This window comes from Anser brachyrhynchus (genome assembly GCF_964034855.1).
Source record: "Anser brachyrhynchus genome assembly, chromosome: 2".
Lineage (NCBI taxonomy): Eukaryota > Metazoa > Chordata > Aves > Anseriformes > Anatidae > Anser > Anser brachyrhynchus.
This window is the reverse complement of record NC_137695.1, coordinates 104,723,807-104,795,895: the sequence shown is the minus strand read 5'-3', so window position 1 is coordinate 104,795,895 and position 72,089 is coordinate 104,723,807. Positions and strand designations below refer to the sequence as shown.

The following is a 72,089-nucleotide window of genomic DNA, read 5'->3' as shown; positions in this document are numbered from 1 at the left end:
ATAGCTAGGAGAGGTAACAACTTTTTTTTTTTTTTAAACTTGTCCACAGGTGTAAACTTAGGCAGTACTGCACTGCCAAGGACATGTGGCAGTACTTGAAAATGTACACTCCTTGGAGACAGACATGGTGGACAATTCCTGTGTTGTGGAGAGAAAGAACCACACTTGAAAAGATCAAATCAGCAGTATGCTGGAGAACTGTTGAGATTAGGGTACTGAGGGAATCCTAGCACAGGACCTAGCAGCTTACTACCAATTTAGGCCACTAAGAAGATGGATACATCCTTGATATTAATTCTTTCTGTCTCTAGGGACAAAAGAACTGCATCAAAGCTGGTGATGGTTCCATCATCATTTTCAAGCTGATGGAAATAACTCATGGGGCTCTAAAATTAACTAAACGCTTCTGTAATTAAGGAGGCTATGCTTACTTTTTGGCCTTTGAGATACAGCGTTTCTGGGCCTGTAGACTCAGCTTCAGAGATAAATATTTCACAAGCTGATTGAACTTTGTTGTTTCATGGTTATGGATAATCCTTCAGACAAGACAGTTTTGAAAATGATGAAGTTCTGGATTTTTCCATCTTTTACAAGATTCTGTTGAATCAATATTTAAAAATATGACAGAATCGTCAATGTTGTGGACAATTCATAGGAAAGGAACATCCTGAAATCAAAAGGAAATAGTATGTGTATCCACGTCATGCATAAATAGTCATAGAAATAAACTCTGCTTATAACCTCTGATTATTGCATGTATGCCAAGACTTCTGGGAGGATGATGAATTGTGTAGGGTCCTTAAAATGTATACTGAATGACCTCATTGCTTACACTCAAAAAAAAAAAAAAGCTTACAAAAAAAGCACGGTGTAAATTCCATTTAAGCAAAGCTAACACTTTTCATTCTGTTTTAAAGCAATTTCTTAGCTGGCAGATGGGTAAGTTTGTCTTCACTTACATCTGTTGAGGTGCAAATTAATTTTCCCTACATACTGCAAGTTATCCCTTTTTGTAAGAGAAATTGTAACACTAAGATATGAATTCATTTCTGGGCTAGGACAATACATTTACTGAATGTAGAAATATGTTGGACTCCACAGATACAGAGTTGTTCTAAGTTTGTGCTATTCTAATACTAAATATACATGGAAGGAAAAAAATATATGGGTACAGGTGATTGAATGTTTAATGTTTTTGTGACTTTTCCTTAGAAATAAACTATACATTGTTATACTATTATGTTAATATCACTTAGTATAGTTACTATTAGGTATGAGTTAGCTACTTATAGAAGTAATCAAGCACTTGGTAGACAGTATGATATAGCTGGCTGAAACTTAGAATTCATTTAATAAGAGATGTTAACATTCGGTAATTTTCCCATGAAAGGAAACTTCTTTGAGATTGGTGTTCATTATGATTAATTGTATATTTTGATGTACATTCTGTCAAAAGGTATTATTATGAAAGTGTCATATGACATTAAAATACAAGTAGATTTTTTTTTTCATATTAGAAATATCTCCTAGTATGTAGAGATTCCAAATTATTTTCTTTTCTGCTTCAAAATGTGCCCTATCTTTTTCTCACTTAAACTCTTTTTGGGATTAAAAAATGAAATTTCAAAATTTAAACTTCCACTATTAAAACAAGATAAAATATTTCCAACAGAAATAATAATAAAAAAAACTATTTTCACAAGTAATTCATTTTTATTCAAACAGCTTTCTGATATCAGTTGTTTTCAATATAGCTTTTATTTATTGTCACATTTTTCACTGTGGTATTGTGCCAGAACAGTATTGCAGGGAATTTAAAAGAAGATCAAATGATATCAGAATGGAGTACAAAAACATGTACATTTTTGTCTCTTAATAATAACAACCACAAATTAAAAGTGCATGATCAGTTTTCTAAATTGGTATAAATTAGAAGCACAAAATTTGATAGATTCGAAAGACAACTCTATTTTTCCAGAAACTTACATAGATTTATAACTTTGTGCATACTGAAAATATTAAAACATATATTAAACTTTTAATTATTCTAGAATAACTAAAATTACATGTTTTTGCAGAGGAAAAATGCACTTTGTAGCCCTAACAGCATAGTTGGCACAGGCAAAAAATACATTCTTTTTATAAAGAGCAACAAGGTTTAGTAACATTGATGCCAATGGAAAGCAGTCACAATTTTACCTAAGCATACATTCTTCCTATCAGAATGAGTGGTAAGATGCAGGGCCTTATCTGTTAAAATTTCCTGCATGCAGACTACTAAATCATAGAATCATAGAATGATTTGGGATGAAAGGAACCGTCAAGACCATCTAGTTCCAACCTTCCTTCCATGGGCAGGGACACCTCCCACCAGACCAGGTTGCTCAAAGCCCCATCCAACCTGGCCTTGAACACTTCCAGGGTTAGGGCATCCACAGCTTCTCTGGGCAACCTGTTCCAGCACCTCACCATCCTGTAATTTAAATCTACCCTTTTTTAGTTTAAAACCACTACTCCTTGTCCTATCACTACACTCCCTGACAGAGTTCCTCCCCGGCTTTCCTGTAGGGACTTTCTGGTACATAAAGGGAGCCTATAAGGTCTCACTGGAGCCTTCTCTTCTCTAGGCTGAACAACCCCAGCTCCTTCAGCCTGTCTTCACAGGAGAGGTGCTCCTGCCCTCTGATCATCTTTGTGGCCCTCCTCTAGACCCACTCTAACAGGTCCATGTCTTTCGTATGCTGCAGGCCACAGACCTGGATGAGTAGGGTCCCACAAGAGAGGAGTACAGGGGGAGAAAATCTTTATATTTTTTACACATTCAGTGTGTAGAAATGTCTTAAAATTACAAATAATACTAAAAAAAAGTAATTTCTTAGTCTATAAGACACAAGTTGGATATAGCCAATATTTCTATATGTGTATGCTTATTAGCTATATATTGAGCATATAAGTAAATAGTCCACCAACCGTATTACAGATATATAAGATCTTCAAACAAAATGATGCCAGCTATAAAGAATTATGAAACGTTATGTCTGTCTTTGATTTATCGCTTTTTGCTGTTGGAATTTGTTTCAAACTGGATCAATCCTGTCAACAGTCTGTGCTTTATAGGCGCTGTAGATAATCAAATCTAAATACATTTGTAGCTACCCATCTTGTCATGTATAGCTAGTGAGCAATCTATTCCTTGTAAGCAATGAAGAAAGAGGATGTATTTTGAAGGACTTGTATTTGATCTGTATTTGTTGCTGCCTTTGGCTTCAGCACAGCAAAACATTTAAACACATTTCATTGCTTTCCTGAATTAAGGCTTCAGAAAATAATTTTCCACTTTTGAAGAAGTCTGAAGAGAGCAGCTTAGGAAGCTTTCTTTTTCCATTTTTTTATTTTATTTTTTTGTTCCCAAACCCACGTGCAAATAGCCTCTATTCATGTTATCCAATTCATGCAGTAAATATGCATGGAACGCATATATGAAGCTCTTAAATTTGGCCAAACCAGAAATGAATATCCAAACTGAAATTTACTTATTAAAAATTCCCTTGAAATTTCAGTCATCTCAATCATTTTTGTGCTGAGGTTTTAAAAAATGGGGCATAAGCATTTTTGTAAGAGGAAAATGAACTCTATTAACTTCTTCTTTGAGAAAAGTTTTGTTAACAACACTTCCATAATCATCATTTTTGGCTATGTTTTAGGCCTGAAAAAAGTGCAGGCTGATGAATGAATGCTTCAGAAAACACTGAATAACTGAAAATATCTTCAGTTTGCAATACAATTCTAAATGCAACCTTAATAACAGCTGTTGGTAGTGTTTCATCTATAAACTACACTATTTACACCCATTTCTGCTACTGTGTTCAGAACTATTATGACCACAGTACCCATTTTTCTCAGCAATCTACTTACTTCGTTATGTATTTGTTTCAGGACAAAGAACTTTGAACTCACTATTTTTTCACGTTGTCTTCAAAGAGTTAATGTAGCTGAAGAATACATATTTACTCTGGTTATTAAGAATTCATTTTTACTTTCAGGAAAAAAAGGTGATTATGGAAGTGAATTAGAGAGCTCCATCAACATGAAATCTGTTCTTTTCAGCCAGTGTCAATGAGTTGTGTAGTGGACAAATTTTTGTTATTTCTGTGCTAGCTATGGTCAGATGATAGAACATTTAGTAGATGTAATCTTCTTGGATTTCAGCTAAGCTTTCAATACAGTTTCTTACAGTATCCTGCTGAATGAAATGTCCAACGTGCAGCTAGACAACTATATAAAATGATGGGTAAACAATTGGTTGATGAGACAAGCTCAAAGGGTTATAGTAAATGGGGTTACATTGGGCTGATGGCCACTCACTAGTGGGGTCCTGCAGGTCTCCATTCGGGGACAGTTCTCTTCAATGTTTTTATAAATCATTGTAGTGCAGGAGTCAAATGCATGCTAAATAAGTTTGCAGAAGACACTAAATTAGGAGGAGCGGTTGATTCCCTTAAGAGTGAAGAGGCCTTGCAAAAAGATCTTGACAAATTATAGAGTTGGGCAATCATCAACAACACGAAATTTAACAAAAGCAAGTAGCGAAACCCTGAATATATGTACAGATGAGGGGACAAGGGGCTGGAGACCAGTCCTGCAGAAAGGGATCTGGGAGTTCATGTAGATGGCAAGTTGAACATGATTCAACAGCTTACTCTAGCAACTGAAAGGGCCAACCATATCCTGGGTGCATCAAGCATGGCACTGCTAGCTGCTCAAGGGAAGGGATTGTCCCACTCTGTACTACTGCAGCCTCATGTTGAGGACTGTGTGAAGTTTTGGGTGCTACAGTATAAGAAGGAAATTAAACTATTAGAGAAACTCCAAAGGAGGGCAAAGATGATGAAGAGTCCAGAGGACAAGATGTATGAGGAGTGGCTGAAGTAACTTGGTTTGTTCAGCCTAGAGAAGAGCAGGCTGAGGAGGGGCCTCACGGAGGCCTGCAGCTTCCTCATGAGGGGAGCGGAAGGGCAGGCGCTGAACTCTGCTCTCTGGGGACAGCAACAGGACCCGAGGGAATGGCATGGAGCTGTATCAGGGGAGGTTCAGGTTTGATATTAGGAAAAGGTTCTTCATGAAGAGGGTGATTGGGCACTGAAACAGGCTCCCCAGGGAAGTGGTGTCTTGTCCCAGTCGGTGGGTTGTGAGAGAGGTGAATCTTTATAATCCACTGCTGAAAGGGCTATCCCTGGTCTGCAGGGGCTGTGGAGGTGGCAGAATCACAGAGATGACTCAGAGGAACAATACAAACAATTTATTGGTTCTTTCTAACAACAATCAATAAAGGTGCAGAGAAAGGTGTTTGGCACAGGTGTTAAACTGTCATCAGTTGCTTTATGGGAAAAACTAGGTGGTGCCCAACAGCAAATGACAAACATTGCAAATAGTGGTGTTCAGCACAGGCATTAAACAGGGGAAAGTTAAAGGAAAAGAGAGAGAAGGAGAAACAGAAATAGAGGTAGGAGGGGTGTGTATGTGTCTTCACCATTAGATCCAGTGCTATCATCTCTAGTCAGGGTCTTGATCCTCAGGTAGAGGGTCAACACTGACAAACATGCATGCCCACCTCTATATAGTCTTTTTGGTCCAGGACCACCCTGGGGGCAGCAACTATCTTGTGCACACATGGTTTGTTGTTCTGGAAGCTTCGTGAGGGTTCTTGATGATTCCACATCTCCACCCCCAGCAAGTTGCCCAAATTGATGTTCCCCAACTGGAAAGGGGATGCAAAGAGAGGTGGTCTGGCATCCTGCCTCCTCAAGGCTCAGTCCATCAATCTTCTGCTCAAGTTGTTTAAAGCAAAAACAAACAAAAAAAACCCCATCAAGTTCCTGGCCAGTCTTAGACAAATGGTCACAGCACTGAGCCTGACAGAGTTCAAGTGTTTAGACAGTGATCTCAGACATATGATTCCATTTTTGGGTGGTCCTCTATGGAGCCAGGATTTGGACTTAATGATCCTTGGGGTCCTTTTCAACTTGGGATATTTTATGATTCTTAACCAACTGAAGAACCAAAATTTACAGTGCAGCGTATATCTTTCATACAGTTGCATCCTATATGCCCTGAATGTGAATGCATGTAATCACATGCTACAAAGATCAAACTTGAGAGACACTGCTGGGCTGCACTTCCTCAAATTGATTTTGCATTATGTTTGCTTTAGAAGATCAAGCTGATTCTTGAAAAACTGGTCACTAATACATCAGCATTTTATGCTGAAATACTCTGAGATAGGACTGCATAAGGGGTCACACAGTGTCATTCCTTTTTCTTGGGCTTTTTCTCGTATACTACAATTTTGTTAAGTAGACATGTAGCCTTACAGCACCTCTGTATATACTGTGAGGAAAAAAATGCAAAAAAGGAGTGCTGCTAGTGAAGCAACCAATCTTCTCTAGAAACCCTAAACATCCTCTGAACCTAAAATTAGTGGTAATGATAAAGTCAGTAATCAAGACATATAGTACATGATTTGCAGAATGATCATTGCATTAACCTGGATTGCTTATCACATCCTTTCAATATGGGATGAAATGACAAAATGAATACTTACATAATAAATTAGTTGCTTTTTTGGGGAGTTTATAAATTATGGGCAATCTGGTTCTTCCCAGAATAGATATAAGTTCTCAGCTCAGTATCATGGCAAGTAACTTATCCAAACTGATAGAAAATGGGGGGGGGGGGGGGGGGGGGATAAAAAAAAAAAATTTTTCTTTTCTGCAACATTTTAAACATTATGGGGAAAAAGCTTTTTCAAAGTACAGAAATCTGGAATGGAGGTTTATAGTGTATGTGACCATGTACTTTTAAAATAGAATAATTTATGGAACAAATCTCTAGAAAGTTCTCACAGACAACAGAAAAGAGCTGAAAATATAAGTAAAGGAACTTCTGTTCTAAGTATTGCTTTATTTTATGTATCCACCACAGTTTTCTTGAAGTTTTATTTGAGTGTCTAGAAGACACTTCTACTCAAATACTTTCAACAATTCCTCCTGTAATTATCTGTATCAAATTGTTCATTTCAAATTAAAGCAAACTGGCTGCAAAGGTTGGGCTCAGTACTGGGATATTCTGAATAGTATTGGGTCAGCTAAAGAGGAACTTCAGTTTAGTTGTCAACCACAGCTGTGGTTCAAAAAGTAACAGGATTAGGATGAGAGATAAGGGGCAGTTAAACCTTTACCATATTTAATGATTTCCCTTCATGAAGGAGGGCCTATACTATATTCTCTTTGGGCTTTTTAGCATGAGCACAAAGCAAAAAGAGATTTTACTCTTACTTTGGAAGATATTTTATATAATTGTGAAGTCTTCTTTCATCCCTCAGGAATGTACAAGTTATGCTAAAATTATTAGAATCCATTCCTTTTAGGATTGCAACACAGAAGTCTGGAAAAAAGAAAAAAAGAAAAAAAAAAACGGAAGGGATTAGTTCCTGCTCAGTTTCACAAACTGACACATCTCCTGTCATTTTTATGGTGTGAGAAATAAGTTAATCTGTGATTTTTTTTACTACTAATTGGACATTTAAATTAACAAATGGTAATTACTTCTCCCTGAGAAGACTTCCCTTGTCTGAGCTGCTGCCTGCTCTATCTTGTGCAATGAAGTAGCTGTCACTGGTTTGCCAAGATGTGGGTGTTCCTGCAGAGATGGAACGTCACCCTTTGTATTGGAAGGCAAGAGCAAAAGAGACTGTTGAAGGTTATGTATCACCAGATTTATTCTGATAGGCAACAGAATGTTTATAAAAAAAAAAAAAATCATTTAGCCATTTAAAATCTAAAAATCCCAATACTTAATAAAAGCAACAACAAGAATAAATCTTTGGAAACATGGGGATTTTTAGAGGACTTTCAAGTGTTACAGTTGTATAAAACTCCTTACACGCATTCATGCTAAAAGCAGCACGTTCATGCTAAGAACCAAGCACCAAGTTGAAGGTGTGTTCAGAAGACTATTACGAGGATCTTACAGCCTTCAAAAGTAACCCTCCAGAGGAAACCAAGGCCATTTCATATGTGCGTGTCACACCTCTCTTTGAACATTATCCATGCTATGTCATTTTTTTTGACTTTTCTTCTTTTCTTTTACCAGTTTCTTACGCAGCCTCCTGAAACAAGGTTAATAGGAATGGATTTTTTGATTGTAACTTGGTCCCTTTTTTTTTTTTTTCTGGGAGCAAAGCAAACCCAAACAAACAGCATTCACATAAGCCTTTTTATATGTGCAATCTGTTTGCATTGTGATTCAAGCAATATTGAAGTGTTAAGCCTCTTTCTGTTAAATCAGAGCTCTAAACACAAAATCTTAGGCTGCGGGGACATCAGATATTTTTCTGGCATACTACAGAGAGCTTTGTCTGCCAGTCAACTAATACATTTATTATTTATATACCAGCTATTTTTTAGTACTGTAAACCATAAAAAAATCAATAATATACATTAGACACTTTCTGCTGCTACCCCTTTCAAGGTGTAGATTTATCTGTTCTTCTCCATTCATTTAACTGAATCAGAAAAATAGAAGTTTCTGATATAAGAGGTGAGAAATACTTGTGAGTGGTTGGATGCATGTTCATTAGGCGAATTCTGTTGCTGAGCTATTGTAAATCTTGTTATAAACTTATAGAGGTAGAATAGGATCATATATGAAATCAGTTTTTCCATCATTTCTTCCTCAGAGACAGCCTTATTTGTGTCAGCTCTGGTCTCAGTTAAAGATATACTTGCTTAATATTTTTTTCCAGTTAGAATATTTATTATTTTTCGAATGCAATATTTACATTACAAATATCTTGATACAACAAAATTAGTGATATAGGCTTTTTTTCATACCCTACTTCAGCTAATTGTCTCAGACCTCTCTCAGGCCACAATTTAAAATCTTCCTTCTGAACACAAACTATTCTATGGTTAACAGTTTGTAGGCTAGTCAAAATTAAAGTCTGTTCTTCTAAAAAAATCCTAGCTTATGTCTGAATAAAGACTTTAAACACAGGTACAGACTGGAATGTCATTTAAGCTGCAAATTGCTTGGTTTATATTTTGCTTAGAGACTGAAGGGGAAAAATTTTTTTTAATCTCTGCCTTAATCATTGTTAAATCCCCCTAAGAGTCAGAGCTTTGCAGACAAACTCAGATGTAAAAGAAAGAAAATATTTAGAAACCTGCAGATCCTTACAGAGGATATAAGCAACCTAACCGTGGTGATGATTCAGCTTCTAGCGCTTGCCTCTGTCTACCAAATCACATTCTGTCACTCCATCTGAAACTGATGGTCCTGATACCCTTGCAAGAGTTGCAGCAACAACTTGCATTCCTGCTTCTTCCTTTCTGTGACGCTTGGTTGTCACAGCTCTCAGGAAAGCTTTTAAATAGAAAGTTAACAGGAGAGGCACTTTATTTATTTATTTTTTTCTCCAGAGTCAGTTCTTAGGGAAATATCTATTGGTGCAGTCTACTCTCATTACTTCCACTGGACATTTCTGCACAACTTCAAGAGAATGACTTATGTTAAGTTCCAGTTACACTTTGAGTGGACTGGGTGCAATGCTGGTTGTACGGTTTGATTTTTCTACATTCAAATCTGAGAAATGTATTTCATCTTCAAAGGGTATGTATAATGGATAAAAACAGACAGAATGCTGGTAAAAGGGAGTTCAATGGAATACTTCTGGGAATCAAAGACAGCCTGAACTCAGTGGGGTTTTATGTCTACTGGCTCTTGATGATACGTCACATAGTTTCTCAATAGGAATGGCATCTGCTGGCATCAGAAGGACATGCTCTCATTATAACGTATATGCATGGGTAGCTAAGATGTGGGAGCACAGAAAAAAGAGACAGTGCTATATATTGCTGGGAAATCTGGAATTGCTCCCAAAGAACCCATACCTGTATTACTAAAGTGGAAGGGAAAAAATACTGATAAAAGTCAAAACAAAGAAAAAAGGTCTGTAGTTCATTTTTGGGATGTAGGATGCATTTTTTTTTTCATTGTGCTATTCAGGTCTCACACTTTTCTTGCTCTTCTGTACTTTCACTCAAGACATACACATTGTATAAATAAGGATAAATGTCATAATCCAACACAGCTAACTTAAAAAAAAAAAAAAAAGTGAAAAAGACACTAACATTTTTCTGTAGCTTCACCACAGATATTAAGCATATTGTGTTAGCTGGCTTTAGAAAGGCAACTTATTGATGGGGAATAGATCTGTGGATGACTACTATTTATCTGTTTTTATGTAATGTGACCTGAATTGCTAGAATTACATGAACTCAATTATTCTAGGCCATAGTCTTCCTTAGTTTGCATGCTATCGTGAATGATACTTACCTCTTCAGGGATATTCATCTGGTTAATCTGGAGAAATTCTCATAAAATAAGAAAAATAAAGATAAATTGAATGGGTAAAAATACTAGCATACTGTACAGTACTACTTGGGTAGAATTACAAAGAGCAGAGGAAACTAAAAGTAAATTGTTCAATTCTGGGTCCTTCTGAAAAAATCTTAGATATGGTGGAGAGATGTGGTCTCTGAGAGGATACAGGGAGTCTCAATTTTTACTTGTCCCTCTTTTGCAGCACTTGTTGATGTTGTTCAGGCATAATATTCAAGTTCATATGTGAACTGAATGTTCTGATGTTCTAAAGAAATATGTAAACACTACATTTAGATCAAAGAAATGGAGATTTTGGGCGGATAATGACAATTCATAATTCCTTAGTTATCCTTCTTGTCTGGTGAAAATAGTGGCAGTTTATTTACTTATTTATTTTTGATAGTTTGTTTCCCAATAATTTTTTGAGCTTTCCCACAATGCATTTGGCATAAGGTAATTATCTCAATTCAAAGGACTTTTTATAGGTATTTCCATGAGAGAGAAATAACTCTTATTCATTGCCAGCTACCTCCTCTGTTGGACCTACAGAACTAGTTTCTGTTTATTACTTGCTCATTACTTACCTTGCCAGGCAAAACAAACAAGGGAGGGAGGAGACTGAAGAAGAAAAAAAAAAAAAAAAAAAAGAATAAAAGTTATAAAAAGGGAGGGCTCCCATCCCCTTTCTGGGAGCAGGAACTCACAGGAAAGATTCCCTGATACTCACCAAAAAAAAGCTACAAGGTCCTAAACACCCAGAAAAAAATCAAATCTGAAGGAAGTCTAAGGACAGGAAGTAAGTAAAGAAAAAACTTACTGGTAGGTTTCAATTGGTTTTCAGATATGGTTGCTTTCTAATGTAATTCATTACCAGACTTAGAGAGTAATATCATTCAACTACATTTTATCTTTGAGGTCCAATATTAATCTGATATCACAGAATCATATAATGGTTGAAAGGACATCTGGAGATCATCTGGTTCAACCCCCACCTATAGCAGGTTGCCCAGGACTGTTTGCTTTTAAGTATCTCCAAGGTGAGAGGCTCCATGTCTCTGGGTAACCTGTGTTCAGTCACCCTCACAGGGGGCATGTAGTTTCTGATGTTCAGACAGAACATCTTGTGTTTCAGTTTGTGCCCATTGCCTCTTGTCATGTCAGTGAGTACCACTGAAAAGAGCCCGACTCCATCTTCTTTGTATCCTCCCACCCCCGCTGCCTTCTCTCATCTGGGCTGAACAATGCCAGTTCTCTCAGCCTTTCCTCACAGGAGGGACACTTCAGTCCCTTCATCCTCTTCATGGCCCTGCTGTGACAAACTCTAATTAGTATATCCCTGTCTCAATTATACTGGAAAACCCAGAAAACCCAGAACTGGACACAGTACTCCAAGTGTGGCCTTGCCAGTGCTGAGTAGAGGGGAAGGATCGCAAACCTTAACATGCTGGGAACACTTCTCCTAATGTAGCCCAAGACACTGTTAACTGCTTTTTTTTTTTTTTTTTTTTTTTGCCACAAAGGCACATTCCTGTCTCATGTTCAACTTGGTGGCCAGCCTAGGTCCTTTTCTGCACAGCTGCTTTTCAGGCACTTGGCCCGCAGCATGTACTGGTTCTAACTCAGCTGTAGGACAGTGTTCAAAGGCTATTGAGAGTGGCCTCACAATTACAACAGCCAACTCCCTCACCACTTGCAGTTGCATCCCATCAGGGCCTGAGGACATAGATATGTCAAATTTGCTTAAATATTTTCTGATATGATCCTCTTCCATGAAGGGTACATCTTCCTTGCTCCATCCTTTCCCCCTTTATCTTTGGGGCCTGGGATTCCTGAAGGCTGGTCTTGCAAGTAAAACTGGAATGAAGAAGGCATTCAATACCTTAGCCTTGTCCTATGTCACCATATCCCTTTCCCCATTCAGCAGGGGGCTCTTGTGTTCCTTAATCTTCATTTTGCCACTTAAGTACTTAGAAAAGCGCTTCTTGTTACCTTTGATAACCCTCACAATATTAAATTCCTTTTACATCTACAAGAATGAAAATAGTTGAGGACTTCTAAGTGTGTTGAAAATATAATTTCAACAGTGCTTATTAGCCACATGGGTACCTCAAAAACTGCAATAATTATTTTGAAACAAAGTAACCAGATTCCCTTCTCCTGAATTGTTACAAGTATATTGGGGTACAATTTAGGCAAATTAGAACTTCTCAGTAGTAATTAATTTTGTTGTTTTGTAGTGAGTAAAATATTTGCCATATAAAGAAGTAGATTTAGTTTAATAATGGATAGCAATGACAAAAAATAGAGGACCTGAATTAAAAGAATGTATCTAGATAAGCTACTTTGTAACCTCTAAGGTTGTGAAGAAATGATGCTAGGACAAGAATAGTTCTAGGAGTACATCAGATCAAAAGAACTATCATAGAGTTAAATAACAGACTGTAAGATGTAAAGAAGAGTTGTATAAGGAAGCTGTCTTTTGAGGCTATTGAAATTATCAGGAAATGGCTATCATCCTGGGAAAATAAGAAACATTCCTGCAGAATTTATTTTTTCTTTTACTGTGCTCCTGTTGCATAGCTGATGTTACTTGTGTAACTATACACTAACTAACTGTAAAGCTTCTGCAGAAGAGAGAAGACAGGTTGTTAACAGACTTACTGAACAGGCATCATTGATGCAAAAAAAATACACAGTACAAGAATGGGAGAAACACATAATTCTGTCTTTGGAAAGGTAGATGATTGGAAAGCCACACAGAGGCATCACACAATGAACGAAGGTTCAGCTGTTTCTGAATGGGGTTGTTGTATATCTAAGAGCTTCTGTTATGTTCTCTTATAAATAAACTTTAAGAAGAAAAAAAAAGCACTACAGCACTGTGATGAATCAGACCTGAAAGAAGCCATCCTTTTTCTGTATCACAGAACTGATGCAACCTGCTGCAGGTTATCACTGGTAGGACTTAATAAAACACAAATAATCAGCATTTGGTTGTTTAGTCTTGAGAATCTTCTGTTCCCTTCTGCCTTTCATCCATGCAAACTGCTTTGCTGTTTCAATGACATATAAATGATTATGGTCCAAAAGCTAAATAAATTCTGATTGGGGAAATGCCTGTTCCCTTTCTTTCAGGATGTTACTTTCTGGCTATTGTGCTGAAGCACCTGAGCCATAAATAACATCCTTCTTATCAAAAAAAGGATACATGAGGCAGGGTTATTCTCATGGCATGCAGTTCAGTAAAAAAAAAAACTGGCTTAAGTAATATCCAGATTCTACTAGACAGACTGAAAACTTCAAGTCAGGGGGTCCGTCCTGACTTGGTGACTTCCCACCTGGACAACAATGTTCAATTTCATGCCTTTGCAAGGAAAAGCAACAGCAACAACAGAAACAACGACAAAAGATGTTTTAGAAAACTTCCATATCCTACTGTCCACTGATTTGGACTGAATTATTCTGGAAAGAAAAGTTAGAGGAAATGCTTAGGGATTCACCAGAGTGACTTTTTTATTCAGAAAATGATTATGCGAATTTTGGTCTTAAAGAAAGAACTCCTAATAAACACTCAGGTTGTAGAAAAATAGAAACTCAGTAGGGATTACATTCACATGCTGTACCGCATGATCCCTTCTACTCTCCTTTTGGGAATAAATAATTGGATGATTAAATTTGATCTTAAGTAATGACCTTCTGAATGGTTCTCAAAAACATGCAGGTGAGAGATTTAAGTGGTATACTAAGTACCTGTAAAAACAAGCAGAAAGTGGTAATTACATTGAAAGCTATTGTAATTGTTAGGGGATCAATTGTCAAACACTGGCAAACTTATGAAAAGTTAATGAAAGATCAGTACACAGACTCATGTGACTTCAGTGATTTGCAGATAATTAATTTGCAGGTTAGAAGGCAGTGTGAGCAAAATAAAAACTGTTTAGTTTACTATCTTTAAGTAACATTTGTGGAGATGCAGGATGTAAATATTTTCTTTAAAGAGCAGTCCAATTTTAAAAATTCCTTCTTTCTCCTCAGTTATAACATTTAGCTGTTAAGAAGTGATGCCTTTTAATTGAAGTAATGATGAACTGCTCCCCCCTTCACAGGAATAGGAAACCCATTAGAGTTGCTTTGCCACTGGAGAAATTGTATCATGAAGGTTAAGGGACAATCAGTCTCTGATTAGTTTTCTTCATTAGGTTTCCATTATACAACTTTTTTTTAGGTGGATGGAGGAGAGGATTTTTTTTCTCTTACAGAAGGGAGATCCCCATTGTGGACTTCAGTTACACTAGATGGCAGGATGCCAAAGATACCTGCAACAGGGAACGTTGGGAACGTTACGAATATTACATCTTCACAGTATGCTTAGTCTTTGCTATCTGTACTGGGTCTGGCTAATTCCTGTGAAGGAATTAATGTCCTTCATAGCAGCCTGTAAGGGGTTGTGCTTTGCATTTGGGTTTAAAACAGTTCTAATAACACAACATTGTTTTGACTGTTGCTGAGCAGTGCTTACACAGCATCAAGGCTTTATTTTTCCCCAACTGTGCCCCTCCAGTGAGTTGGCTGAAGTGCACTACAATTTGGGAACAGGCATAGCTGGAACAGGTTACCCCAAATGACCAAAGAGACATTCCATACCATACAGAATCACAGAATAATTTAGGTTGGAAAAGATCTCAAAGATCATCAAGTCAAACTGTTAACCTAGCACTGCTAAATCTACCAATATGCTGGACATCTGCTGGATGATGGGAAGTGGTGAATAAATTCCTCTTTTTGCTTTGCTTGCACACGCAGTTTTTGTTTCACCTATTTAGCCATTTTTATCTTGATCCACAAGCCTTCTCATCTTCCTTCTATTTTCTGTTTTTCCCACAGGAGAGGGGAGCAAATGAGCAGCTGTGTGTGCTCGGCTGATGGCCATTGTCAAACGGCTACACTCTCCCCTCTCTACTCTGCAGCAATACAACTCCCAGGAAAGGGTTTTGTGACTTGTATTTAATAGTAGGATTTGTACATTAGAAGGAGGAATGTTTCAATATGTTTCTTAGCTTGGAAATATACTGCCTTTTCTACCCATCTCTAGAAATGATGGTTAATTGTAGGGATATGCATCTTTTTAGTCCTTTCCACTACCCTCACAGCATAAGTGGGAATTTGCCTTAGATCCCAGTAAATTTCGTAGAAGGAGCATTGACTGTTTCCTGTTCCCTACAAAAAGCTTATTTTCTATAAAAAGGTAGTTTCCTATGAATGCAAACTTGGATGACAGTGTGGCTGTACAAGTGGAATATTCATACGGTTAACACTGGACTAGGAAATATGAATATGAAAGCTCTAAAGATAAAGGTAGTTTGGGAAATATATATTTGACAATAAAAGATTGATATAGTAAACACACTACATTATACGAATAAAAGGATTCTTTTTTTCCTTCCTTCACCTCATCTTACCAGTTTGTCTAATGGCCTCACCTTTCTTGTTCATAGACATCATAAAGGAGCAAACACATATGGCAGTTGCTTTTCTTAACAAGCAATATCATGTAAGTGTTTCTAGAGCAATCCGATGTCTGTATTGTTAAATGTTTTCTTTCAGTAGAAGAATGCATCTGTTGCCTGTTTAGAAGGCTGATTACTTTTGAAGAGCATTTGACACGTATTTGAAGTGCTATGTGAGAGATTGTCATTTGTATGCAATCAATGTATTTAGTCTCTTTTCTGTTCCCTTCTTCTCTCATCCACCAGCAGAATACCTTCACAACCATCCTGATTTCCATCTCATTCTCTTGCTCTGCAGTCTGTGTTGTTTTCTTCCTCTTTCCCAGACAAATCATGTGGTAGAATCATCCCCTTGTCCATAATTTCATGCTTCCATTTTGGTCCTTTCTTTTCTCAGTTACTTTGGTGTACATTAGGTTCCTCCTACAGGTAATTCTAGCACTGCCTATTCTTTTCAGGGGACTGGATCCAGCACCACTGCTTATGCCTGGTCAGCTCCTTGTTTCAGTCTGATTTTGGAAACCTTCAGATGAATAGGACAATATTACAGCAAAAAAAGAATCTGAATATATTTTAGAAAATGCTGAAACAATGTGACAAAATATTTAAGACAGTATGGCAGAATTATCACACATCTGAAACACTATGCAGCACCACATTTTTGTAACATTTTCAGAATGAAAGAATAATTTGCTACAGGAATTGAGACAGAGACTGAAACATGGATAAGTTACAGGAAAAGAAGAATTTCCAGCTAACAGTTTTACTCACATTAGTTGTGCCTTTACTAATATGTATGGCTACTTATGGCAGTGCATTTTCCCTAATATTTTATACTAGGAATAAGCATAAGTATTTAGGTTGATGACCTTCTTAAACACAGAATAAACCATTGTATTGGGTTTACATGGCAAGGTTTTGGTAGCTGGGGGTTCATAGCTGGATTTTGGTATGCTGGATCAGGGGCAGAGAGTGACCGCAAAGGAGTGGTGGAGATGAAGCATTAGGGACTGACTGCAGCCCCCATTCCCTTTTTCCCTATGCCACTCAGGGGGAGGAAGTAGAAGAGGGTGGATTGGAGAAGGTGTTTCTAGTTTCTTTTTTTCTTTTTTTTTCTGTTGTTTCTTATTGCTCTAGTCTGCTAGTGATAGGCAATAAATTATATTAATCTCCCTATGCTGTGTCTGTTACGCCTGTGATGATAATTGTTGAGCATTCTCCCTGTCCTTATCTTGGCCCTTGGACCCTTTTCATCATATTTTCTCCACCCTTTCCCTTTGAGGAGTGGGAGTGAGAGAGTAGTTGTGATGGAGTTCAGCTGCCCATTACCAGCCATTGGTTCTGCTCTGTTTTACTCCCTTTTCTGTCTTTCATGTGCTTCTATTTGATTAATAATCAAATGACATTTTTTCTCTACCTAAAAGTTTTGAAAAATTATTCAAGCAGCACCCTGAGATCACAACATTCAGCTTACTTTTCCACAGAGGAAAGCTTCCATTATTACTTCTTTTATATCATTTAAATACAAAAATGGCTAATAAGAAAGCAAAAGTCAAGTGACCAAGATATCACCCAGTTAAAAATTACTAAACTAATCCACAAATGGACCCAAGACTGAAAATAAAGCAAGTGCTGAACCTAGAAAAGAAAGTTAAGTAATGTTAGTAGTGACAGAAAATAGTCAACATAGTTGGTACTAACTTTGTAAGAAGTTAAATTCAATAGAAGAAATTATTTAGCTAGAACAATGGTCCAATGCATATGTCATTCTTAATATACTTTTTGACATTTCCTATTTATCAAAGGACAGTAGAAAACAGGGAAAAGGTGAGAATAGAATGGAATGGTCCAGAATTAGAAATAAGTGCAGGATAACTGTCCATTGATATTTGCTTGATATATCCAACACACTTGCTTTAACACATGTGGTACAGTGATGTTTAGTTTATCAGGTTCAATCACAGGAAGAAAAAAGATATATTTTATTTTTTTGCATTAAGTTTACATCTTTGCAAGAATTAGATATCTCTGCTGTGCTTCTAAAATTTAAGCCACTCAGTAAAAATGTTATCCTGTCACATGGAAGGCCAGCTTTTAGATGCAAATTAGGAATAACTAAAGATCAACCGAACAAAAGTACATTTACCATTTTTTTTATGAAAATACATATATATGTAAATATAAATGAGCTGTAACTCTTTAGTCTAGTTATGGAGATTTTGTAAAATAAGTAGGGCTGCTGTTTACTGAAAGCACTATGTCTTATGAAGTTTGTTTTTCTTTTGTCTGTGTTATTGAACTAATGGAGCTATGAACATAATCATATTGAATAGTGCTGCAGTAAGCCATAGACAGGAAAGGGGAAATCAACATCTGTTTCATCAGGAATGTTGAATTAAAATAGAACACTCTAACTGAAATAAGGGTTGTCCTTTTATAGAAATTAGTACTGACAACTGGAGTTCCAAGTCTTCGAGGACATTTGTTTTCCCATATTCTCTTGAATAACTAATTGGACTTTCAGAAATGTTTTGTTGTATTCAGAGCAGTTGTGAAAATCTAGATCTTACTGAAGCTATAAAATGAAAGCTTAGTACTTCTGCAAACCTACCCCTAGGCTGGTTTGCAGCCTAGCACTGGACACTGGAAAATCTAGACTGAGAGTATTTACGTACTGATAATTTTGGAATACTTAATATACAGAACTCTCATTGAAATGAATGGAACACATTTGAAATGGGATCATTTATGTAAGCCTAAAAACAGGGCAAGATAATTTCATTCAGAAATTCTGCACTTTGGAGATTTGCACTCAAGTCATGTAAAGGTATATGCTTGCACTTAGCTACTGTTGAAGCCAACAGGTTTTCTAAACCATGAAAGCATAAGAGTCTGACACCAAATTTTTAAATTATTTCTTATGCCTCATGTTGATTAATTTTTTTTTTTTTTTACTGAATTCTGGCTGTCAGTAAAGAGTCAAACCCAAGCAATCTAATACAGATTTTTTATTTTTATTTTTTTTACTTTAACAAATATATTGGAGAAAAATGTTAGAGGGAAATCATTATTAGCCAAAGTGATAATATGTTCAAAAACATATTGCTAAACTTGGCAAAAGGCAAGAAACATTGTAACAAGACTAATTTTGCTGCAGCTGTGCTTCCACAGCAAAGATCTAAAATTTTAGACTACAGAGCTGAGCTCTTCTCAGTCACTTTTGTTGATGTCCTGTAATTCAATGTACTACAGAACTTAAATAAACTTCATTTTTGACCCAGCATGAAAAATGACCGCGCTCTCCCCTCTTCATCCTTCTCAGTTACACTTTTCCTACAGAATAATTTCACGTTTTCAAGTATCAGGAGAATTTCCTATATCTTGAGTAGTAAGCTAGGTTTTTAAAGGTCTCCATTTGCAATTAAATACATTCTCCAAATAGATAATTTAAATTTTCAACTTTGCCAATTTCATAAGTGGTTTCCATGGTGATGAACTCCTAACATTCAGAGAAAGATGGATTCAGCTGATAAATGAGGATGACAAGTAGATTTTGGATCCATTGCAGTGACCTTTGAAGAGAACCTCTATATTGCTAGCATTCAAGTTCAGTTTTATTATCAAGACTGAATTTTTGGCTGCTATAGGTTTCTTTGCTTTCTGCACTCCATAGTGGCTATAAAACAAACGATAATATATTCTGTCAACAGAATTAAATAATACTGCTAGGTAATAGTGTTTGAAATGTTTACAAACCTATAAATGAAAACTGCTCTATTAATATGAATGAATATAATCAAATTCCTTTGTGATAATTGCTACATGCATAATATTGCACAACAGACCTATTTTTAGCTGATTAGTTGCAGGCTTTATAGATTAAGAAATGCAGTGACTGTTCATGGGTATTATCTTCTGTTATACAAAAGGATGTTCTCTCCCATCCTTTCTTTAAATGTTAAAAGCCTTAGAATCATGGAATGATTCTGTGGTGGGACAACTCTGATTTTTAAATGTGTCAGATGACAGTGCAATTTTATGTTTTAAATTATAAACATGCTTGGACTGCTGATCAAAAAGACTTTCATTTCCTTCACAGTGGCTAGTGATTTAAAGTGATGACAGATACCTTGCTGCCTGGCAGGAAAAGCTACCAGCTCCTTCTCAGCGTTGTAGCACAGTGGTTCAACATGTCCTTTCACAAAGTAGTAGTTGAGGCCTGTTGACAGGCTAACTAGCTCAACACACAGATGAACACTGTGTCGTTGAACATGCACAGGTGCCGATGGCTGCTTTAGTCATTTCCTCTCTGGAGTGAGAGAGGCAGGCTGGATTTCAGATTCCTCAGTAATTACCAATCTGCTCTTGCATGCTGGACCTTTAGCTTATTACCAAGAAAGGACTTGCAATGCAATCTCAAATATTGAGGTGGTGGAGGGATGGGAGGGAAGAATTCACTCACTAATGAGTGAGAAAAGAGAAAGGAACCAATCTAATGAGAGAAAACAACCACATAGCACCTGAGTTAGCGTGGATAAAATAGTACACATTAAGCATTACTAATGGACAAAAAATTTGGCTCCTCTCAGTTTAAATGCTTGTGTTCCCGCTACCAGATATAAAGCCTGATTTGTTGAATATGTTGTCCACATTTTCCAACTCTCATGTACAGTTGTCAGCTGAAAAGGTTAAAAATATTTGACCATGGTAGTTGCCCATATGGACAAAGAAATAATTGCACCATAAAAGAATGGACAGCACACTGTAAACATTTAGCATCAAAATAATCAGGTAAGATTTTTTTTTTTCTGTTTTTAGAACTATATAAAAAAATCAAAATTCCTGAGCATGCACATCTACCATAAGCAAATGTTTCTTTTAGTTCAAGCTGGTAAACAAGCTGCCTATTGGTGTTATTTGAAATAGTTTCTTCTACAGAAAACACATGAATACAAACATAAAAACTGAATCAGGAAAAGGTGACTGTTCCAAGTAGGTCCTATCATCAGACATTGAATACACACACAGTTATTAGTTTGAGATAAGTATGTTAGAAATAAATCAGTGACTCTGTATAGAAGACATCTACTTTGTGCAAGAAAAAGCTCTCCTTTGCTCCTTCACCAAAGTTCCGAAAAGGAATGTCTCTAGATTACCAGATGTCATTGAAGACTATGTAGCCTTTTGGGGTTTTGTTGGTTGTTCCTGAAGAAACATGTTAATTTGTTCTGGGAATTTGAAACCACCACATGGAGCTACACAGATATTTTTAAAACACTGTTGTAAAATTTTCACTTTAACTTATGTGCAGTAAATCTGAGAGAAGCAGAGAGAGATACTCACAGAGAGGGAAGTCGTCTGCAACCTGATCAGTCTCTGACAATTTAGTAGGAGATGCAAAAAATACACTGCCAGGGAAAAATGGCTCACAATGGAGCAAATGAGCTGGTACTTCCTTTGTCTGTAATCATAATCCTGAAGAATCTATACAGAATATTATATTATTATTACAGAATATTATATTATTATATATTGTGAAGTCAAGAGGCTTAACAATATAGATAGGACAAACAAATCTGTGCCCAGATCTAATTTACATAGGTCACAAGTATGATGAGGAACATGACCAGGAAGCCACATAAGGAAAATGACCATTTAAAATGACCATTTTTTATTAAAATAAAACAGAAAGAATAGCAAAAGCATTAAGATTTTCCTTCTAGGAACATAAACTGCTGTGCTGTTTTGAAGATTTAATTCTATATAATTATCAAATTAAAGATTACCTTTTGGAACATTTGTTTGTGTTGTCTTTTACCTGGTAATCACTTTTGAAGACCAATCCATTGTGTGTTCAGACAAGTTAATTCATAAAGGCTGAAAGATGAAAGAAAGATGGTCAGAGAATACTTGGTCGGAGACTTTTGTTCATACTGCTTAAATACAATAGGTTATTTCAACCTATAGTAATAGTTATTATTCTAATGAAGATCTATCAGAAAAGTTTTAAACTACCTGTGGAATTTCAACAGTTAGAGCTAAATTTACTACAGAGAAAAATGTGTAGTGTGCTGGAAAAGGTTCATAATCAAAAGTATAATGATATAGCATATGTAGGATACATCTTTTGTAAGTGTAGGAGGACAACAGTTAACTTCAAAGGTTTAACAAATATTTCCTGTGATCTTCCTGTCTAATCAGTTGAGTTTTAGCAGCGTTTTCTCCCAGCAACCATAGGTCTTACTTTTCCCTTGTTTTGGATCAAATTCCTGATGAGATCCTTTATCTTGACCATTTCAAATTGACATGAAAATATTACCCATTTTCTGGAATTTCCTAGGAGAACCAGCTTGTTGCTTGCTAATTTTCATGCTTTAGGAGAAACATCTTGGACTATGTCCTGGAGACTCGAGTACATTGTCCTTATAAATTTAAGGCTGGTACAGAGCATTTATCCTTCTGTCCAGGTTGTAGAACCAAATCTCAAGTAGTTTCAAGCCTCTAAACCATATGCCTGTGACATACATTTTAGAAGCATATCCAGCCTTGTTTGAGATTTGCATTAGCTGTATCAACATATCTCTAGATAACTCTTTCTAACTATTGTTTTATTGAAATCTAATCTTCCTGGTTTCAGATTTCAACCACTAGATCCTCTCTTGTCTTGCACTGGACGTTAAGTCTAATTTACTTCCTTACGTTTCCTTCTGTGGACTAGTACTGAGGCACATTGATTGATTGATTGGTAGTACAGACTTTGAGCTTCACAGTATTGCTATAAGTTGCCTAAACTTTTTGTTTGCTTGTTTGTTTGTTTGTTTTTAGTGTTCTTTCATGGCTATCATCTAAAAGTCTTGCCAATTCTCTAGTGATTTCTTGAGAAAATACCTGAGTTCTTTCATTTCAATGAATGCCATTAGTGAGACAGTCTCTTTTCTTATATCTGATATTTCCTTGCTTCCATGTCCTAGGATTATGCTCACCCTGTTAGTTACAGCATTTCACTCTTCATTTCATTATCTCTCTTGACCATTAAATCTCCCTCAATGTCACTGCAATCCAGAATGCATTTCTTCTCATAAATATGACCTACATTCTTATTTCCTAGTGCCTGAACCTGTATTCGGTTACATACAGCATCAGTTATTCAAAGGAATCCACATTTTAGAACAACAGCTTGTCCCATCATTATTTAACATTCCACACACTTTCATGACATTTGTTAATTTTTAACAGCATCCAGAAAACTTTTTAGTTTCTTTGTCAATATTGCTAATGATATTTACTGCTCCAAACCAAGAATAGATCTAAGATACCAGTAGGAAAAACAACCTTTGTGGATGGTTATTTCTTGTGTACGTTAACTTTTGTAATCTACTAGTGAAGTAGCTCTTAATCCGTTTAACTTGATTTTTATATATATTTCTATTCATCTTACTTGCACAGATAATGATGTTCAAATTTTGTTCTAAGTTTTCAAATTGCTTCTTATTTAAATACAGTGTGTTTTTGCTTATTGTTTTCCAGTTACAAGAAAAATATTCACTTGTCTTTTTGAATGAAGAGATTCACTACATTTTTCACCTTTTTAACTGTTTTCAGATTCTTTTGGTAATATTCTCTCACAGACTAACCATTATTTACATGCTCTAAGGATGTCTTTTTCTTTTTTCTTTTGTTACTCTTAGACATGCTTTCATTTTACAATTTGGTTTTAATATTATAATTCCCCCAAATCTGCAGAATAAGCTGATTTATTCATCATTTCTTAAGGGCACCATGTTGCTTATCTTCTACAAAACAATGAACAAAGACAATCCAGTGTTTCTCTAAATATGACCACCTTAAAAATGTGAAAAACTGATTATTTCCAACATCTCAGCCTCTTGTATGCATGTATGTTTCAATAGAATGGAGTTAAAGGGAAAAACTTTTTTTTTTTTTTCTCTTTTTGGCAAGGGGATATACAGTTCTGCAGTGTCAAATTTTTCATAATTGTCTTTTTGACTTAGACCTTGACTCCTTGACTAAACCAAATGTTCCAGTTTTAGAGGAGGGGCACAATGTGTGTTAATATTTCTGTATAAAATGTGAGAAAATGGGAAATTTTTCATTAATCACTTCTGTAAAAATGTGACCCTCTTCAGAAGCAGTCTCCACTCAGGGCTGGGAAAGCAACAGTCAATGTTATTGACTTATTCCAGTCAATGTTTTCTTTTCAGGAAGATTTCTGAGTGCCTTTATGGTCAGAAAAAATAGCCATGTCTACTCCTACTCTTTTAGTGGGTGTCTGGATGAAGCTATACTTCATATTCAGGATGGGGTCTCAAAGATTAAACATACTTTTTTGTTGTTTGTTTTTTTTGCTTGTTCTTACAGTGAAATATAGTGGGTTATGTTGTTGTTGTTTTCAGGAAAAATAGTACCAGAGATAAAGATAGAATTGTTATGAAGGGTGTTTTAGTTACAGGCTGCAAAGTGGGGTAATGAATATTGGATAATGTGCTAACTATGAGATAAGAAAGATGTAGCTACAGGGATTTTAGTTTTCATAGAATCAGTCCACATTCTCCCTCCCCCCCCCCATCCCGTTTACACTTCACTTAAAAACATTATCCCATACATATACAAAAGTATTAAAACGTCAGACAGCAAATATGTAAACTAAAATAAATCATCTGGGGAAAGAGAGCAAAATATTTTTTTCTCTAGTGTGGCATATCACCTGACTGTACAACTATGAAGTGTCTGAGTAAGTTAAAAGAGAAAATATACATAAGTCAGAAAAATTCTTTGTCACATTATAAATGCATATCATGTTGTCTTGCCTTTCAAAAGAGATGTGAGACTCTCTGTTGCCGTTCCACATAAAATATGGTTACACTGGGTTATTTAGCTTTGGAGATATTTCATCAAAAAGAAAGGTATTTTGAGACAGACAGAATAACCAATCGAATTGATCCACATTTACTATTTCCTTTGTTGCACACATAAATCACAGATTCAAAGGAAAAATGAAGTTGAGGCCATGCTTTTCTCTGAGCTTTAAGCACAGAATCCTCAGTGTAACACCTTGTGGTCAATGTAAAAGTTAAAGCTTAGCCATTATTTCTTTGTGCCAGTCTCAGTTCTTTCTGAACACCCACATATCCTAGTGTTTTTAAAAAGGAGAACATATTAGTTAGTGCACACTTCTGTACTTAAGGAGGAACAGTTTTCCCTTTTGTAAGTGTAACCTCACTTTCTTTTGAGGGTGTTGTTTTTACTAGGACATGATAGCAATAAAGAAATAATTGTAAGCATTTATCATCTAAGCATTGCATTTATTGATTTTCTCATATACAGTACTTTGGGTACGTAGTGATATATGTTAGTACCAATGAAAAACGAAAGGTTATAACAGCTCACTGACTGTCTCATCCCCCAAGAGAGCAAGAAACCTTGGTAATAAAGTGCCCAAGTTGGGTGTTATCCATTTATTGTGTTTTAAATGCACTCTTTGAACCCTAAATAATGCTGAGGGAGGATTTCATCTCCTGGTGTAGTCCCACTGAAGTAAGTGGAATTGTACCAATTCAATTTGTCTTGCTGTGCTTGTGCATTTCTGCCTGTACTTGTCATAGTTTATTGTTTGACTTCCTTCGGTAACTATGAAGTATGTTGGCATCATAATCCAAATTAAAGAGTACATCATCAAAAAACATCTCAAAGGCCATATAAATAAGAATTAACTGGTCTTCTTCCACCACGAAGGGAAAGCAGTCTCTATCCATTTATTATCTTCAGACTAAGTCTAAAAACACTTGTTTTTTCTCATTGCAATGGGCAGATGGAAAGTTCCCAGCCACTCTATCTGTGACCTTCCTTTCCTGGAGCAATTTCTGTAAATATCAGGCAAAACTCTGGCCAGGAGGTTTCCCATGTGAAGGGAAGGAAGGGTCAGAAATGTCAGGGCATGGAAGAAATTGACAGAACTGTGTTTTTATATGTAGAATTACATTGTTAAAACAGAAATAATAGGGATTTTTTCAGCCTGTTCTTCATGACCTTTTGTGCTCCAAGAAGCATATCACCGCTCCAGAATTTTCTAATCCTCCCCCTTAGGAAGCATTGTTTCACACTTTCTTTAGTACATTCCACAAACAAAATGTTCCCCCATAAAATTTACACATGGTGGGCATGGAGCAACACTCTGCATACTCCCAGAAAGTCCTTGAGTGACTGTTAGTTTATCTCTCTGTTGCCATTGAGTATGTGTACATGTATGTATGTATGTATGTGGAGCACATCACTGTGATGGGAGTGTTTAGAAGACGGATAAAGCAGGCCAGGTTTAAACTTTAAACTTTATTAAATTCATTCATTAATAGTACACTACTTGCAAATGGTTATTTCTTACACATCATTAATCTTCATCACCACACATACAGATTGTTCAATATAACGTGTTCTAAAATAGGTGTGAGTATACAGAGCTGATGCTGTTTAGTCAGCACTTATGGCTGTGGTCCTTGGTGGTCCTAAGTCACCAGTTTTCCTCACTTAGGTCTGATGTTTTTAAGCAGTTATCCGCCCCACCCCTAAAAAAAAAAAAAAAAGTTCCTCATGTTCTTGATATTGCTTACCTTCTTTTCTTTTGTATATCCTTCTTGAGTATTCATCAGGATGCCTACCCATTTGCATTGCTGTGTGCTCACCTTTTCCTCTGGCAAGTTTTTGTTGCTTGGATGCTTTCTACCCTATACTAATCTTCATTTTCCCCATTAGCACTCACATTGCTTACATACACATGTAAAATTCCATTCACAGGGTTACAAAACTCCTCTATATGGTTTTTAGATACACTATTTTAACATGCTTATATTCATGTACAAAGCAAGCTAATATTAATTATATCCTCATTGATGCACGTTTATGGGTGTCACAAGCCTTTGTTTTGGCTGTATCTCAGTGAAAGTGGGTAGCTACGATGTAATGGTAGCATACTGCATGTCTATGCCCTAGCTTTCTTCAGTTCCACACATGAGAAATGTTGATGGTGAAAAAAAACAAACAAAAAAACAAACATATTTTAACTTCATATACAGATAACTAATGGTGATTAATTATCCAGTCATATCTGTTTGTTTGTTTGTTTCCCTTAAAATGACATTTAAACCAAACCAAGTTAAATCTTGACTTTTCTGGTGTGCAGGTTGACAGTGTCATTCCAGATGAATCTTCCTCAGACAGCTCTGGTAAAAAATCTACAGAACTGGTGGAAAAATAGCAACAAAAGCAATCTCAAAATTTCTGCATTTTCTGGCACATTTTTCTTTAGTGTGCAAAGCTAAATGATAGGAAAATGGAGACAGAAAACATAAATGTAGGTTAGCAGAATACACAGTTTGTTGTTGAGGTGAACTGGCATTTCTCAGTGGTTGTTATCCTGTCATCCACTTAGATTTTCCTTTCCTCTGTCAACTAGTATGTACTTCATCACCTTTGCAATGCCTCCAGCTGTAAGTAAGTTTACCAGAAGGTATGGTTATTTCCTGTCTTCATATTTTTCATCAGAAAGAATGAGCAAACCCATTTGGATAAGTATCACTGCCCCTCCAGATGCCATAAGAAGGCCTTGATTTACCAGTGATACTAAACATTTGGTCCCTCCTCTTAACTTGTATTAACTAAAGCAGCTGATGTGGCAAAAAAAAACGGCATTCAGAACCAAGCTTTTTTCTGTATTTCAGTTAAATTAATTTCATAAATATACATTTGTATGTGTGTGCTTTTTCTCTCCTTGATTACATCCTGAACAAGGAAAGACAGCCAGCTTCTCACTTCAGAGAAACCATCAGTGTTTCATAGATGAATGACATCAGTCAAAGACCTGTCACTAAAACATCTTCACTGAGATTTAGCTACAATAATGAGCTTATCTTGAAGGATTCTTAGGCATTATGGCACAAGGACTACGCTGCTCTCCTCTTCTATTTAAACCAATGTTGTATTTGTCACAGGCAGCCATTTGCATGTATGCATATATAAAATTCCACAAAATATATTGAGATATAGTAATATAAATTCCCGATGAAGCCAACAGAATTTGGATGGTGAGGCAAGAGAGAAAATGTTCATTTAGACTGAAATGACAGTAGCCTGAATAACCCCTTAAATGTCTAAACACATCAGATTTCCCTAACCTAAAGCAGCATTTGAAGCTTTGCAGATATACTGTGTTTCCATAAGATTTTCTACTTTTCCCTCAGAATAAAGAAGGGATTGCTAAACAAAAAGGAAGAAATCTCTTGGGAATGTTCAGGGTTTTTTCTAGCTTTGTTTGAATAGCACATAATTGCTAATGATGATTCACTATAGATTTGTTTCTAGTGGCAGGGCAAATACTATCTCATTTGTGCATGGACACAATTTGCATTGCCACTAATGTAAACTTTATTCTGCAGTCTAGAGGAAAAATTCTCATTTTAACAAAAATCTAGAAGTCAAAGATCTACTTAAATATTAGTTTTCATATAAAACTCTTTTTGAAAGCTACATTTACTAATGGGAATTGTGAAAAGTAGCTTGCAATAAAACCTGGGGAAAACAGAAAAACTCTTTTCAAGAGGAGACAGAGAAAACAGAAAATACATCATGGCAAAAAAAAGACGGATCCATGTTAAGTTTTGTAGCTGGAACTATGTATAGACTTTATCCAAAACTAATAATACCAGATAAAGTGAATAACGTGCTGGCCCAGTAGATTATTGTCCTGGTTTTGGCTAGGATAGAGTTAATTTTCCTCCTAGTAGTTGGTAGGGTGCTGTGTTTGGGACTTAGGATAAGAAGAATGTTGATAACACACTGATGTTTTAATTGTTGCAGAACAGTGCTTACACTAAGCCAAGGACTTTTCAGCTTCTCGCTCTGTCCTGTCAGCAGGCAGGCTGGGGGTGCAGCAGGAGCTGGGAGGGGATAGACCCAGGACAGCTGACCCAAACTGGCCAAAGGGGTATTCCATACCATCTGACGTCATGCTAAACAATATATAGGGGTGACTGGCCGGGGTGGGGGGACTGTCTGTTCGGGGATAGGCTGGGCATTGGTCAGCGGGTGGTGAGCAATTGCATTGTGCATCACTTTTTTCATACACGTTATTATTAATTTATTTTCTGACCTATTAACTGTATTTATTTCAACCCAAAAGCTTTCACTTTTTTTTTTCCCAATTCTCTTCCCCATCCCAGAGAGGGAGGGGGGAGGGTGAGTGAATGGCTGTGTAGTGCTTAGCTGCCGGCCGGCTTAAACCACAACAATTTTTTTTATCAATTTGCTTTCAACTTCGTTTTTAAAGTAAGGTGAGCTACTAGTAAGAGCAAAAGGGGCCTGGATAATACAGTTAAGATTTACAGATGAAACTATATGTATGCCCACAAGGTACATGCCATGAAGTATTATGCCAGTTTAGTTAATTAGTTTCTTTGCCTTTGCAAGTTGTAGTGTTGTTTGAGGACACAGAATCTGGCAATTGAAATGTTAATGTTGATGGTCAAAAGTCTGATACTTCACATACCAATGGTAGTTTGCCTCCTATTTGAACACCCAAGAAGATACCATCTTTTTTCTCTTGTAAACAGACTAGAGAGCCCAGCAAGCAATGACATCTTTGGCAATCATTAGCAAAAAATAATAAAATATAAAAGGCAATGTACATAATATTTCTCATATTAAAAAAAAAAAAGCAAACAAAACCGTTTTCCATGTATGCCATTTATATGGCATATACAATTTCCCTACACTTAGGTTTGTTCTTTGTTTTCCCTCCTTCTTTTCCCTAGTTTTCTTCTTTCTATTCATCTTCCTCTTATTTCTCTCTCTCTCATCTATCAGCTAAAAATTCTAGATGTTACAATGTTTGGTATTAATTAGTTGGTCTGTAACCATCAATGTTATCCAAGAATTTTGTAAAAACTCTTTTTTTTTTTTTTCCAGTGAGCTAATTTGCTGTTGCTGCTGAAATCATCATATATCTTCAGTTTACAGCTAAAACAGGTATTAACTGTTCTCTTAATTCAAAAAATCAGGATGCAAGAATCCACTGAATTGTCTGTTAACACCGCTGGAAAATTTTGCCTCCCATAGTTAGAAAAGGGACAGGAAGAAATGATATTTTCTTTCACATACTATCAGAGAACCCTGAAGACCTCTGCTCTTTCACATCTCCATGTAAGGAACACAGTAAAAACTGCAGCCAACAAAACAAAGAAAAAAGACATAATTTACAAGGAACTTATCCTCCAGTTCTCCTACTGTGTTTTATCATACATGTTTGTCTTTCAAACTGTAAACCTTGATGGTTTTGATATCTGCATGTTGTGCAAAGTCAAGAACAGTCATTGCTAAGTAAATAAGCAAATAATCATCAATCACAATAATAGAAGTTATACATATACATATGTGTGTAAATGATGTCTAGGCATTCAAAACCCTTGTTCTTTATTCCACCAGTGGTTTTGCCCTAAAATGTCATTATGCCTTCTGGAGGAACTTCTCTCTCTCTCTTTTCTTTCTTTCTTTTTTTTTTTTTTTTGTCATTCTTCAAGGAAACATGCTAATGATGAATCAGTATTAATCCCCCTGATTTACTTAGTGCTAGCATTAATCTTGACGAGCCTAGTTGTTTTTAATGAGGCTGGTACAATTTTAAGGTTTCATTTCAAGGACACTTACAGTAACATCACTTCATCCACCTACTATTCTACCATATAGAGCATTTAACAACAGCAACACAAATCCTGTAAGAGACATTTCCTTTATTATTATCTGAATAATGCATATTTAAAATTGTAGTCAAAAGTTTTAAAATTGATGTATGGTTTCCTTGGAGAACACGGTGTCCTTGGAGATTTTTTAGTACCTCATCCTGTGATATATTGTGGCAAAACATGTAAGAGACAAGTGAGATAGAAAACCGATAATGTTAAAGTATGATCATCTAACATCTACTATTATGTGTTCATTCCTCACATAGTGGAAGATATCTCCTGAGATCATTCTGCAAGAAGGGCAAGAAAAATCAGTGTAAGAATGTATTGGCTGGCACATCTACTCCATTTTGTTATTCTAGGAGTGATTGTTGTACATTGTTTTCTGAGGAAGCCTCAGAAAACAGTTCAAGACTGAGTCACATTTTAATTACTTTCTTTGAAATGTTATATATATAGATGCAGAAGACTTCAGGTTGCATTTTCTTTGCAAAAGCTCAGCCAAAATAATTCAGTTTCAGTCCAGTTTTCAGAAAGCAAACTCAGGAAAATTTCAATCTCCATAAAATAAAAAATAAAGTCCTCTGCAGTGTCCCTGAATATTCCATTCACATGCAGATAGATGCACGTACTATCAATACTATGGTTTTCACCTTTTTAACAAAAAAGATTTTTCACATTTTAGTGGCCAAAGTATTTGAGATGGTGCATCACCTCAAACCTTATAGAGAATAGGGGCTATCCCCACGGAGCAATTGAACAATCTTTTTTCGACCCATGGCTAAGGGAATGGAATATTTTCTGATAAATGCTTATTTCAGGGACTCTGCACTATGCAATGGATCTCTCTTCCCAGTGATCTTCTAGAGGGTATAAATTAGGAAAATGAATAGATAATATTCATAAAGGGAGAGCACACACTGGATAAGGACAAAAGAGGATCAGAGTCCTCATAAGGGAAGAGAGAATTCTTGTCTAGGGTGCAAGCATGACAGAGGCAAGGTCTCATCTGGAGAAGAGTTGGCAGATCAGGTGCATTTGTAAAAGTCACGTCAAGCTAGAGCTGTCTTTGGGCATAACCAATGCTAATGAAGGCTCAGAGCTCTCATTCTCCATCTGCTTTCTCATTGAGGGTACTAGTGATGATCTACTGGCAAGATCTTGGCTTGCAAGAGGTTATGGAGATCTTAACCCAGAATATGCAGCCTGTGCCAGTGCTGAATGATTGATACCTTTGTGACATCCAGCTTCCCACAGCTGGACTAATCATCACTGAATACCAGAGGGCACTGCTGGCATTTTTATTAAGGCAATTTAGAAATTTGGAAGTCTGGAGCATAAGATGAACTAAATGCTTTTGTGTTTACTTGTTGGAAAATAACTTCTATTCTTAGGCTGCTGAATAAATAGTTGTTAAGGTCAAACCCTGGAAATCAATAGATTTGGGTGCCTTCTGTCCTTAAATCTATTTTCAGCACAAGAAGCAACACCACTATCAGAGATACAGAGCTTTCATGGAAGTTAGGTTGGGAATTACAGATCCTGGAATCCTTGAGACCTGCTAGTCATTATACTAACCAACAGAAGCCTTAGCCTATGTAGAAATTAAAACATAGAAAAGAGTGGACTAACTATTGGGCAGAAAAAAAAGATGAAACAATTCTATTCCTAGTTTGCATCTATTGTAAAAATGATAGCAGTACAAAGGAAACTCATTACTGAAATATTTTGGATTTTTTACTAAATACGTGTGCAATGATATGTATCAATATATGTCATATGTTATGTACACGTAGAGAAAAAGTAAGAGGTTAATAGCCTATATCTTAATTTATTTGCCCAGAGAGGTTGTGGATGCCTCATCCGTGGAAGTGTTCAAGACCAGGTTAGATGAGGCCCTGAGCAACCTGATCTAGTGGGTGGAAGGGGGGTTGGAACCAGGTAACCTTTGAGGTCTCTTCTCACCCAAGCCATTCTATGATTCTATGATTAAAGGTACATAATAAAGGTACTTAGCAAGAATGAAAGTAGCTGCTTATAGTTGAGTTCTGTGGCTGGACTTCCCTCTTTTCCTGTTTTGGTATGTAAAAATTTTGGTACATACTTCATTTGGTGAGCTGTGTTAGCTCACCCACTTTTCAATTACTTTTATATCCTCTGGGTTTCCTGGAGCAGAGATCACCCAATATTGTGTTATGTTTCTCTTATTTTTGATGTAGAGAAATCTGCTTTATAGTAAGAATTGCATTTTAAAAGGGAGGGACAGACAGAGAGACAAATTTAGGTCAAGAAGCTGGTAGATAATATTTTAATGTTCTGTAGATGTCCTTGGTGGTCTGTAGATTGTCCACAGTTTGTATGTGGCATTGGGATGTGCCATTAACATTCAAAGTTGCCCATAGAAAAATGTATGACATTAATAGTTGTTGAACATACTACGTAAATACATATTTCAGAATATCTATTAAGGAGAAATTGAAACAGAGAGTACATTGTTGATAAGCTATATTGGAAGAACAGGCAGAGACAGGTTCTCTCTCTCTTGTAGTTAGAGGATAGACATGAAGTGGCCCACAGCATATATTAGTTTGACATCTTTTTTATATTTCCCAGTTCGTTGCTTCCTCCAGCATTCTTTGGTTTCATAGTATGTACACTGTTCTAGTATAGAAAAATAATACTGTATAAATAAAAATATAAATAATATATTAATATATGCTAATGCATATAAGTTGCAGTGTACTATTTTGCACACAAGCACTTTTTGGTTGATAATTTAAAGCATAGATTTAGGAACTCTCTTTTTTATTTTTGATATTCTGACGACTAGAAAAGCACAAGGGTATTTTTAGATGTGGCTGCTGCTGTTTCTGTTTTGCACCTACCGTTGCCTACTACACTACATACAAAACAAACAAACAACCAAAACCAAACCAAAACAAAACAGATTTGATTTGCATCCTCTAGTGTCTTTCACTGTGGAAATAAATTATCCTACTATTCCAGCAAAACACTTAAATATTATAAAAGCAAAAATTATTAAAAGTAGTGAAATTGAGTAAAAATATTGGGTAAGTTCTTTTGAGATATTATACCTTTTATGATTACTAGCTATTTAGAATAAAAGGGCGTATCTTTACCTTGTGCAAAATAGTATGACTCTCCTGACATTCCAGTAATTGCACCTATTCATTGACACCATCTCAATATTTAATCTAAGATGGAAACTATTTTTGATAAAAAGAATATATACATATTTTACAGAAACCCACAAATATCTAAAAATATTCTAAAAATACTAAGTGAAACAAACCCAGAACTCACATCTAAATATAAGGGAAACAACTTAAAATATCTTAAAAAGTACAGGTCTCAAAGTGGTAAAAGAACCAACATTTCTAAGTAAACATGGGCTCATGACCACCTCATGCTTATAAATCTGCTGGTAATAATTTTCCACTTTAGAATATTACCATTTCAGTTATTCACTTACAAACCCATACGTTAAAAGGTTGGTGGCAAGGATTTTGTTTTCATGTCTTCTGCATTGGAGTAAGAATGTGGCAGTCATCCTAACAAAACAGATTAAAAGAAACTCCTCGTGTGTAAACTACTACTTCCCCATATGACAAAATTACTTACAAAATATATGTACAAATGCTCTGTATGGCAAACTGCTGAGCTCTGGTATTGCAATATTACTTTTAGAGGTTAATAAACAACTTCAGAAGACTTTAAAACTGCAGTGATAATCCCCACAAAAAGTGTGTTTTCTTATAATTGGGACACATTTTTTTCTTCCACATCTTCCACTTGAGAAGCAGCTTGTGTTCAGCACAAAGCATGTGTTTCTTTGACCATTAAATGCTTCATTCCTTTGGTACAAGAATGATGGAGAGTCAGAAAGCATTTGCAGACAGCTGGTGCTGTAATGACCATCATTTTGCTATAAATGGGTAACACAGGATGTCTAACCTAAAGTCTGAGGTTCAGTCTACTAGAAAAATCTAGTCATGCCACATTAGACAAAGGACCTTCAGGATTTTCTTAATTTTGCTGGGAAATGACCTGAGTTAGAACTAATCCTCCAATGCGATTTGATCTGGCTCAGGCCTCCAAGCTGTTCAGCTCTCTAACTGCATGAACATTTTTGCTGTTGAAAGGGAAAGAGCAGTGAGGGCATGAGAATTAGGGCCCAAGTGAAAAATGAGACAGCTTCTTTTGATGAATCTAGTATGAATCTGTAGCCTCTGTTACACCAGGTATAACACAAACCCATGATGTGGAGTCACATGGAACTGTGTGTGTGCCTTATCTGAGAAGCAAGATACTTCCAAAATTTCCACACAAAATTTCATATCTTGTCAAGGGCAAATTTCTCACTTGGGTCTCATGAGATTCTTGAGAAAACTGGAGATATGCCCCAAGTACTTTAGTTATACTATATCTCCATTTTGTTCCCCTAGCAATTTCTTCTCCATTATTTTCCCTGTTTTGAGTTAAACACTATTTTTTGTTTTTCTTCTTTTTCGTTCCTTCTTTTGGAGTTTCTGATAAAGATCTAGGCTTACAGTTTATTGCAAGTATATTCCAACATCATGAACATTATTTCTGTTATAAATCAAGATGAAGTCTCCACAGCTATAGCATAAAGCATGCTTGAAATGAGGTTTATCTGGCCTTTTAACAGCTTCAGAGCTCTCAACAGGAATGTTTCAGTGACTTCTAGTGAGGGATGTGGCTCTGGTGAATTATTGCTAGAAGGTAGTTTTAAATATAAACTAACTTTTAAACCATCATCCATGTAGAAGGAAATAAAGTTATTGGATGAAAACCTGTATGCTATCAGTAAAGATTATGGCAAGCCATAATGAAAACCATACATGATTTTTTTTCTGGAGACCAACTGGTTGAAATCTGCTTCTGCATTCTACAGCACAGCAGCAACTATGCTACTTAAAAGGATAAGGACAGAAGGGCTCAGTAACAGTATATTGTGTCACTGTCCAATTAAGAAAAGCAAAATAAAGTTCCTGAAATAGCTTTCAATTAGCACTTATTACGTGCCATAGTATATTTAGTTTCTTAAAGGGCCATTAATTGTTAATATACTGCAATTAGCCCTTAAGTATGTGATTAATATTCTGTTAAATGCTTATTTAATGTTAGTTGGCATTCATTACCAATGAATAGATATCTAATTGAAGGCTGCTCCCTCCTTAGCAGAATGGCTGATCTCCTTTTGCCCCCTCCATGATTGCTTTCTGCTATTTGTTTTTCTTCAGACCATTGCCTTTAAGGATGTAGAATTATTCTTCTCCTTGTAGTTCAATCAGCTAAGCAGATAATAATCAGTATTTTAGTTCATAATTCTGATACAGAAAAGTGTGCTGAGATTATAGATGCATCAAAGCACACCAAATTTCATTTGGCAAAATGTATCTTAATCTCCAATGTACAGTGTTTGATGCCTGGCAAACAAGGCAGAGAAAATACAGCAACAAATAAGTATGGTAATATGATTGCTTGATGGAGAAAACTTTTGAATTGCTTTCTAACAAGATGAACCTGTTTTCTGCTAATGATACAGAAAGCAGATGCAAAATGGAGAAACTGTGAGAGTTATAAATCATTCACTTTTCATGAGGCCAGCACCCAAAGGTTGATATTCACATTCAAAATTGTCCTTTTTCAGTTTGAAGTCAGATAGTATAAAGGGAAATTATCAGGTTAATCGTTGCATACCCAAACTGAGATACATAAAAGGAGCCCAATATTCAACAGCAGCAATAACCTATACCTTGAAAATCCAACAACCTCTAAAGTGTTTCTTGATATGTAGGCAAAATAGCTAATCATTAAGCACAAAAGTTTTGAAGGACCTGCACTCAAGTTACTGAGTGGTAAACAAACAAGCAAATTCACTAGTATGTATTTCAAACCATTAAATGAAGTTTGAATATATTATCTTCTCTTTTAGATCTTTTGTTCCATTCAGAAAGAAGACAAGTAATGAAGAACTATGGAAGGAATAAGATGATAAAAAAACATTCCCAAGTTAATCATATTAATTTCCTTTATCCAGCACCAGCAGATAATCTCTAAATAATTAATAAAAAAAATCTCTGTTATACACCATAAACAATTACAATGCATAATGAATTTATTAAAATTGTGATTATATAAATTTGTTCTTGAACAGTAAAAGCAAAAGTGTTGTTTTCCTGCTTTGGTTCTCGTGCATACTTCCTTGCACTTCATGAAAAGAAAATGTCTACAAGAGGGTGAAATAATCTTTCCACTGGAGTTTAAAATTACTTTATGATGTACTCTAGTTCATTCCTGATTTTTAAAACAATTACAAAAAAGAAAACCAACATAATTAGAACTCTGACTGAATGCATTGCTTTAAGAAGGTTCTGCATTGACACTTTGCAAATTTCTCTGTCCATTTTCTTTGTTGTTTTCAGAGTATACAATACTTCAGTATGTTTAATTTCACTAAGCTCAGCTGTTCAACTGAAGAAATCTCAGAAACATTTCTGAGAAGATTCATGGGATGCTAGAAGTCAAACATTATGTCCATCTTTAAAGAGGCCAAGGGGTGAGGAAAAAAGAAAAGTCAGAGAACTGACAGCCAGTCAGGTTATTTTCAGTTCCTCAGAATCTGGAACAAATAATTCAGCTAACTATTTGCAAGATAGCAAGGAACTGAGTAATGCCAACCAATATTTTCATTCAGATTCTGGATAACAAGGTTAATAGTGAAAACAGGAGGTGTTACACATGATGATTTTTTGCAGTCACAAGCCATTTATAAAATAAATCTAGGGAAATATTGTTTTGATAAAAGTACTATTGAGTGGGGGTAAATTGCACTTAAAATTGTACCTACTAATTGTTCATTGTCAAAATGGAAGAAACCATTGAACAGGGTTAATTCAGAGTGTCCTTTGAGCATTGAATATCTTCACTGGTGATATCACTGATTAAAACAACATTTGTTAACATCTGAGAACTCCATGATAATGGGAGTGGAACAAGATCAGAATTCAAAATTGTCTTCACAAACTAAAGTCTCAAAGGGTAGAATGATATTAATTAAATACAAAATTTTACTGTTAGGCAGGAATAATTGGTTGTAAAAATGGAAACAGCAAGATGTTTGTAAACAAGCATCAACAATAGCACCACCTTGTGAAAAAAGTGAACATTTTTCTTGGATACATAGCAGATGTTTTGCATTCTATAGTTTCAATACAGTCCTCCCACTTTGCTCAGACTTGATGAGTAGGGGGAAACATTAAACAGAGTTCGGGCATTCTGCTTTGGAACTGATGAGGACTACAAGGAAAGCATTCAGAGACATCAGGGTCATGATTGGGAATGTAGCACCCAATGTAGCATCTTCAAAGAACAAGCGAAAGGATCAGCATTGTGTAAGTTAAAGGTGAAAAAAAAAAAAAAGGAATATATTGTTTGCAAAAAGGGAAAGGAAGAACGTGTTCTCCAGGTCTACAGTGAGTATGGGCCTATGGGCCTCATAGTAAGCCAAAAAAAAAAAAAATTTTTTGGAGGAAAAATCTAAGTCTAATCCTAAAGGTAGTAAAACAGTAATAGAACAGACCACCTAGAGATATCATGGAGTCTGTAACACTAGATGTTTTTGGGAACAGGCCGCTGAAAAATGAGTTAGTAGAATACCATTAAGCACATGTACAAGATAACCCCTCATAGCACCTTGTTTTTATCAGTAATCATACATTTGGATGAAAGATTCAGAAAATTTATTACCTGTGTGATCAGTTATACCAAGAATGCTAACATGAGTCATGAGACACTTGACAAATTTGAATGGGAGTCTAGACTCCAGTTCTCCTGTTTCCTGACAAGAAAAAAAAAAAAAAAGTATGGTAGTATGATGTGAGAACTTTTCTGTTGGACTAAATCCAGGGCTGTTAATTAATACTTAATATATGTACATTTCTTGAAAAAAAAATATTAAATTAGTCTTGTAGAGGAAACCTTTCAAATGATAAGGCTACTTTTTGTTAGATAAAGATCCAAACCTCTTTTTCATTCAAATTCACAAATCACTCATGGTATTCATGCAAGAATACATGGTTAGATGGGGTTGCAGATTGAGTTCTGAAGCTTTCAAAGCTGGTCCATGCTTCTGTCCATGCAGTCTGGCTATATAAAACCAACACAGGCTAGCATTCTATCCAATTATTCTGTTGGTGTTTTGTTCTCTGAACTCTTTAAAACATGAACATTTTGACTTTGAGCTTCAGATTAATTTAATCACCAACATCCTATTAATAGAGAACAACATGGCTTTGTGGGTTAGTGCAGCCAGAACTACTCTTGCCTGGCTACATATTCGTAGCCAGTTTGTCTGCGGGGAGATTGGTTCTGCAGTGCTTTAAACAGGTCACTCTCTTTGTGTTTCTGATTAATGTCTGCCTTACAAAGCTTGACCTAAATACATTGTTTTAAGCAGTTTTATCAAAAAAATGCTTCAGTATATCACTCACAATTGATTTGTTGTTAATTGTGATTACCCCTCATCAGTAAACAGAAGGCAGTGCTGTATGCATTCTGTTGATTTGTACCTGTCTGCTGTGGGTTAATGGCATGATTAAAAAACATTTCACACTGAGTTTCCAGCATTAGAAAAGCAATATTATTCAGTGGCTGACTTTTACCTTAGGCTTAATGTTCAACTCATTCCTGTGTAGCTTATCTGGAAAGAAGAATATTAACATTAACAAGGACAAGTAATTATATCTCAGCAATAACTAATATTATAGTGATATTTATTTGTCTCTTCACTCCCGTAATAACTTCCTGCACCTTAACTTGGCATCTCTTTTTTAAGCTTGTATTTGACATTTGAATATCTTTGAGAATTGAAAAAATGCCCCAAAAGGTACTGGTTTCAGGTGCTTAGACATTTCAAACTAGGACTTCCAAATGGCTGCATAAGTTTTGAATGATCTCATGTCATTACTTTATAGCTTCCTCTGACCCTTATTCTATTTTTATTATATGCTTTGTGGCCAAATTCAGCACAGCAATATAGCCTGTACTTAATTATAGCAGTACTGAATTGGATTTCAGCATCCTTTGACCTACCATTGTAATGATTGTTGCCTATTACCTTTTCAAGCTTTCACCCTATGAAGTTCAGTATTTACTATGGAACCCTTTAAAATTTGCCTGTCCTACATAACTGCACGCCAACACAACTAAATTTCACAGGAAATTATTAAGCAAACTAGGAATGAAAGAATCATGTCAAGGCTGTACTAATCTTGAACCCTTACTTCAAAACTGTAGCCATCTTAAAGTGATGAAAACGAACCTATAGCAGTTAACAATACTAATTTTTGATAGAGACTGCAGATTTTATTTTGAAAACATTTAAGAATAGGAGTGTTTTTGCATGTTTGCTTGCTTTTTCTCTTTAAGGAATAAAAATGTTTTAAGATGTTTAGGTGTGACAAGGTGATTCTGCATAAATCTGCAAAATACATGCAACAAAATAAAAAGTCCCTGTTTTCATTACAATTCCTATGGAGACATCATAGTTGCACTGACAGACAGTAAAGAAAAAAGGGGGTTATTGCATGTCCTACACTTCAGCTGACTATTAAGCCCTGCAGATTCCCACATGAAAAACATTGTGAAAAGAGAAAAGAGTGCACAGGAGGCAAAAGAATACATTTCTGAGCAATATACTCATGGTAGGATATGCAGTATTTTATTGTACTTCAGTTGATCTGTCATGTTTTTCCAATATAAAAAAAAACAAGCTCAGAATAAGCTAAAAAACCTATTCCAGCACGATTGGCTTATTTTCTCTAAATGTAGAGAACAAATATATATATGTAATACTCGATGTAATACTCGATGTAATACTGCTCATGTACTAATAATACTGATGTAAGTTTTCACCCATCTCTGTCCTTCATGATGTCGGCACACAACTCTCACTTTCTAAAGGGTGATACTCAAAACCAGCTACCAGCTTGCTCTATGCTCTTCTGATTAAGGATTTATCACTGACGTTTGCTTTATGTCCTCCTGATTTGGAATCAGCAGCCACTACCACCCAGCAATCCCAAGGACATATGAACACCTTTTCATTTAAAAATCTAACCAACCACTGTGGCCCACCTTCAAAGTCAGGTTTCTCACAGAGATGCAATTAGAAATGGACAGGAGACACTAAATATCGTTAGAACAAAAGCAAAGATGGAAGCTAAAACCTGCTTAATGCACTTTTTTTTTTTTTAAATATATTAATTATGTTGGCACAGTATGGAGATCTTCAGCAAACAACCCCCAATATAACCTTTATAATAGGAGATCAATAACAGTAACTTAGGAAAAAACAAATGCAGGTGTCCTTTTTGAACTTGAGAAGGTGGAAGGAGTTGAGCATAATTCACATTCTCTTCCACTTCACATTCCTAATCTCCATACTTCTGTCTGGCTGCCTGAGTAAACTCTCTGGATTTGATGGCAAGTGTAAAATGCAAGGTTAAGCAGAGATGATCATTTGGCCTTTATTTTTTTGTAGATTGTTCCTAGAATGTTTGCCTTTGTTCTGTTGTTTGCTTTTGGTTAAGAGCTGAGCTCTTATGGTTCACCCAGATGTGCCCTGGAGTCTTCTGTCCCTCCAACTCATCACCTGACAGCAATGATTGTATAGTGTAATTAAAAGTCAATGCTAGCTTTTGGGATGTATGCTATAATAAAAGAACCATCTGAAATTAGGACTTAAATAATGAAAGGTTCAGGGACGTGTAGGCTGGTATTTGTTATGCATTTTAATAGAGGAACTTTGTAGCTAATTGGAGGCTAACTAAACCCTTTGGACACATTTCAAGTCACGTCAGTGTTTTTTTTTCTCCCCAAGGAATCTGATAGGCCATGCAGTTTAATACTGCATTTTTCTATCTTAATTACCACATTGAGTTGTGCTAATGTAGGTTTACTTTAGAGGCATGTTGTATGATTATAACCCAGGCAAGAGTTTCTACTACAGGAATCAGAATCTAGTTTAAACAATATCTCTATCTGCAAATAGTAGAAGAAGAACAAAAATTAAAGACCAATTTGCTTCTGAGACTAATCCATTGTAACTTGTGTGCACATATATCTAGAGAAAGTAGGTAGTATGAGTTACTGTGACCCAAACCTGGTAGCTCACAAACAAGATCTTCATTATTCTGTATTTGAGGCATTATTAGATCTGTTTTTGTACAATATTACACATTCATTGGGCTGCAACAATTGCCCTTGCTATGAAGACATATTCTTTCTGATGGCACTGAACAGACTCATCAGTTTTAGGTCTGTTAAGCTGGTGAATGGAAATCTATATAATGCAGTGTTGTTTCAACTTCAAACATGTGGCTAACAGAAACAAACAAAAAACACGGCAATATCATTTATTTGCTGGCTGTAGAATTTCTGCAAAGCTGGTCAATGAACCCAGTTGGCTGACCTTCATAACCCAGACTGAAGTTAGGGAGGAGAGACACTTTTAAAGGAAAATTGAAATCCAGACATGTTGAGTTTCATAAATGTCTACAGGAAATGCTGAATAGTGCAAAAATCACTGACAGCAAAAAGTTCATATACTTTATAGTGGTATGCATGCATGTCTTTTTTAAGGAATTAAGAAGAGAGTTGAGCTTTAAAAAAAATGGTCATTAATGTGAGGTTAGCAAGTTGATCAAAATATTGTATTTATCTTTTCTTCCCTGTTTTCCCATGTGTTTGGAAGCAAAGTGGTTTGTGCGAGTTTATGTAGAGAGAAATCCCACTTTTGGGGTACTTCTGTAGTCAAAAGGGATGTTGGGACTTTTTTGATTAAGAATTCTACTAGCAGTATTCATACAATTCTCACCGATGCTATATCTTTTTCTACCTGCTTCTACTTCTTTTTTTTCTTTTTTTCTGCTTCTCAGTTTTGAGTTCATTCACATATTCTTTGATGTGCTAAGCCAACTAACACAGATGTGTTCATGTTTAGTAGTTACCATCACTCTTACCATTTATTTTCCTTACCTTAGCCTCCTGTGCTTTGTCCTTCCTATAAATTGAAAAATTCATAATTCTGCAATAATTTATGCTTCAACTATTTGCATTCCTTTATTTTCCCCATCTTCCCCTTGATAGGACAATCACAGTCTGACTAGTTTTTCTTTTTATTACATAATTTAATATAATACATATATTACATAATTTTAACACTGATTTGTAAGGTATAGCTATAGAAGAATTTATATTTAGTTATCCTATCATCTATGAGTTTAATATTTAGAAAAGTTTTCCAAAGTTATGTCAATTTAGTTATTCTTTTGATGATTAAGAATAATTCCTCTTTTTTCAACTCTCTGAAGACTAGCCAGCTTGTTAATATACAATGCCTGTATTTTCTAACTTTTCAGTACCTATTAACATTTACTTTTTGATTGGCAGCTCAAGCCTCCATCTGAATTCTCAGAAATAACTGGAGGATCATGAAAATCAAAGGTAATGAGAATGACAGATATGACACCATACTGTGATTGTGTCTGAGCTGTGCACAGAGGTCATCTTCTCAATTCATCTTTGCTTGGATTCCTTTTAACTAATCAGTTACCTTGTCCACCAAGTACATACATTTTTCTGATATTCAAACTTCATTCTTTTAATTGTCATAGTTTGGAAAAGGGTACTTTTTCCTTTTCCCTTTTTCTACTTGGGAAATTCTCTTCCTCTTTAAATATTATTTATTTAGTTTGAAACAAGTTCAGATAGTAAAGAAAATGCTAGAACATTTTGTACTTATATACATTTATGAAGTTATATCACAAAAGCGTTTGTTGATAAGAAACTACTCCACATTTTAACTATTAAATAGAATAATGTTATGGCAGTCTTATTAAAAGTATTCTGGCTACATCTACAGCCTTTTGAAAGAGCCACTTCTGGGATAATTAAAAATATTGCACTGTATTTTCCTGCATCACAGCCATTCTGACAGGTACTTTATGTACTTGTGTTCTCTTTGAGGTTTCTTCAGTTTTCATAACACAATTTGCACCATTAGGTCTGGCTTAGAACGTCACCTATGTTTAACTGGGATTAATGTGAATCTTCAAATAACCCTTTCTGGATTCTTTTTCTTCTGTAAAATGATCAGAAAGACAAAGCCCTTTCCCTTAATCCTAGGAGGTAGGAAAAAAAAATATTAGAATGTACCTCACACTCTCTTTCTCTTCATTGCTCTCCCCTTTTGTGATCAGTTCCAAGTGAATGGAACAGAGCTGGTTCTAGTCACTTGGAACAGAAAAAGAGGAAGAAAGAGCAGGGCTATACTATCTGATGATCCTTGCCCACTTTCTACCTCCCATTTGGTTAATCTTTGAGAACTAGTTGAGCAGTCTTTGTTTCTCCTCTCTGTTGATACACAGGCTGAATCTGTTTTTTTCCAGCTGAGCAATGGCAACAACAACACAGTTCTTGGTGAACTTTAAGCAGTTTCCAAAATATCATTGCTAAGCAAAATGCTGGATGCTGTTTTAAAAGCAAATTAAACTGAATAATATTAAACAAGCAGAAGAATCAGTAAAATAAGTTATTACTTTTTTTTTTTTTTTCCTAGTAGGATCAAAAGATCCAAACATTTCAAATATCCCTTTGCAGAATATTCCAAGGCACAGTGGTATATCACTTTGAAATCAGATGATAGATATAGTAATGTTTATCAAACCAATATGATTCAATCTCAAGCTGCCACTCAGAGCTTTGTATAAAGACAGTAAATACAACATGCTCATGGAACAGGTCACATACAGCTTTATATGCAAGAAGTAAGATCTGAAAAAAGTCAATTTCATGCTTGATCAGAAGCAAGTGACAAGAGGAAGGAAGGAAGGAAGGAAGGAAGGAAGGAAAAGGAAGGAAGGAAAAGGAAGGAAGGACAAGGAAGGAAGGAAGGAAGGAATATGAAGGAAGGAAGGAAGGAAAAGGAAGGAAGGACAAGGAAAGAAGGAAGGAATATGAAGGAAGGAAGGAAAAGGAAGGAAGGAAGGGAAAGAAAAGGAAGGGAAGGGAAGGGAAGGGAAGGGAAGGGAAGGGAAGGGAAGGGAAGGGAAGGGAAGGGAAGGGAAGGGAAGAAGGAAGGGAAGGAAAGGAAAAGGAAGGGAAGGGAAGGAAAAGGAAAGGAAAGGAAAGGAAAGGAAAGGAAAGGAAAGGAAAGGAAAGGAAAGGAAAGGAAAGGAAAGGAAAGGAAAGGAAAGGAAAGGAAAGGAAAGGAAAGGAAAGGAAAGGAAAGGAAAGGAAAGGAAAGGAAAGGAAAGGAAAGGAAAGGAAAGGAAAGGAAAGGAAAGGAAAGGAAAAGAGAAAAAAAAGAAAAGAAGAAAAAAAAAGAAAGGAAAGGAAAGGAAAGGAAAGGAAAGGAAAGGAAAGGAAAGGAAAGGAAAGGAAAGGAAAGGAAAGGAAAGGAAAGGAAAGGAAAGGAAAGGAAAGGAAAGGAAAGGAAAGGAAAGGAAAGGAAAGGAAAGGAAAGGAAAGAGAAAAGAAAAGAAAAGAAAAGAAAAGAAAAGAAAAGAAAAGAAAAGAAAAGAAAAGAAAAGAAAAGAAAAGAAAAGAAAAGAAAAGAAAAGAAAAGAGAAAAGAAAAGAAAAGAAAAGAAAAGAAAAGAAAAGAAAAGAAAAGAAAAGAAAAGAAAAGAAAAGAAAAGAAAAGAAAAGAAAAGAAAAGAAAAGAAAAGAAAAGAAAAGAAGAAAAGAAAAGAAAGGAAAGAGAAAAAGAGAAAGAAAGGAAAGGAAAAGAGAAAAGGAAAAGAGGAAAGGAAAGGGAAGGGAAGGGAGGGGAGGGGAGGGGAAGAGAAGGGGAAGGGGAAGGGGAAGGGGAAGGAGTACCCAAGACAGGCAGAATATGCTATGTATATTTGAGATGAACAATAAATCAGACTGGTTCTATCAGGCAATTTAGCACAGCGACATTTTTTCACAGCATGAAGTGAATGATCAGGTTCCCAGATATGAATAATGATCACAACTTGCAAATACTGTTTTTGCAAAGAAAGAAGGGAAAAAGCAAACAGAGAAAATGAAAGGGCAAAATCAAGAGCCTTGATGGGTCAACTGTTGGAATAAGGATCATTGGTGTGTCATAGCTGCAAGATGTCCTAGAAGCAGAAACATAACCTCCGCTTTTTAGCAGCTACCAGTGTTTTCTTCTCCTTTCAACCTGTGTGTAGAGGACTGTGTGAACTAAAACACCCTATAGAAGTGAGGGTTTGTACTGAATAATGTTACTGCTCTCAGCATGGTATTGTACCTATGATTGGTGATGCCAGCAGGTTCTGCATCAGGGACAAGGGCCGAACTATACCATTCATTTCAAAAAGTTAAAGCTCTTAAAGTAGAAGAATGTCCTAGAGAGCCAAGATGAATGGCTACAACCTCACCTACTCTCAAGCTCAGCTGGCAAATTTTTGAGAGGGTACACAGATATTGATACTCTCCAAGCATGTTGGCAAATTAAGATCTGTAGAGTGGCCAGCAAGGCAGGGTAAACAGACTTTACAGATCTGCATAATTCAGTTCAAGGATTATATACAGCTTATACATAAAAGAGTGACAGATAAAGCATTGAAACTTGAGGATTAAGAAACAGTACAGTGAAATTCATCATCATGAGTATTAACCCACTCACTTCTAGTGACAGGTAGTTTGCTGATGATTTCCTAGTCAGTGATATTAAACAGTACACTAACATTCATGGGAAGTAGCATGAAGCTCTATATCACTTTATTATATGGAGGTGGCTGTTTCATAAGAAAAATATGATGTTATTCTTCAGCAAGAAAACCAGAACAAAGCTAGTTATAAATACAGGGAAACTTTCCAAGACAAAATTCACAACATAAATTCGATAAATAGTCTTAAAGATAAGAAGGTAGCTAAAACTGAGACTAGTTTTGTCAAGATCATTCACAGCTGTGTGGAAGAGTACCCCAATTTTGTAGGCACACAAGTAAATTTGGAGTTGGTTTTCAAAATAATCTTTGTTCAGTCCTGCTGTCATTTGTCACATGTACACATTTGTCTATACATTGTTCCACCTCCTCCCCCCCCCCAAAAAAAAAAAAAAAGAAAGGAAAAAAGAAAAAGTGTTTCATCTGTGGCATTTTTGGGTTAAAAAGAAATGCAGTAGATGTCCTGAAAAATGACATGGTCTAGCAATTTGTTAATTAGGTACATATGGCTGCTGCCAAGTTTGGAAAATTCAGATCTAGAGCCTCTAGTAACATATTTACAAAAATGAAATAGCAAATACAATTCTGTACTCTCTAAACTGCTACCCTGAAGAATAAAAATTAGTCAAAATTACTGTAGTATCGTATTTATTAATGACTGACAGCTAAGTGCGTTGGATCAAGGTGAGAAGCTGTCTTCCTTCAGATTTTGTGTATTATTAGTCCACTTATCACACTTTAAAATAACAGCATCCTCATCTACTGAGGAGTGGGGGGAGAGAGAGACTGTCACTTAGAATTATATACTAATAATTAACATTTGTAGTAATAGAAATATTTTTGCGCATAGGCCTTAAAATGGTATCTAGTGCCTAGAGAACAGACATTACTTCCATTTTGCAGACAAGGAAACTGACAAATGCCCCAAGTTATTAATATTAAACCTATATAGTAAGATAATATGAATGAGCAGAAATTAGATTTTTTCTTCCTTGAGAAATAACATTGCCAAATGAAGAAGCTATGCAACCATGCACTGAAATCTGTTAACAGAGAACACAGGAAAGACAAAGACATTGCTACCTCCAGCAGGCACTCACGGCAAAGAAAAAAAATCCCATGTAGTGGAGAGCTATCTCCAGAAGGATTCAGTTATTCTCCTTTCTGACCTCACCTCACAGCTACATAACTGAGGATGTAAAAGGAGCAACAGCTTCCTAATACTACAGTTAATTTCTGAACAAGATTTCAGTAGCCTGAGGCAAAGATCAATTTATTAAAAGGTAACATTTAAATGTGATTTTTCCTTTAGTTTCTGTACAAGCAGGAGAGACAGGAAAGAAGAAGTTTTTTTCAACATGTCATGATGTTTTTCTTACTGAAATGGCACTATTATGTCTTCCGGGCACAACCTAATCTTTTTATTTTGTGTATACATCTTTGTATTCCGACCATTAGCCAAACCACTGGGTACTAAAAAACTCTAATGTAGCCCAAACATCAGATGATAATTCATAGTAATACCACCAATAATCAAATAAAGAACAAACTCTGAACAGAAGTTCTTTAACCAAAGTTTCTATTTGATTCACTCTCTCCCATATACCTCCTCTGGGAGGATACTGTAGCCACTTTTGATATAATTTTCTTCCTGAAAGCCCAATGATTTAAGTATATTATATTTAAGTTCCTGTGCTTTATATTAGAGTAGATAAGGTCAGAATGGTAATTTTAAGCTTTGGAGGGCAATTATTAAGCTTTGTGCCAGCCTGTACCTCCAGCAGGAGTTGTATCTATAGTGCTGAACCAGTGTCAAATTTGCCTTTTGCAAGGATGACCAGCTCTACAGACAATCCTGCATCTTCAAACACCTTTAAATTGGGATTTTTCATTCTAAAATATCCATGGAAAAACATATATGCAAAATCCACACATATGTTTATGCTGAACACAGGAAACAACTGCAAAGTGCAAGGAAACAGGGAAGAATTGACTTGGAGACTGAAGACTTCACTCACCCATTGCTCTGCCCAGTATAATAAGCACTCCAGGACATGCAGTGGCAGTGAATGCAACTGCCTAGCCATCTAAAACTTGTTATTTACTAGATAGTTTGAACTAGCAGTGTTCTCCACTGGTGCTGGTGTTCACCCAATCTCTCTCCTTCTGTTCCTCATCAGAGGGAAGCGAATGTTACAGGCATATTTTTTGTTTGTTTGTTTGTTTGTTTTTTAATGTCTGATCTCTTCCTCAGAAAAATCCCTTAAATACATTAAAATATTGTCCTTTTAAACAGCCAGTTAATTGTCACCAGGTATGTTTAAAGCCCATTACTTTTCTTTACACCACTCTTTACACCACTGTTATGGGTGTATTTTAATTTCCTCATAGAACACAGATTCTCAGGTGAAATGCTACCAAATAAGGAAAAAAGATAGCTCATCTGAGGTCATTAACCGATTTCAAACAATCCTTGCTGGTGCTTATGATACCTGAAATAGTCTTCCTACCAAATTTCATTTCCCATTTTCATGTATGATAAGAACAGCAATAAAATGAAGACTTTTCCTCAAAGTTATAATGACACTTTCACAGTCTGTCATTTGGTGTTGCCTCCAAAAGCCAAGGACACTTTTTACGATCCTCAGGTTAATTTATTGTTTATAATGTACAGAAATTCATTTAATCTCTGGATACAAGAGACATAAGTGCCTTGGTCTTTCTTTTTTTTTTCCTTTTTTAATGACTTCATTTAAAAATCAAAACTTCTAGCAGTGTGAAATGTTACATCTCACATCACTGCATGTAGAAATAGCCAGCAGAGCTTAGTTATTATAGATGATGCACAAATAAATTTCATAAAGCAGCCATTATGAGGCTTATGATACAGCTCTCAGGAGGTGGTCCAACTGTCATTGATTTCTTCAGTTATCTTTGTGGGACACAGCATTAATCCATTTACAAATCCAACTTTCCAGTTGTCAGGTTCCTCCAGTGTCAGGTTCCTTTCAAATGCGAGGGTAAACAGCAGCAGAAAAGACAGCAAACAGTAATGAAGTGTAAGCCTGATTCACCTAGTACAGATCCCTGATGATAAACAAACACACAGTGGCCTGCTACTTCAAGACCAGAAGGAGCTATTTGCATAGCATTTAACAAAATTAAAATCACTGTTGGCTTGTTCCCCAAAACAATCCAAACTTTTTGGATTTACATTAGGGACATACTAGAGTCAGTGCAGAACAGTAATTACAGCTTATTTTGCAACTTTGAAACCATTTCATGTAACTGAGGGAGGGAAAGGAAGGCAAGTGGGAGCCATAGGCTTTGAGCTAGGATCACATATTCCTCATTAAAAATCCATTGTGCTTAGAGAGATGTCCCAATATAACATCAGTTCATTTGGATACAGCTTGTTGGGGAGACTATGAGTACTGTCACTAAAATATTTTTCCCAGTATGGGAAGAGACGTACCACTGAATGTACTGAATCACATTTATCCTGGGGGTCTTTCTGATGAGTTAGTTTATGCCAGAGAAAAAAAGAGTTAAATAAGGTCTGTGAGAAACTCCATTACCCCTTTGTCTCCTCCCCTCTTCCCTAAAACGTGTAAACAACAGAATGGCTCCTTTGTCTTCTGGACTTGCAACCACTTACCTAGAACTGTGGCTACCTCTTCACCAGAAAAAGGGTGTTGTTTTTTTTTTCCGTGAGGTAAGGCATGAGTCCCTTTGTGAAATAAAGTAGAGGCTTTTACAGATCCACCACAGGCTTGAGGCAGTTCTAAGACTGCTTGGTTTTTTCATGGGAAAGATAGGCATAATTATTTCTCACATTTGTAACGCTCCGTTAAAGAAACTAATGACATATCACTTTTGCTTCAGTAAAAGATATGGCCTTTCTAGTCCATGCTTTTATTAGGCAGAAAGCAGAAAGTCTACAGTGAAATCTGTTTGTATTGGCCTGAGACCAGGGAGCTGTTTTAGTAACACCGTGGAGTGAGGTGGCTCTGAGGAAATAGGAGCTTCAGAAGTTCTGTGATCTCCCCATCCTGCCTGCACTGCTATTATGCTAGAACTGCTGGGAGTAGGTTTGCCACTGATCAATTTACTGTTTTCAGATTTCCACTTGCACTTGGGTTTCCTTTAGGGCAACAGAGTTTCAGGGTGAAGATGCAAAGAGTTTCATGGAAGTCTTATTTCTATCTGAGTATTTTATGTGCTTGCACACTTACATATGTTTTTTCTGCATGTACCTGCACATATCCTTTCTATTCTCCCAGTATATGCTATGCATATTTAATGAAGTCCATTTCATTTTACTGAAGATATAACAGTATGCCTGTGCAAGTGGAAAAGGCTCTTGAGAATTCAGGTGGTACTTGTGTTAATACCAGCAGCAACTGTGTATTCTTAAAGTCTAGTGTTTGCAGTTTTAAACTGATTCGTTTTTAAGTGGGTTCTCTTCCATTCTTTTAAGAACTGTTCGTAATTAATAGATAGAAAGTCATTCAATGGAGCTGGTTCTGCACTTCCAGAACTGCATAATCAGAGAGAGAGAGAGAGGGAGAGAGACCTCCACTGCCTGTAAAACTCTTTACCTACTGGCTATCTAATAGATCAGATAAAATGTGCTGACTTAAAAAGGAAGGGATAAGTTATAGGAAACATAACTAGAATCAACTTTTGTATTGTATCTCTAGTGGGGACTGTTTCTGCAGGTAATAAAAACAGACAGTAGCATATGCACATAGATTTCCTACACACACACGACCATTACCATATTTCAGGTGTTAAAATGGGCTTTTTCCCCTCCAGCATTTTTTTAGGATGCTCAGTAAAGACAAGAGAGGCCTCCTGCTGCATACAACTCAGTTCTCCTACTGAGACCCTGAACTCTTCAGGCAAAAACCCTTTTATATTTAATGGGTCACTTGGGCTTGGCTGCCGAGTCTGGTGCTGCAATGCTTCTGCATTTCTCCGTGATTATGTTTGAGTCCATAAATGCCCCCTGACTCCAGACCCCATCAGAAGATAGTGTCTTCCTGCTCTGGGTGATGAAATCATTCCAGATTTCATCTTGGATGGCTAATGTGTGTCACTCACAGCTCACAGAGTAAACACTTTAAGTCATTGTCATGGTTTTGGCTGGGATAGAGTTCATTTTCTTTATAGAGGATCACGCAATGCTGTGTTTTGGATTTTTGATGAAAATACTGGTGATAACATACTGATGGTTTTAGTTGTTGCAGAGCAACATTTGCACAGAGCCAAGAACCTTTCTGCTCCTCATGCTGCCCTGTCAGCGAGGAGGCTGGGGGTGCACCAGGAGCTGGGAGGGGGCACAGCTGGGAAAGCTGGCCCAGGATGACCAAAGGGATATCCCACACCATGTGGCATCATGCTCAGAAATAACAGCTGGGGTAAGAAGGAGGCAGGGAGCAGGGTGGGGGACGACATCAGAGTGATGGCGTTTGTCTTCCCAAGAAATGGTTACACATGATGAGCCCTGGAAGCAGCTGAACACCTGCCGACTGATGTGAGTAGCAAATGAATTCCTGGTTTTGCTTTGCTTTTGCTTTACCTTGTAAATTGTCTTTATCTCAACCCATGAATTCTCACACTTTTACCTTCCTGATTCTCTCCCCCATCCCACCAGGGGAGAACGAGTGAGCGGCTGTGTGGGGCTGAGCTGCCTGCTGGGGCTAAACCACAGCAGGTATGAAGTGCTGTATTTGGGAACAGGTAGCTTAGGGGGGTCAGGCTCTATGGCTTGCTCCAGTGGGTCCTTGAGTGGTATGAAACATCTCTGTATCTTGGACACAAATGCAGAGAGGTTTGAAATGAAATGAACTGGACCTTTAATTTTGTACAGAGATAACAGGCAAGACAAATGTGGAGAAAGGGAAATGGCAGGGAAGGATAGGTAGATCCACTGATTTCAGTATTAAGATACCAGGCAAGCAACACGTGGGTGGTGTCTTTTTCATAGGATCCTGTTTGCTTTAATTTAATGCTCATCTTCCACAGGGTTAGAGTTGCAAAGATAGGAATAAAACCGCATGGAAATGGTGTGAATGAAACAGCTGATTATTTTGCAAGGTGCAGTACAGGTACTCAAGAAAAACCTGGAAATTTTATGACACACTGAAAGGTAGGTCACTTCATGCTGAAAGCAAATGGTCAGCCAGTAATAAAATGAAACTCAACTGTAGTTTAGGCTGAAATTAAGTGAGAATGCCATCAAGATTTCCCTAATACTCTCAATAAAATACTCATTAAAGAGAATCACATGTTAGCACTGAGGGAAAGAATACATTTTTTAGTAGTTCCAGGAAACAGTTTCATTTTCTATGTGTTTCAACCAGCTGAATCTACAGTAGGACCCAGTTCAACCAGTCTGGAAGCAAAGGTAAAAAGCACCGATCTGTGCAGCCCATATATTCAGGAGCCATTCTTTGCGCTGCCCTGGGACCTTGAGCAAAGCTCTAGCCAGAGTTTAAATATTTTTATAAGCAGAACATAATATAAAAACTGTCCTCTTACAAAAATGAAAACCCATTTAAATTCACGATAAAGTCTGTGAAATATTCTTCTTTCTTCATCTGGGGTGAAATGAGCTTTGCAGCATGTGTAGCTCTGAATAGTAATCTACATGTAAATCATCAGCAGCCCCATGACCTGAAAAACCTTCTGTATGTCAGTAATACTGTATTATCTGAAAAGAACTGTCTTCAGCCAAATGATGGGGGAGAAGATACATATTGATACAATTGTAGATGTATTTTTGGCAGGACAAATGTTCACTGGAAAGTTGGAGGCTGACTTCAAGAGAATGTGGCTCAGAGATCTACATCCAGCACAACATGACATTAGGGCTGCTCTCACCCACCTTCTGTGTTCTCAAGTAATGATTTTAAAGCCAATATTATAGTTTAAAATTAAGTATTCTCACCTCCCACAAGACTACATTCTTCTGTTTCCATGTGTAAAGGTTGTTGCTATTGACGAATTTGTTCTTTTTACAGCACATGTTCCACAATTTTTTTCTTTACTCTAATTTCATTTGTTTATCAAAACACAGACAGGTTTGAGGGATAGTTATTTATTTATTTACTTTTAAAGTTTTAAAAGGGAAAGGGCAAATTGTGTTTTGGAGTTTATTAGCTGGAGTAGACAGTACACCATGTTAGTTTCTTTCAGTATATGTAGTGCCTTATTGAGAAAGTAGTATTTACCTATTGATAGAAAAAAGTCATTTTCCATTTTTCTGTTTTTCAGTAGGGAGTGTTTTTATAATGTTATTTTTCCCTTACACTGTAGCTCTGCAGTTAGCAGTCTTTTTTTAATTTTTTTTTTTTTTTCCTGTGGAATAACATTGACACATTCTTGTTACTCACCACAGGGGTTATTCACAACTGTCTATTCCAGGCATATAAATTAGGCATCTTTAGTTTCTCTGAATTGCCTTCCTGGTTACGTTGACCTCATTTCAGACTGCAGAAAGGAGCTTTGGCTTTTATCTTTCATCCTTTGACTGGGGCCTACCTTAAATGTCCTAGGCAAGTGATATGAGCATCCATCTCTCCCCAGGTGAGTTAATTAACATCACTTGTTACTGAATAGAGTGTTCATCCTCAGTGAACTTACACATTGCTCAAACAGCAGCTTGTAGACACTTATTTCTTGGGGTTGCTCATACGGCCATCACACCACGCCTTACAGTGTTTTAATGGCATCAGAGGTTCCCACAGCTGAGGTGGGACTCCTGCACCCCATTCATGCCAGGACAGAGAAGAACAGGAGAGGGCCTTTGCTACAGAGACATACAGTGCATGTATCAGCCTGTTGGATCGTCTTGCTTCTCACTCGTCTTATAAGGAAACAGCAGTACTGCTATCTAGGATCATTTCTGAAACAAATCAAGCTTTGCTTATGCATGCATTTTGAAAGACTGCATTTTTTTCTTCCTTTCTTTTTCTTCTCTTCTCAATACAAGAGAAAGTTTGTTAAGTTCAGCCTATATTTTTAAATAGTTCAAAAATTGTGTGGTAAATGATCATGCTGAAGCGGAGGTGTTTGGAGGATACACAGGAGGATGCCTTCTTTCTTAAATCATGTTCTACAGTTTCAGTTTATGATCAAAATAACACTTTATTTGATTTCATCTAATTTTATAAGAACCACGGTGTCTCGCTCTTCTTCCCTTAGTATTGCCCCATGTAGTGCCTTATCTTGAGCCAGCTCAGGGAGAAGCAACTGAGCTTCAAGATACACCATGGAAGGTTTAGACTGGATATCAGGAAGAACTTATTCACTGAAAAGGTGATAAGACCTGGTCCTGGCGAGGACCGGGAACAGGCCACACAGGAAAGAGGTGGAGTTCCCATTCCTGGAGGTATTTAAGAGATATGTGAATGGGTGCACTAAAAGTGTACAGGTCTTTCTCCTTGGTATTAACATTTCTGTGTTTATTTATAAACTGGGGGAGACTAAAAGAAAACAAATTCTTCTTATCAATCTACATAGGAAAGGAGGTCCATTCCCTTACTCCTCCTAAGTACAGATGTGAACTAGCAAGTACCTTATACGTGAGATTTTTTTTATGATATCTAATGAAAATTCCCAGATAACAGTTATTTCCTAGCATATCCAAAAGGTTATTGCACATCCAAATTCATGCTTAAAATGGCCTGTATATAATTATGTTTAAAGCAAGGAATCTTATGCCTATTACTCTAAGAAAAATCAAATGCAACTTTCTGGAAGTCACTGGAATTACTTTTCCATTAAACATGAGCAAATGATATCAGATTGGAAACCAATTTCTAAGTTATCGATAAACTGCTGTGACTTTTACTTTCATAGTAGGAGAATTATAAGTATGCCATTTACACATCTGAGAACTTCCATCATATTACTCATGTGAATACTCATGAGAATACTCAGACACACAGTTGCAGAAACTGTACATGTTTCAATATTAATTATTTCTTTAAGACTGGCTTAACTTATTATGGATATAATCTAATCATTGGAGAAAATAGGGTAAATGCAGCCATTATAAATGTTCTGGGTGAGTGGAATTAGACAGAACTTGTTAGTTTGAATAATTGAGATAATTACGTGAAGCTTCTGAGGTACCTGATATTTATAAAATCCTAAATCTTGTCTCCCTAGCAAGCATGTTTTTTTATATTAGGTCTTCCAGTTCATAAAGCATGCGATGGCCTGGTGATATAAGGTATTGTAACAGAAATTTTAAAAGGGAAGAACTTCAAAGGGAAATTAATATTTAATAATAAACTAATTTTAGAATATTTCAGCAAAAATCAGATTTATAATACAGTTCTGGATTTCTTAAGACAAAAACAGAGTCCTAGCTTTCCCTTTTATACATACAAATACATCTACACAGAGAGAAAGAGATGATATTCTTATATGCATAGACATAGTTATGTATATATCACTGGTGACATATGTTGTAAACACAGACATACGTGTATACAGATACATATATTCAGAATGATAGAAAGGAAAGCAAGAAAGGTTCTATCTTGATATTACAAGTAACTCGGTCAATACAAATATTTTAATGGAAAGTGTCACCTTTCATTAAGAATTGATTGCAATAATTAAAAGATATATATATGTATGACACTGGATTGGGAGGAAGAATTAGGGGAAAATAATAATAATTGCTCATTTTTAGTAATGTCTTAATTTAGCAGAGGCAGCATATTCCTAGGGATACAAGCTGGGGGTGATGCAGATCTATTGACATCTACAATTGCTATCCTTAAGGTTGGAAACTTAATTCCTGTATGCCTTTGCAGGAGAATCCAGTACAGAGTGGTATCACTATCACCAGAGAAATGGTACTGTCAACAATTGCCTGTGTGATTAGGCACTTATCTTTTGATGTTCAGTTACCTTCTGCTTGTTAACCTTGTCAAGGAGGGGCAGGGAGGAGAGCACCAACCAAATGAAACCTGTGGTAATTACTGTAATTCGGAAAGAAATATATTCACTGGAGGCAGACAGTTCCACCCTCACAATCAACCTTTCTGCAACTCAAGGAAAACACAAACATGGCCTGGCTCAGACAAATTAGGCATGAACAAATGTTGCACATTAAATGAGTTAAAGGACCTTGCTGAAAATTACAAGGGCTGCTTAGGGAAGCAACGAATCCTATTAAGGCAGAAATAGGCTTAAAAGAAAGTGGGCTTTGTAGAGAGACTTGCGTATATATTTAAAGTATTTGGTTATCTTACCCAAGGCAATTCTGGGCACAACACTGCAAATGTATCAAAATGATAATAATATAGAGTTCTCTGGGAGACATTCAGGGGAAAAAAAGAGATTATCAACTTAGTGCTGTAAAACTACTACTTCTAATAGCAATACCTGCCTTTTCTATAGCACCTTCCATCATTCTAATTTGAAATGTCTTACAACAGCATTTAGAAAAACACAAAACAATAAGATAATTTAGAAAGCTAAGAAACATTTAAAGTTAGCTTGTAAAAAAAAAAATCTTCAATCAAACACACAGCGTTCAAAGTAAAAGTCACATTCTGTTTTTGTTGGCTTTCCCCAAAGTGCATTCCTATTGCAAAACATATGTAAACATCTATAGATGAAGGAATTGTTCCTTCATTACTATAACTCCTTTGGTTCATCAGTACAGCTAAATGACCCGGGCTGCAAGAAGCACTCTGTTTTAATATGCATGAGCCTTTCCTACCACTGCATTTATGTGAGGACTAGGGGAGGTTATTTTACTTAAGACTGTAATGGCAATGGGTTTGCTCCATTTCCCTTTTTCCTCAGCTTTTATATTACTGCAATTCAGAAAGAACAATGCACTGATAGTTTTGTTGTCGCTTTTTATTTTTTATTTTTTTATCCTCTGTCTTGGTCCTTGTTCCATTCTGAAAGAAAAACTAAAAGCAGGAATGCATTAAAACCCATAGGGCTTCCAGCATTGTTTGAAGGTGGAGGCAGCAGGCAAAGGGGCAGAATGCCATATGAATGTGTAAAATATGCATACTTGTAAATATGTTTTGAATGCAAAGGTTAAAGAGAGGACAAGCTGAGCTAAGTCACAAAAGCATTATGAAAGGATGGTGGAAATACAGATCGTAAGGTGTCATGTTCAGCATAAATCATGCGGTATGTAATACATAATAAGGGTTATTCATTGAGAGCTTTGCTGCAGCCTGTAACCTCGCTGCAATCAAGACAACAATAAACTCTACTAAGTGGGACCAATTTCCATCAGGGTGAGGGTGTCCCCTCCCCCTCTTCTTTATTTTTAAATGCATGATGAACACATGCTAATTGTGTAGACCTGTTACTGTGAACGACAAATAACTGTTTCCAAAAGGACATTATGGCTAACAGCTCTTTAGGGGTTGATTTTGTTCCCCATCATTAAAATCCTTATTCTGTACAGAATTAGGAAATATAGTCTTGCCACTGTAGGTCGTTGTCCAAAGAATAAATGTGTGTGTTGAATTAGGGGGGAGCAAGTGATATTGTGAAAGCAATCTGCACTGCACTGACTGAAAAAGGTAGAGAGGGAAGCTGCTGCTTGCAGACACGTTAAGGGAAGAAGAGGGCTTCAGCATGGCCAGTCCTGCACTGCAGGGGTAGTTTTACTGGGTTAATCCATCTCCAAATTTACTCTGTCTTCACCCTCATATATACGACTACATCTACAGTCTGTTTTGTCCTGTGCAGAGCCCAGTCCATCTGTACTCTGGGACAGCAGAAAGCTGTGTGCTCATTACTGTAGTGCAGACTCTCATCCAGTGAAGCTGGCCAGGTGCTCTGATAACAGCACCAGCAAGCCAGCAGCTTAAGCAGGACAAGACTGCATCTGCTCACAGGGAATACTGGCAGAGCTTGCTTGTGTCTGTGGGGAAGTGACACACAGCTGTGCCCCCAGCTTAGCCGATTACATCCTTCTTTGAGCAGTATCTGTGAGGAATCTTGGAGCTTCCCAGCCACTGCAGGGACCTGCTCCCATGGATGCGCAAGGCTTTCACGGCTGTAAGACAGCTGTGCTGGACTTTGCATATGAGAGGCCCTTGCAGGAAGATCATGCTGTGCTGCACAGGTCCTGTCCCTGCTTTACTAACCCTTTGCCAAGCTCCTTACTTCTGAGGGGTATCTGAGATATATTAGGAATGAATAAAGCTAAATGAGGAGGTAAGAAACCAAACTGGGGAAAAAAAAATAAAAAAAAAAGCAGTTAAATGTCTGATTATAGCTGAGATTTACGGCAGCAGGAGACAACGTAAGGAGGCCTTGGGCAACTGATGGTGTCAAGTTAGGGGATACTAAAGCAAGTTAGGAGTTGCAATGTCGCAATAGCTTTTCTTTAAAGTCAAACAGCAGAAAAAACTGGAAGTTGACAAGTGAATATCATCCCCAGAGATGTGTTTATACAGCAAGGTTAATAAAAGGCGGTGAAAACAGAAGATGTCCTGTGACTAAAACAAGTCTGAAGAGCTAATCTTAACATTTAAATGGCTGATGAAGGTCCAGTTTGTGAATAAGCTCTGGAAAAAAATAGTATTAATTTTTCAGTTAACCCATGACAAAGCAATTAGAATTTCCAGTGGGACTGAAGTCCTTCAGTCCAGTGTGAAGCTTGTAGAGGTTGAAAGCTTATTTCTTTCTTTCTTTCTTTATTTATTTATTTTCTATTTGAAAGGAAGAGCATCCAAAATAAGGGGTAAAAAGGAGCCTCCAGCAAGTGGGTGCAGAGTGGTGAGGCACCTCTACTGCATTGTGCAATGGATGTCCCAACGTAGAGGCTACAGGATCAACAGATTTAATGGCATGCACCTGTTGTGCTGGACATGGAAAGGATGATGTCTGTGGTTGTGAAAGAAGGGGACAAATATGTTTAAACTATTGAATGAAAGCACCTGAACTGATCAGTCTGATTCAGGTGTCTAGTCTATGCTAGCTAGGTAGACTCCTTACACAGCCAATGGCAAGAGGGGACTATCTGCGAGTGATTCACCCAGTCCTATGACACATGATGTGTGATGCAATTTTTTAAGTTCTATTTTGTCCCATACTGGCCTTCATCGTAAAATGCATCCATGCAATTAACAATTCTGAACCTGATTATCAGGCAGTGATCTGTGTTTTTACAATATTTTTCGGTCCATTTTTTCAGAGCCAAGGTACCTGGATAAGGATGGATGTTTCTAGGCACTTAAAAAGTTTACAAAAAATAATATTTGACCAATCTGTATGGTTAATTTCCTAATGCTATTCATTAGAATGAATGCAATGGCAATACTTCCATTACATAGTTTGTTTCCTGAAATAACATGTAAAACCATTAGGTGCCAGATATAGCACTGAAATGGGAGCTAGGAAGATGACACTACTTTTTATTAATTCTCCAGTCTCTTTTTAAATTATAACAAACTAAGTAGTTATTGATCTAATGTTCTGCTGTCTTTGGCAGAATAACTTATATGTATAACAGTGACTATCTAGGGTTAAATTTTAGGAGAGTTTTTATATCTCAGTCTTTTTTAAACAGAAGAATGGGATTCAATCCCACTTATTTTTCTGAAATTCTAAATTGCTGCAGCACACATCTAGTGACAACACTGAAATACTTATGTGGCAGTGGATTTGTTGCACTATTTAAAATGAAAAGTAGAGCTGTCTAATGAAGTAAAAATGCAGTCAAATGTAGACCTTGTCAATCACATAGATTAACAAGGGTAGGAACAGTGCCTTCAAAATGCTGTAAGTAATCAAAAAGACAAGATTCTTTTGAACATTTGACTACTCAGGAAAAGCTGTTTTCCTCATGGGAGAAAAGATTTCTTTAAAGATTCTTTAACTCTAGATCAGGAACTGGTACATATTTTATTCATATTATATGTAGAGCTTGTCACATTTGTATCCACATCTTAGGAGCCTTCTCTCCTCTATTGAAACAGTCAAAAATGCTGTACGATGTTTTTCAGCTGACTCCAGGTCAATAAAACATGGAATGTAGGAGAGGTATATTTGTATAATAATAGGTAGCAGACCTGACATGTTAGGGTCACTGATCACTGTACCAATTTCCCTTATGCTTTCACTGCTACTGCAGGACTGCTTTGTGCATTCAGCTGCATGAAGTCTCTCTAGAGTGTGGTAGTACAATGTTGTTGCCAAAAACTTTAACTCTAAACCAGTTAGCTTTCGGCTTGACTTCAGCAGTGCCAGTCATCAGGGACTCCCCTTAACTTACACTTCTCTTCAGTGTTTCCTCAGTGAGGAAACAGACCTGTACATTTACTGTGGTTATTTTCAATGTTTGACATGAAGGCTGCTGACTCCTTGAGAGTCTACTTCTCTTTCTAGCTCCATGACCACAGCTGACAACCTGTAAGAATGAAAATATTATAGAATTGTAGTGTACTTCAAGTTAGAAGGGACCCACAAGGACTGTCAAGTCCAACACCTGGCTCCTGGCTCCCCACAGGACCACTCAAAACTGTGCAATAGTAACAGACCACAGAGCAGACCTTCCCAGCAAAATCAGGAATATGGATCATACACTGCTAGAGAAAGGATGTCTGTTCTGTCTTTTCACCTGACTTAATGCAATTCTTAATTCAGTAGCTCTCTAACAAAAGTAGTTATCCAAACAAAACAAAACAACCAACCAACCAACCAACAAACAAACGAACAAAAAAGATAGAGATCTTCATGAGAGAAAAGTGTAGAGTGAATTGGAATGAAGGAAAGTCATTAGATTTAGGTTAGATTAGTTTTTTTGAGAGTAGAGAAAACGGGCACTGTCATCTTGAAACATGCTCAGGTATAAAACTGAAGAAAGCCATATATGGGTAAATACATAGACATCAATAAATTAATTAAAACATCAGCATTTTATATATTTTCCCTGGGATAACGTTCTTTGCTACACAAGGAGAACAACAAATCTCTATAAAAGAAAAAAAGATGTTGGTAGCATATGTGATTACTGGTCTTTTCTGAAATGTTAAATTCTAGGATGAAAACAAACACAGAAGATCTCTCCTCAAAAGATCTTACTTTAATTAAAAACTGGATTAGAAAGCAAATCAGAGTACATCCTCCGGCTGTCTGTTCTAATAATGCAGGAAAGTTTCATTGAGTAGGAAAATCTTAAATTGTGGTAATGCCAAATGAAAGAATATATGCAAGAATGCACTTCTCCCTCAACCTAGTTTTGAGAATCTCTGTGAGGCCACATGTTTTTAAGTGTAACAAGCAACTGATTTCTTGTAACATTTTAGGATCTTACAGATGCTTTCAAGAAGGAAGGAAATTGTTTTCTTTGAAAAAAGCAAAGTGTTTTAAGTGAGCTTAAAAAACCATAGGATTTCTTTGTTGTCAACAAAATCAATAATGTAGTAGTGTTTTTGGATATCAGAAAAAACAGCATTAATTCTTGTGATCTCTCAGTTCTGTAAACTGAACTATTGAAACTAAAATCTCCTGCATGGAGAAATGTAATTGGCGGAGAATTTTTTTGTTTTTGTTTTTACTATGTTGATACTTGGAATGCTTTCTAATATCATACAGCACAGAATTGTAACCTATAATTACATTGTAAAAATAAATGTAATTAGTAAATAGACTGATCATTTGCCTTCTTCCTGACATCAGTGTGACACAGTCACAGAATTCACATTTGGAAATGGACCATTTTGAAACTAGTCAAGGGTCTTTGCTTGCTTAGAAAAATATTTGTTTATTTACATTTGTTTATGGTTTGACACAAATTTAGTGCCAGTTCATGTCTGGGTTTCTGAATTTGTTGTCTGGATGACTTTCAAAGGGATTTAGACTTTGGCGTGACTTTTGAAATCATTGTGCTCGATAACTGAATTACATTTATTTATTAACATGAATTCCACATTGGAAGATTTTTATGTAAACTCACCTACAGAAGTGAAACTGGTGCTGCCTGAGGGGCATTTCTAGGAGGTGGACATGCAGTCTTCGCAATCATCAATCTGTTGCTTGGAATTGCAGAATAAACATAAAGAAAAAATGTGCATAAGTTTTTTAGGTTTTGTTTTTGACTCCCAAAGCAGATTCACAGAGACTGTTTAGCTGCTGTTCCATGACAATAGTTTACAATATCATCAGTTTCCACGTGCAGCTATGCCTTATTCAAACAATTACCAAGATTATTAATATGCAGAGCAAACAGTGAAAGACACAATGTGAATCTCTGTAGAAGTTCTCTGGGAATGAATAGATATTGAGAGTAAATATTTGCTGGCTTGATAATTTGGTAATTAACTTATGTGATATGAAAATGCGTCCAGTAGGTCTGCACCAAAATAACTCACAAAAGGACTTCTTAGAGATTTCTGATGTTAATGACATTTGACAAACTCTGAGGTAGATTCTAATCAGCAATTAAAAGGTTAATGTTTTATGTCATCCTCCTAAGCTATTTATTCCCCAATTTTTCAAAGTCAATTGTGATTCATGTGAAAGAGACCTGTTGTCCCTGCGTGGTTAAGATTCATGTCAATAATATTCAAGTTACTTCATGACCTTGTTCACTGCTGATCCTATGTCACATCAAAATTTTGGCAGGAGATCAATGTCAAGTACATTTTCACCTTGCCAACCAGCTTCATTTGTTTTATTTAGTATCTGATCTGCTGTCTACACTTCCTGATATTTGTAATCATCTCTATAGAACTTTTTTTTTCTTTTCTTTTTTTTTTTCTCTGTAACTTCTATATCTTTAGGAATGTTCCACCACTGGTGCATGTGAAAGACCTTGTCACAAGCAAAGGTGCACCATCAAAAGATGATTTCATTGCTTTGATGCATTCAAAACTTGACATAAATGAAATAGGTAAGTAGTATATTTTAACTGATTAGTTTGATGTTTCTTTAGCCCTGGAGAAAAAAGGGAAATAAGTATCTTCCCATCTCATTTTTTTTTAATACTACTTCTGGAGTCCTACACAGGAATATTTATAAAGGGAAGCAGTGAAAGCCTTATTACCAGAGCTAACTGAAGAATTTTTTTGATATCCCGGGAAGTCTAATAGGTACCTACCTGCAAAACCCAATATTGTGGATATGTCTGTTCATCTGTCAGTTCGTCTTCCTCAAAGTTATTTATTCCATTAATCTTCAGATCTGTTGGCACTGAACAAAGTGAACACTTGACACAGGTTTAAAATGTTAGGTTGGCCTTTAATATATTACATGTATGTAAGTCCATAATCAAACATAATGGTGTCTAGAGCATGAGTAGCATGTTTTCTCTATTGGAAATTTCCTTCGGAGATCCTTTGGTGTTTAACAAAAAGTTAGCAGACCTAGCCCTTGAAAATGGAGCAGGGTTTTAGGTAATCATCTGCATTTGGTAACTAAAAGAGGATGTTTAGGTGGTGAGAACACAGGAATCATGTCAAGAAACCCATGTGTTTGAGAAGGAATGTAAGAAAACAATGCTGACCATTTCTATTAACATGAGAATAAAAATGCGTTCATTGATGCTCCCAGCACAAGCCATCAGTGGGAGAGATATATCCTTATTATGCAATACTTCAAAATATTATTACAACTCCTGTAGTGTGTATAAAAACATCTCTAGTGATTACCACCTGAGGCAGTGGTGAGAGAAGGAGTAGAAGGAAGCAGGGTGACTGAAAAAATGTTTTAAGTTTACACTAATTGAATGAGACTTTTAGGACCTAGGCTTCCACTGTAATAAATGGTCACTATTTATTGCTGGGATGATTTAAAATAAGAGGTGTCAGTGAAAGCACAAGCATTTTTAGGAAAGGTACTAAACACAATGATATACGTATATATTTTTAACTGCAGTGACTCCAACTCTAAAACACTGTACTTATAAGTCACATGAAGAAACTTTATTGTGCTGACTGTATTCATCCTTTGGGCCCTGGCTGTCAGTAGAGGTCTGGAACTTCTCCCTTGCTAAGGGGGAAACAGTGGTTAAGGTCCTCACCTGGGGAAAGGCCACAGAATCCACTGAAATTCAGAAGAGCAAAGGCTGGGTTTCTGTTCCTGTGTAAGAGAATTTGGTTTTAGTACCATAAACAAATGAGACATAGGAGAATACACTTTTACACAAGACAAGATTTTAGTCCTGAGAATAAGCAGAATGGATATAGCTCCTCTTCTCAGGTTCAATACCATTACTCATGCATGATCTCTGCAAAATCAGTGAAGCTTCACTAATTCACATCAGCTGAGAATCTTGTTCCCGTGTTTGTGGTTCAGAAAGGAACAATGCAATTCAGAGGTGCTTCACTTTACAAGCAAGACCTCCCTGCAGTTAGTTCAGCTAAAACATTTTACAATAGCTGTGCTTTTCTTGTCAATCAAGGTTTCTCCCCAAATAGATAGTATCTTTTATTACTTCCATCTGCCACTTTCCTAAAAAGTCCATTGAATTTACATCCCATATCTAAGAAAAATATTAATTTTCAAAATACAGGGCAAATGGAGAAATGAGTGAGCAACATTTTTATACTGAATTGCTTGCACATGGCAGAGCTAATGAGGTAGTTACCAATTTATAAATAAGGAAAATGTATCCAACGTGCTAATGTGTATATTTGTACAAATAGCCATATATATATGTACATATACAAATATAGAATATTTGTAGCAAGGTGTATACTTCAAGTTCATTTCTTCATCTTAGTTTTATGTGTTATATGTGTAAAATCTGGAACTGCCATATTCTCAAATAATTTCTTATGCTTTAAATTTCTATTTTTCTCTTTGCTTTTTCTAACATCTTTTTCTAAATAAATCCTCTCTCTCTCTTTTTTTTTTTTTTTAAGTATATGTAAAACCACATTTCTAAATTCAGATATTTATTTATGAAGTAATTACTATATACAAGATTTTCTTTTAGAGTGGCTCTGGTAGAGTTATGCTATATCACATTGTAGAAATAAGCCCCAGAAACTATTCTGAAGATTCTTGGACCTAGTCATATTCCCCGTGTATGTCTGAATTTTAATATATAGGCGATGTTTAAAACACAAAGTGATTGCTCACAGTGTGTATTTTGGCACAGTTTTATGAAAGAATGCCAGAAAGGTTGTTTGCTTGCGTGCATTACCCATACTTTCTACTTGTACTTTCCTCATTGATCCATATTATAATGTGAATCAGTGATGACTTTTTAGGGTGGATTTAGCAGAATTAGCCTTAACAGCTACTTTATTTATACACAATTAGTTTAAATGGAGAAGAAAATGAGGTAGGCTAAATATGGGAATATTTTCTAGTCCATTTACTTGTAAGTGTCCTCCATAGGGTGCTTCAGTGAGGACAATGCCTATCTCATTACTATGGGTATTGATTTCCTGTGTATTATTTTTTTCCTGGCCATCCCTATGGTTATTGACATTCTACCCTGGTTGGCTGGAACAACCCTATCCAAATCAGGATGACCTGATAAAGCTTTAATATTACCTTTACAGTTAAGTATGCAGTAAGTAGAGGAGATGGGTGAAATGTCCTTTCTTTTGTTTGAGGCCTTCTTTGACACTTTCCTGTTGGCTTAGAGTATCTTTTGTATTTGGCCAGGTATTGGTTTGATTAGTGGTTCATTATTTAGCTGAGCATCTACCATCAATAGTAAGGATATAACTTTTATCTTCACATAGGGATGTAGGGAAGGTAGTTTTTAAAATAATAAATGCTGTTGCAGCTCATTATCATTCCTAAACCTGGAAATTCATGTGGTATACCATAGAAAATCTCCCCTCCTCCTCCCTCCCCCTCCCCCTCCCCCTCCCCCTCCCCCTCCCCCTCCCCCTCCCCCTCCCCCTCCCCCTCCCCCTCCCCCTCCCCCTCCCCCTCCCCCTCCCCCTCCCCCTCCCCCTCCCCCTCCCCCTCCCCCTCCCCCTCCCCCTCCCCCTCCCCCTCCCCCTCCCCCTTCCCCTTCCCCTTCCCCTTCCCCTTCCCCTTCCCCTTCCCCTTCCCCTCCTTCTCTTGTCTTTTGCAGGAATCACTAGGTAACACTTAATAGCCACTATTTTTCTCTTATTTTTCTATTCTCACAGGAGGAAAGGTGAGAAAATCTGAGGTAGAATAGGACAGGGATTTTTCAAGAAAACATTTTTTCTTCTCAAAAAATGAAATTAATTTAAAATGAGAAAATTTGTGAGAATCAGTTGACATGAAGGATTTATTTATTTACTTATATATTCATGGGGAAAGTTAAAGTCTTAGAATTTATGGAACCCTTTCACATTTTATAAGTGAAAGTTTCTGTTTTTACAGAACAAACCACAGTTTTCTGTGGAAATGTAATCTAATTATACTAGCAACATTAAGTACAAACTGAAATAAAACCCAAACCCTTAGTTTATTAGAAATTGAATATTTCTTTCTTATTATCAGGGTGTAAATGGTTTCAGTTTTGATTTTAGATTCAGATTCAGAGTAGAAAACATTTTTGGTATTGCAAAAGTATTCTGGGTTGGAGAGAATAAGACAGATGTAGAATTCAGGTGAATAGGGGCAGAAATATTACATCACTCTTCCCCATCTCTAGTGACATCAGATTTTTATTTTAGTTAGGGTTTCTCCCACTGTAGCCTAAACACCACAGTTCAGGGGAATGCATAATGTGTACTAATCATATCCATGCTTTTGTTTTGGATCTGCTCATGCTCCTGCATACCTGCAGTTCCATAATTTCCAACAAGACAAAATACTTGTACTGCTGTCTCTGTTTGCAAGTTTCAGAAAAAGATGTCTGAAAATCCTTGTCTATAGCGCAACTCACACATGGATGTTATTCCTTTACATGAAATGAATTCCCTGAAGTGAGCAGGGTTAAGAAAGACACTTACTTATTTTACCTGTGAAATAGCGTAGAACTATCAGAAACATGAATATGGCAGTTGAACAGTATATATTTCTGGAATGCAAACATGTTTGTTTCCATGAGACAAGTGGCCAGCCACAACTGTGAAGTTCAGACCATGCAGTTCAGAAAAGAAACCTAAAGCTTTTCAGTCGGGGTTTTAATGAAAGCAATAACATTTTAAACACAAAACCTAGATCTTATGAGTTATCTGACACACAGCAAAGACTGCCTGCTAAGACCAAAAACCATATAGTGAAGACCACATAACATTCCCTGCATTTAAAAACATTTGAACCACCAAAAGATAGAAAAAAAAATCCCCTATATAAATATTATAAAAGGCTTTGAAAGCTCTGCTAATTATAAGAACTGCATGGCAACCAAAGAAATATAATCTGAACAGCTTGCTATTTCAGTTGAATTACTTTAAACTTTCACCAAAAAAAAATAATATATATATATATATTTATCTGTAATTAAAAGCAATTGAGTTAGATGTTACAGAAGAAAATGAAGATATATATATTCTTGAACTACATTTTCAAGTTATAACCTTTTGGTTCAGCAGAGTCTTACTAATGTATAAAATAGGAAGAATTAAATAGACTATCAGATACATTCTACTCATTAGTAACAATGTTTGAAATACTGGACTAGATTGATCAAGGAGAAAACTGTTATCCATCTATGATCTATCTGTCATTTTAAGTGTTTAAAGAAAGCATATTTTTTCAAAACTAAACATGAAATGAGGAGCTATGCAGATTTATATATGTATGTATTTATTACCACAAGAAACAATGCTAAAATTATTTAGCTTGCAAAACTAAGAACTTAACAAAAAGAAGACCTAAATTTAGAGTTGCTCGTGATTACGGTGTCTCTTTTGTCTTATGGTGTCTCATGTTTTATGCACTAAACTTGACAATAGTCCTGCAGGACTATTGGCTAAACATTCAGCTAAAAACAGATCATACTACATACACACAGAGGAACTTGGAAGACTAAATCACATTCCCCACTGTGTTACTGCTTTTAAAACCCCTAATTCCTTAAATGTCATGTGGAAATAAATAAATAAATAAATGAGTCCCAGTTTGTTTGTAACAGTGATGTTATCTAGCCACAGTAATATCTGTATCCCTCAGCTTTCATCGTTATGGCATAGGCTTCCTTCATCTGGCTCATGTTTTGCAAGACCTGTAGATAAGATGGCTTTACCCAACTTCTCTCCTTTTCCATTCTCCAGTCACTTACTAAAGTAGCCATAACATTCTTGCCTATTGAATTCGGTTCATTACTCTTAATATTGTAATGTAGATAGAATGATGGTAAAGTTCTATTCAATGAAATAGTGACTTAAGAGAGAAGGTATTGATTTAACCTATTGTTTCAGTTTTGAATTTCAATATTTCAAAAGAATTTTTTTTTTTTTTTCTCAATCAGGTAGCTATTGAAGAGCTTATTCTCACCTTACATGACCAGAAAGGAAATCACCACAAATCAGTTGCTACAGTTGGATATTCATTTTGTAATGAATATTGGGAACACAACTTGCAAGGACAAGGGCAGCCTACTAGCATTCATAAAATGGCAGTGAGCTCAGAAAGCACTTAGGGTCTAATCTTGCACTATTAAAGTCATTGACACTCCCACTGACATTAACATTGCAGGATCAAGAGTCTTGATACAACTTTTACTGGACAAAGCTGATGTCTGTAGACATCACTTATAGTTAAAAATGAGGAGCTGCTAAAAAAAAAAAGGAAAAAAAAAAGTATTTTCTTGCAATGCTTGTATGTGTGACCAAATTTTGATAGTAATATACCTTTCTGGAGGTTTTTGATTTGATCCCTGATGTATTAGAATTCCAGCAGTATTTTTCAAACTGGAAAACAGGTGTTAATGTTGTTACACTTGGAAAGCACACAAAAAACGATCAATGTATGTGGGAAATGTATCAAAAAATGCTTTTGAATATGTCTGTGTACCAAAAAGAAGACTCTTTAAAAATACAGTTTAAGTATTTTACCATGGTGTAGGTGTAAAAACTAGAAATGTCTTATGGCTATTTTACAGTAAGGTTGGCCAAAGCAGTTTTTTAGAAGACCAGTGAAAATCACATTATTGCCGTTCCTGTGAAAAATGAAACCAGTGGATCTGCTTCATGCTTTTTATGCTTTCCATACAAAGAAAATACATAGTGATTTTTTTTCCACTCTCTTCAAGTGAAAAACAGTCACTGCTGTGAAAATGCCAGCTGTTCTCTGCAAAATTAATGATTTTTCACATGGAGAAGAAGAGTGAAAATAAGCGATTCTTCCAGCAGGGCACTGCAAATACAGGATAGCTATTACTTTCTATGCTTAGTTATAGACCATTTTGTCCAGTGAATCTTCTGAAAAAAGGGGAAATTATTGAAATATTCTACATAACAGACATTTACATATTCTTCTGAACAGTCCCAGAAGCTGCTGTTGACTGTCTTATTTCTGCATTTACAATATAGTTATTAATGATAATGTTTAAAACACAGCAAAGGGGAGCTGTACAGCTCCTCTACTCTTGATGAAGATTAATTGCTAATTTTAGTTTTTCTTGCAGTTATTTGTTTGTCCAACCACCCCAATCTCTCCAATACAGGTACAGAGTATCTTAGCAATAATGTTATGATGTTCAGAGAATGCCGTCTTGGGCAGGCTGCTCATTCTTCTAGTTACTTCTAAAACACTGGGGTTCTTCATTAAAAAAAAAAAAAAAGCAAAAAAAAAGAAAAAGAGATAAGATGCCAAGGTACTTTCCAACAAACCTTTCTTGTAGTTGCCACGGAGATGCTGCACAAATATAAATGGGATTTTGATTGAGAGGGTGAATGTCCTGTACAATTGCAAACAGGAAAAGAAGTTCATTTTATTAGAGGATAATTTTGACATGGTCATTTATAATGGAACTCTTTGTACAGAAGGCAATAAAATAAGTAGTAGACATGGCAACAAATACCATCCATTTTGTAAATCAGAGAGGAGAATGAAATACAATTTGGAAATTATCTTTAAAATGCTTCAAGAAGTGATTAACCTTGCAAAGAAAGGACTTTAGTAAACCATTTCTAATCCAAATTGTTTAGATCTGCAATACAGACTTGTGTTTTATGCCTGTAGTTCTTAGCCTGTGGTTCATGCAGAGCCACATTGTTTTGTCCAGCTCGATCTCCTTTGACTGAAAATGAAAAGAAAATAAACTAAAAAGTTAGCTTTTGCTTTAACCTCTTTGCTGTCTTTCATTACTCTACAAGAACAACAAGGGGAAATGAAATAATGAAATGAAATGAAATGAAATGAAATGAAATGAAATGAAATGAAATGAAATGAAATGAAATGAAATGAAATAACCTCTCAAATGCCAAACTACAGTAGTACTGAAGTTCTCAGCCTTATTTTTGTTCAGTTACATGTCGACATATATTTCCATGCACTTTTAATTATCATTTTTTTCATTGAACAATACTATATTAGCTGTCTCTGTCTAGCAGAAAACTATTAGAATCAAGTATGTCAAAACTTGTTAGTCAAGACAAAGCATGTCAAAAGGTAGCATCAGAAAAAATGGTACCTTCTCTCTGTCTTCTTGCTGCCACTTTTAAAATGGAAATCCGGAGTGGTGTTTTGAATGTTTATAAATCTTATATAATTATCCTCTATATTCCTTTTAACCTCTCTGCATTTCCAGTCAGGGCAGGTTTTTTGCCTACTTTACTATGAAATTGTTCAGAAATTGTCAGGAGCTGCTATGAAGTCTTCCTCCTTCATGCCCATATTCTCACTGATTGTTTTACAGTAAAATACATTTATATGTACCACAGAAAATTGTGCTGACTGGCCTGGTTAAGACCTTTAAAAGAGGCAGATCAGGGTCTTTTCTACATCATGTTGCTTGACTAATAAATAAGTCTAAATGGTCAATTAACATTATTTAAAAATATATGTACTTTTGTAATTCATCGAATAACTTGTCTTTGGGTTATTTAATAGACCCAGACTATAACCCTGCCAGCAACCATATATCATGAAAAACAGCAGGAAGTGCTATCAATTCTGCTTAGACACTGTTCATGTTACTTATTGCAAGAAAATAATACTATAACCAACATTATGTGTTTCTGATCTAAGTATCTGTTTTATTTTTCTTATGTAATTGGAGAACCTCAATTGCAGTTTTACTTCCTGACATAAACAGGAATTCTAAGCATAAAATCATTCTACAATCAAAAACAAACAAACAAACAAATAACAACAAAAACAACAAAACCCACAACACCAACCAACCAACCAACCAACCAACCAAAAAAACACAAACCAACCAAACAAGAAGATTCCTATTAGTTAAGTGCCAGGTTCTGCACTTGAGGCACAACCACATAATGCAATACTACAGGTTAGGGGAAGTATCTGGAAAGCTGCCTGGTGGAAAGGGTCCTGGGGATATTGGTCAATAGCTAACTAATTATGAGCCAGCAGTGTGCTCAGGTGGCCAAGAAGGCCAATAGCATCCTGGCTTGTATCAGAAATAGCATGGCCAGCAGGACTAGGGAAGTGATTGTTCATCTGTACTCAGCTCTGGTGAGGCTGCACCTTGAGCGAGTACTTTGTTCACTTTTGGGTCCCTCACTACAAGAACATTGAGGTTCTGGATTGTGTCCAAAGAAG

At 36.3% G+C, this 72,089-nt stretch overlaps 1 long non-coding RNA gene across 3 annotated transcripts; it reads left to right on the top strand.

Annotated features, from left to right (window-relative positions):
* The first annotated feature begins 28,573 nt into the window (after positions 1–28,573).
* On the top strand, positions 28,574–63,370 carry LOC308189052. Of its 3 annotated transcripts, XR_013945984.1 has the most exons (4): positions 28,574–29,048; positions 29,925–29,984; positions 43,196–43,249; positions 63,257–63,370. It is a non-coding gene; the product is annotated as an uncharacterized lncRNA (long non-coding RNA). The 3 variants fall into 3 exon arrangements; XR_013945985.1 differs by lacking the exon at positions 43,196–43,249 and having other exon boundaries at positions 63,257–63,351; XR_013945986.1 differs by lacking the exons at positions 43,196–43,249; positions 63,257–63,370 and adding an exon at positions 36,678–36,901.
* Positions 63,371–72,089: the final 8,719 nt, after the last annotated feature.